The sequence below is a fragment of the Pieris napi genome, chromosome 13 (assembly GCF_905475465.1).
Source record: "Pieris napi chromosome 13, ilPieNapi1.2, whole genome shotgun sequence".
Taxonomy (NCBI): Eukaryota; Metazoa; Arthropoda; class Insecta; order Lepidoptera; family Pieridae; genus Pieris; species Pieris napi.
Genome location: NC_062246.1, coordinates 4129492 through 4201580, shown reverse-complemented (window position 1 = coordinate 4201580; position 72089 = coordinate 4129492). Strand labels below are relative to the sequence as shown.

At 32.8% G+C, this 72089-nt stretch overlaps 2 protein-coding genes across 3 annotated transcripts; one reads left to right on the top strand and one right to left on the bottom strand.

Annotated features, from left to right (window-relative positions):
* Window positions 1–16662: 16662 nt before the first annotated feature.
* Window positions 16663–59675, bottom strand: LOC125055146 (zwei Ig domain protein zig-8-like). Of its 2 annotated transcripts, none has more exons than XM_047657418.1 (7): window positions 59410–59675; window positions 39568–39658; window positions 36584–36792; window positions 28845–29055; window positions 27815–27951; window positions 20793–20961; window positions 16663–17615 (listed from the first exon to the last, which is right to left on the bottom strand). In XM_047657418.1, the coding sequence occupies exons 2-7, from the start codon at window positions 39623–39625 to the stop codon at window positions 17494–17496; spliced, it is 906 nt and encodes a 301-aa protein (XP_047513374.1). In that variant the 5' UTR covers window positions 39626–39658; window positions 59410–59675; the 3' UTR covers window positions 16663–17493. The 2 variants fall into 2 exon arrangements, with proteins under 2 accessions (XP_047513374.1, XP_047513375.1); XM_047657419.1 differs by having other exon boundaries at window positions 27824–27951.
* Window positions 42297–43681, top strand: LOC125055560. Its single transcript, XM_047658020.1, has 2 exons — window positions 42297–42859; window positions 43024–43681. The coding sequence occupies exons 1-2, from the start codon at window positions 42297–42299 to the stop codon at window positions 43679–43681; spliced, it is 1221 nt and encodes a 406-aa protein (XP_047513976.1).
* Window positions 59676–72089: the final 12414 nt, after the last annotated feature.

Here is a 72089-nt window from a genome sequence, read left to right as displayed (position 1 = left end):
CCATTTCATAATCATTATAATGATACAGACTAGCATAAAAAATATTTATCTTAATAGGCTGGCAACGCACTCGCAAGCACTTGGTTTATACAAAAAGTTCCTATCAGTGAGTGATTTGATATACATCTCTTCGATTATATTTATAGCTTTCCCCTCTAATGTTATACAAACTCCTCAAAGATACGTTAAACGAGTTGAGTAATAAAGGTTTTATTTATTTTCTTGGATTAATTTAAATACAACAAGGTACGTGACCAAAATATAGTTGATTTAATATTATTATAAAACGATTACAATATTAACGTAACACTCAATAGTAACGCATATATTCTATCTAGGCCGATAAATAATATCAGAAACAAATAGAAAGCAATAAAAATACACAGTTAAAAATTTAGATGATCTCTCTACGTATATTTTTATGGGAATATATTGATGAAATATTGTGGCACACGCAGTGATTTACATTGTATGTTGACCAACGAACGATACATCTATGATGGATATATTCACAAAGTATTCAGATCAATTTTATATAATATACTCGTATATATATGTCATGCAATGGCTACTGTCAGGTGCCATTATATGCCATAGAACTCTAAATTAACAACATAAATGTCTTAAATACTAGTGGTTTATTTGATTTACTAATATTGCTAGATATATAAATCTGATAATGTATTTTTCTATGAACAAAATTATCAACGAAACAGAGGAAGCCCAAAAAAAAGATGACGCCAGCAGCTGTGAATGAACTAGTATTGTTAGATATTGATTACAAAACATATTTATGATTGACATTGCTCTACAAAGAAAAATAACGTAAGAAACTCACAGAGTAAGGGACTCATAAAAATAGAATGAGTCTAATTGCACTCTTTAAGTACTCTACAACTAAGTACTCTTTCGCATCTTATCAAATTATGTAAACGTTGCGATGAAAAGATACGCAAAGACTGCGTTATTTATAATTGACATTAAAATAAATTAGATCGATTTAGCTTTTTATAAATAGGGGGTACTACTTCTTTGAACCTATTATATGATAGTGTTCCTTAAAATAAATCAAGACTAAATTCAGTAGTCTTGATGACAAAGCAGATATCAAGGCACGTCACCAAAAAATAAACACAATTATGCGCTATCATTATGATGTAAGTTTGAAACAACGTTGAAAGTGTAAATCATGCCGTAAACGAACTAAGTAAAACTATAATGTACAAAGGATATGCAAGTCATTTTAACTAATATTTAAAGTGATTGATGATAATAAGTTAAATACTTATCAACTTATTATCATCAATCTAAATTTTAAATTCAATTCAATAAATGTATTGCTTAAATCTCATTAGAATTGTTAAAATCAACTATATAACTGCTAACTTAACAATCAATTTGAGCCCATGGACTCACACTGTCAGAAGGCTCGCGAGTACTTTGCCGGACTTTTAGGAGCCTGTGCATTCCTTACGAACTATCACCTTAATACTTCCAGTTATAAACAAATCAAATTCAAAACAAATCCGACCATATTTTGAAGTGAAACTTCTGTAGAATCGTTGTGATTTCAAACCGGATGCAACGGAAAAAGCGACAGTAAAAAGAGACAGACACATAAATTAATAGGATTTGGCGTGGGAGAGAGTGAGATAGGAGGCATTATACAGTGTATAAACTTTAAATTAGTGTGTATTTGAACATTTTCTGAAATAAAAAAACAGATTTGATGAAAATTAAATAAGTAAGTCAAGTAAGTAGTTTAATTATAAAATTAGATTATTTATCAATTTTATTTACAAATCATTGATTATAGAAAATTTTTGAAGTGAAAACTTCGTACTACACTTAATTAAAAGTTTATACACTGTATAATGCTTCCTATCTCATTTTCTCCCACGTTGGATCTTTTGAATTTATTTCAAACTTTTATTATTTTAGTTTTTACCAAATTAAAGATTGATATTAAAGTTATAAATAAAAATTTAACATTAAAATATATATTTTTTTAAAGAAAAGATCCTACATTTAGATAGAGAAAAAGTCCATATTCTAATTATAAAACTTTGTTTTTGAAGGTTTCACTTCTACCACGTGTGAATTGGACACATGATTTTTTTTATTAATAACGTTTAACGTACTTAGATACACATAACACTGGTAATTAAAATATTACGAATCGTAAAAGTTATTGAAGATGTCAACGTATAGTTTTCAGTTAAATTATGAAGCATCAGTTTAAAAAAATTACAAAAGCCATTTTCAGTCTTTGTATAGTCCAATATTAAGTTAATTCAAGTTTTCTCCTCAGGTAGATAAGCAAACACGAATTCCCAGACAAGTTTTTCAAATAAAAGAAATAAACTGTATAATTAAGGACACCCCAAGAGACAGAAGAAAGAACTATGAAAAATAAATTTAACTCTACCTTGAAAGAATGTTTAATCAACTAAAGGAGGTAAGTTAATATATTTTTATTGCCTTGTTTGTCAACCCGTACAGTCTAATCATGATATTTTCTTTTTATTAACTTAACGTCTGGATTTTATTTCATTATTCTTTACAATAAATTTTCTTGTATATGTTTATTAAACTTTGATTATTTGTCTTGGCAATATAAAATATACAACGTGTTTTTCAAATTCCATCGTTATACCTTCCAGTAATAATAATCAAGTAAAATAATGATAGGGAAAATTACGGGCCATTGATGGCCTTAATAAACATCTTCTGTCCTAGGCGCGACAGAAAGCCCCATGTGCAGAGGCTGTTTCAGCGGAATCAGTCACCCACGTAGTCCTGGAATGCGAGGCTGTGGCTAAACAACGTGCAGAATCTCGGAACAGTGAGGTCGCTCCGTGAAGCCTGTGAAGTGCCCAGGTGTCTTCTGTGCTTTTGGAAGGTGTTAGGCTGGCTTTGTTAGCCAGGACTTTACGTACAACGGACCTATTAAGAGTCTAAGTGCGGAAACTGAGTCCACAAACCAATAACCAATATAGGGCACATATAATTAGCTGTATTACATTAGTTAACGAGTTACATAGGTTAACGGACCTTTTTTATTGTCCGTTCGGTGAACTGACAAAAGTTCTGCAATTTGTTAGAGCCTATAATAATAAGTAATAATTAGTTCATAGTTCATTTCTTATGTTTGTTTTGTGTAGGATTTTTTTATAAGTGTGCATTATTGCTTTAAGGGTCACCAGTTAGGACAAGATTGTGTTTTTTGTAAATAAATAAAGTTATTAAATTATTTAATAATATTTGCCGTTTTTGTATCTTGGTCGACATTATGCGATCTCGATCCTTAGGTTGTGGGTTCGTAACCAGGCTTTTAATTAATGATAACTTACTCGTCCAGTGAAGAAAAAAATTAATAATAAAGTTTTCGATACAAAAAATATTCTAGACACAGAAAGTTAAGCTTAAAGATAAATTATTAATCCAGCAGATGCAGAAATATATCTGTCCCTTTCCCCATAAGTTTTAGGACATTGAATCTATGTATTAACTTAATCATTCTCTTAACAGTAATTACCTAGTAACGAAATGTATGCCAGGCGTTATCGAGTACCGTTATCGTAAAAGCTTGCAATATTAGCCCAGAACAATATTCCGGTCATTGAATAGATAGGAAACGTTACAGCACAGGGCATTGTGAATGGCACAATAATAAACGGTATGCTGTTTTGTCAAATTGTCACCATGGATAAGGATTTATTGAATTAGGACTAATTTTGCAATAGAAAAGATATAGTTATAGTAATCTAGTGGTGGTATACCCTTTATAACACTTGACGTCACATTTGTGCATGTTTTATTATAAACAAGTAAGTGATCAGCCTTATATTTATACTTTTAGCAGGCTTTATTTAAACGAGAATGCGAAAATATTTTTTGCATTAAATGAAACTAAGATAAACTATATAATATATAGCCACAGAGTGGTTTAAAAACATGAATAACTTTATCTATCTCGTTTTTTAAATAATTAAACTTATTTTGTACAGTATATATTATTGTATCATGGCTGAAACCACAATCAGCTGGCTACACTGCATTAGAACGCTTTAGGGTTTGTTACGAGAACGGCTAGTTAGAATAAGTAGATGTGATATTGCGTAAGTCGGATCAGTCGTTAATTAAAAACATTGTCGGTAATACGAATAGTCCAAGGTCTGAGGTCATGGACTTTTTTTTATATAATAGAGGGCAAACGGGCTGGAGACTCACCTGCCTTGCGATTCTATAACTCACTTTTCGAACTCACACAGCGGTTTTCGCATCGGCGGTCGGTCTTTAATCAGTCGTGAAACAGTCATTTTATGATTTGGGCTTTTGATAAACAATAAACTACAAGCTCCCACCTTTTCAGAATGCCAAATCATAAAATGACTGTTTCACGACTGATTTAAGAGCGACCACCGATGCGGAAACCGCTGTGTGAGTTTGAAAAGTGAGTTACAGAATCGCAGGGCTGATGTTAAGTGATATAGACACTCACATTGCCAGAGGGCACGCAAGTTCGTGCCTTTTAAACGTTGAATTGGTTCGGAAATACTTCGGTGGGCAGCTGGTCCCACAAATGGACTTACAAAATACTCAGTTGTGGAGGTACTGTTGCTCGAGGTGATACGAGTGGAATAGAACTTGTTATTCGAAAAAAAAACTCTAAATACCAAGTATACAGAAATTTGATTACTTACTATTACGTTTTAGAGAATGTCAATGATTTGAGCAAATTTTTTTCTGCTCTGATACGTGGAAGCAGTTAGAGTTGTGTAACTTATTATATGAAATAAACTTGAATGTTGTCTACCAATTAAATAAACAGACGTTGTAATAATATAAACAAAAACAAGCGGCGGTATAACCTTTTAGGGCTGGGTCTCAGAATTCTGAATGTATTTTGTGATCAATTGTTTTGTTCTAATAGGCAAGTTGGTGATTAGACTTCTGTGCCCGACACACGCCGTCGACTTTTTGGGTCTAAGACATGTCGGTTTCCTCAAGATGTTATCCTTCACCAAACGAAAGAGTGTTAAAAGCAAAGGAAGTCCATAGGTGCTCGTCCATAGTCGGGGATCTAACCTATAACCTTAGGTATGAAAGTCAAACGTTACAATATTTATGCCTTTTATACCAAATGTAAAATAAATAAATCAGTGGCGCTACAACCTTTTCAGATCTGGGCCTCTGACTCCTGTATCTGTTTCATGATCATTTATCAATATAAAAGGCAAGTAGATGATCAGCCTCCTGTGCCTGACACACGCTGTCGACTTTTTGGGTCTGAGGAAATCTGGTTTCTTCACGATGTTTTCCTTCACAGTTCCAGCAAATGTTAATAGTGTTAAAGAAAAGAATGTTAAAGAAAATCCATTCGTGTACAGCCGGCATTGAACCCACGACCTCAGGGATGAGAGTCGCACGCTGAAGCCACTAGGCCAACACTGCTCTGTAACTTTATTAAGTAAACCTTGCACAATTATTTCTTTGTAAAATAATGAAAATTTTACGCGACTATTGATCTATGGTTTTTAATTATTCGCGTAAATAAAAGACAATATCCATGATGTTCACTGAATTCTATTTTATATTCAAGGCTATTATAAAGTTCACAATAACATTGTACCCACGCAAACAACGTTGAGGCCACGTCAAAGTTAATTAAACCACAGAGATAACTTCCTTTATATCAAAGAACGTGTTATTTTCAAAACTAATGAAAATGATTTTATAACTTTGTGATAATATTGTAACGAAAATACAATGTGAGATAGTATTTAATGACAAAGTTGTCAGGAGATGAGTTAAAAAAAAAACAGTGGCGCTACAAGTTTCAAAGTCTTCGCATCAGATTTTGTTTAGCATTCATTTGTTTTTTCTAAAAGGCAAGTTCCAGCCGACAAATCTATAAATTAGAGACTATTTAGGGGCCATAGTAATAGTGGATTCCATAATTATTAATATTGAAACTAATTCGGGTTCCTATAAATAAAGGCACAAAACTTGCTGAGTTTCTTGCCCATTCTTCTCAGAACAAGGCCTCCTGGTAGTTTTGCGAACGGATGGCGTAGTCCTGCTCTTTCGTGAATTTTGTAAACGTTGTTGACATTCCTAAGCATGCTCTAAGAAGCATCTAAATTGAATAAAAAAAAAAAAACATCCATCCAAAAAAGCATCAACTACTACGCCTTCCCTGTTCCGGATTATCCCATCAAAGTTAATTCAGGTTAGAGTAAAAACCACGTTGCCCGAGGAAGACCAAGTCCCTTAATTTGAACTTTTTTATTTCGCACGAGATGATCTTGCGCTAGTCGTAGAGAAACCTATTTCCGGCAGAGCTAAGCTCGCTAAAACATCTCAAGCTGAGCTATCAAGGCCCTTCAGGCCAATAGCGATTTTCATTTCAAAAATGCCTGGCCTTTAGTTTGATTGAGCGGCCAAAGCAATCAGAAATGAATCGGCTGTTACTAATTACAATTACACAATTTTACTTAATAGCAATATGCAACCTTTTTTATCATACACAACGCAAGCCATATAGAAGCAACCCAAAAAAACCACTTTCTTCGCCCAACGCTTTTTCTCCTTCCGAGGCCCTTTCATCTGTAACCACTTCCTGAAAAACAAAATTATCACTAACATTTAAAAACACACATTACACACACACATACATATTGCCTATGCCGATACAGAAAATATTCCTCTTGTGCAAAATAGTTTCAATATAAATTTGAGTTATGTAGAAATCATAAAGTACAATACAGTTTACATGTCAAAAGGAAGTGACTGGCTGCTCATAACACAGGGTTTCTTAGTGTTGAAGCTAGTGCACTTTACATTACCTAAATATCTTGTATATTGTGTGTAATAAAGTTTTTTCTTTCTTTTTATTTCATTTTTTCAATATAACCAACAAAGTTATGGCGTCAGCAATGCTAATTTCACCATTTCTTATAATTCTTCCGGTCCAGTTAATATTCAGGTCGTGCTTTCTAGTCATTGTTTAGGTTTTCGTTTGCTGCTTTGCCTTCCTGTACTTAGACGACAATATTCATATCATTTTATCAGTTCTGCCTTTGACTTTCTACCTTCCATTCTCCACGTGTAATACTTCCTGCACCATTATTTTGGTGCTGCCCTCATTCCTCGTCCCTGTGACTACTGGTCTTTAATCCATTTACTCTCACTCCAACATGTGTAAGCCATTACAGCCAAAATAGTGGACCGTAACTACTATAAAAATTGATAATTTATTTTAAAAGTAGATAAAATATGTCTTTCACGCTACATCATTTGAAAAAATATTATTTTAATCCTGCGCAGATGAAGTCGCGGGCACTAGCTTGTCTACAATATGTAAGAAATAAAACCGGTATTTTTATATGTTCAGAAATGACTAATTAACAGTAATAGTTTTAACTCATAAAAGTACATCTTTGAAACCTAATTGTTTTATATCCCCATTTCGTCTGCTTTGCGCAAAGCCACTGCCGGTTAAGCTACAATATAGCTAAAGTACCAAGAATTAAATACTGAATTCTAGTTCCAAACAACAATAATTTGACACAATTATTTGAATTGAGTTTTGTTTAACAAAATTAATTACAGACCAACATTAAAACAGGTAATTAAACTTTTGAAGACTCTCAATAATGCTTTCAAAAAGATAATTAAAATTGCATTGAATGTATTCTGATGAAAATCACTGAGCATCCATCTCGTTAGCTCAAGAGTAAAGCTTTACACACAATAGTATATTAAATAATACCCTATATTTCACATTATTAAAGAGATACGCATTTCTGTATGAACATAGAAGTCACGGGCAACGGCCACGTGATTTCTTCCAAGAAATTTAAGATATTTTCGAAGTCAAACTTCTTTAGGCACATGAGGGTAAAATTTTTACCGATGAAACGCAATAATAATTTAGCGTCACGAAGATGTGCAGAGTTATTGTCGAAGAAAAGGGAGAGAGCGATTGAGATCGATTGACAGAGAGTGAGAAAGGGCGAACGTAGCATGAAGCAAATAGCCATAGTAGTAGTAGGGAGAAAGCAAGTGAGAAAGATCGAGAGAGAGAGTGAGATAAAGCGAACGTCGCATCACGCACAGTGGGAGAGAGCTATAGTGAGAAAGATTGATAGAGAGAGAGAGTAAGGGAGATTGAGAAGAAATACACGCTTTTGGTTGATGTATTCGTTTAATAGTTACATATTAAAACTTTAAATGGTATTTCTGTCGCATAACGTCTTGTGCATAACGTCAGTAAACGCAGATTTTTTATTTATTTATTTATATAATTATTGTACTGTTTACACACTGTATACGTGCTAATGTATGCTATGTGTGAATATAGATATACAAATACATGGAGTGATCATATACTGGTACATGATCATCTATTGGAGCTTTTACCTTAGTAATCATTAATTTACAAAGAAGTTTCACTTCTGACATATGTACTTTGTACGCACTTTTTTTATTATTGTGAAAATGCGCAAATTGCTAAATAACCTGTGTATAATTTTACAATACAATAAACATAATGCCAGATGGCTAAGAAGAGCTTAAAGCGACCTTAGGGTTGTTATAGAGTGAGCTACTCGAATGGAATTATTAAGCATTTTTACTTCATACTACTTACGCCAGTGGACGCAGCGACCCAAAGTGAGCAATTTTTACTTTGTACTGGCGATTTATTAAAAATTGCCGAACCATGAGTTGGAAATAAATTTTCAGGATGCTTTTAGAGGAGCTCACTGGTCAAGTTAAAAACGCATTTAGCACATAGCATAGATGTGTTTGGGCTACAAACCCACGTGTAGCTCAAACACATTAATGGTTCACATTGATATAACCTTGATATAATTTGTGTAATTCTAATTCACCTTGCCTTGGTTATAGAGGTGAAACGTTTGGTTTTCTTTTTAATTTATTTTTATTGTACAGTTGTACTAGTGATTTAAGAATTTGCAATTAATTTTAATATTGACGTTCATATGTGTACTATTACTTACCTACATAAATAAATTATATTTGATTCGTTGATATAGCAAAGCAACAGTCTGAATGCATCTTAAATAAATTCTCTTTATTCTCGAAATTATTGAATTCAACAAACGCTATGTTAAAATTAAAGTATAATGAAAACTCGTATCTTAAACGAAATTAGTACATCTTATTAAAGAGTAATAGCATAAAATATTTCTGTATATGTTTTTATTCAACATATTATTTTAATACTTTTATTAATAAAATCAGGATAGGGGGTGGTAGTATTTTCTCGCTTTAGAGGCTATTTTAAGGAAGACAGTGAGCTAAAATTCACACGGTGAATAAACCGGCATGTCTTGCAATATCAATAACGTTCGACAGGTTTGTACCTGCCCTGCGATTCTGTAACTCACACAGCGGTTTTCGCAGCGGCGGTCGCGCTCAAATCAGTCGTGAAGCAGTCATTTTATGATGGCATTCTGATAAGATCCCTCCTTGTAGTTTATTGTTTAAAGTTACAGAATCGCAAGGCTAGACTTTAAGGAATAGTAATAAATCAGTCGCATTAATACCATACCAAAAGCAGATATTAAAATTATCAATAAGCCAGTACGTCAATATATAGATAAATTGTCATTATACGTAACGTTTGTACGTTACAAATATACTAATAACAATCACTTGGAAAATTTATTTGTAACAAAATTTGAGCCTAAAAACATTTCGTTACATCAGAAAACTGAAGCTTTAAGCTTTTGAAAATTATTTTTAGAAGAAATAACGGTGTGAAAGCACATTGTGAAAATTCCTCACCTACATACACAATTTTAGAAACATTTAGCAACGTCCTGTGTACGACGAGCGGATGTATGTAAAACATCTCTTTTAGTTTTTTAAACTGAATTCGGGTTTTTATGAAATCTGTATATAAGAATATGCTTAGGAAGAATGAGTTTATAGTTTATTTTTCCTAAATTGTATTTAATTAACGACTCAATTCCTTTTTAATAATCCAGAGCTGGAGATTGGGGTATGAAAAAAAATCAAATCCCAGTGACGATTTTGCGTCACGCCTCAGATTTATATTTTTCCTTTTAATATTTCTTTATAGGGGATCAGGCTTTTGTGCCTGACAGACATCAAATTCATTTTATCACGATTACGCGAACTGTCTCTAATAGCTCGGAGTTTTTTTCCTTATTTGAAACAAATCAGTCATTAACCACACTATCCATATATGGCTACAATTCTTTACATTTATTATCTCATTTATATAAATAAATAATTCAGTGGCGCTACAACCTCTTTAGGTCTTGGCCTCAGATTTCTGAATCTGTTTCATGATCATTTTTAAATCTAATAGGCAAGTAGGTGATCAGCCTCCAGTGCCTGACACACGCTGTCGACTTTTTGGGTCTAAGACATGTCGGTTTCCTCACGATGTTTTCCTTCACCGTTCGAGCAAATGTTAAATGCGCACATAAAGAAAGTCCATTTGTGCACAGCCGGGGATCGAACCTACGACCTCAGGTATGAGAGTCGCACGCTGAAGCCACTAACACTGCTCTCATCTCATTTATATGTCGAACTTAAATTTAGGAAAAAAGTTGCACATCATTTTGAAATGAGCACAAAACATCTCGACACGGTTTCACAGAGTGTGTCAACGTGGGGTAATTTTTCATTCAGTAACAAGCTTTAGTGATGATATTTACGTACGCATTAAACAAAAAGTGGCACGAAAGTAGAGCATGTAAACACTACTTAATTAGCGAAGAGAATGTTTTTTCGCTTTTCTTATAACACGTTTTGTTTTTGAAAATAATATGGTTTCATATTAGCTTTGATTGATACACACGCGATGCGTTTTAAAAATAGCGCATGATAAAATGCTAAAAGGATTTTAATTTCAGTATAATAAATTAATGCAAATTTTTCTAATGTTCTAATTTATAGTGTAATGCAGTTTCTGTGTTTAAATTATGTTAATTTAAAATATTTCGAGGAGTTATAATAGAAAATGTGATTATTATTTGTGTTTTGTTTTCTTTTACAACATTGTTTTTCTGCCCAATTTACACTTGCTCGTAGTGCAAAGGAAATCCTCATAAACGAAATGGTGTTGAACAATTTAATTTTTGACATCTGTCAAACCATTGTCAGCGTGGTGAATTATGAGTTATAAATCCTAAACTTACTAAACGACATTAAAAGTTGTTAAATTAATAATTATTTAAATGAAACGAAGCCGATTGTATTCTTATTTATTAAAAAAAAAATTACAAAAACTTTACTGTTATATTTACTATAAGTCTTGACAAACATATACATAGATATATGTATACCTTTGTCGAGACTTATACTATATAAAAAATTTAGGTCCGTTATATAAGCTGATAATATACATGAGCTAGTTTAGAATATTATATTATAAACTAGATATTATTATATTATTAGCTAATTAATAATAGTGTATAATATTTTTCTAGCCAACTCACTAAAGCTAACTTATCTAACTTTATACATAAATGTATCACAAGTCTCAAACAGCGTAAAATAACCGTAGCTTGTGCATTAGTTTGGAAATAATCATCATAAAACATTTTTTGAGTAAAATTCTATTCGATAACGAATTAGGCATAGCGTTGATAATTAAAACCACAATCAAGGCAACTTTTAATTTCTTTGTCTATAAATTATTTACTGATCTCGTAGATTAACCAAACCCAGGAAAGGGCCAGACCCTTGAGCTATAGCTGATCTGATAAAATTCCCAATTCTCACGTAACGTAATAAAGAACAACATTAAATAACAACAAGCCAATGTGATCTTTCTCCCAACTGAATAACACCTAATTTCCTGGCACGTGAAGTGTTTGAATGACCTGCTAATTTACTGACGCCTTGGGGGATAATTTCCAAATTATAGGGTATAAGCTATATAGTGTTAAGCGGGGTATAGTAGTAATCAGTTTGTTTAATACCGGACGTAGCTAAGTCCATCTAAATAAGGATAATTAAAAGAAAATATGAGCTCGGCTCGTGGCTTAGTCTAGAATTAATGTTAACATAACATAGAGTAGCCAAGGGAATATTTATTTTTCTAGATAATGTATTCTGTGCGCCAGAAAATTAACATAGTTTCGTAAAATTCACGGTAAATGTTGACTTTAAAATGTAAAGATCAAAGTTTATCTTTCGCTTAATATCTTATATAAATATTATTATCGTGAAGTAAATCTTTAGTATATGATTTTTATATCTATTTTTTTTTATTTTTTAACTAATTTACATCTACCCAGCCTTAATAAATTATTGTAATTAATAATTTAAACAACAATATTAAATAAAAATATTAGATAGTAAAAACCCTCGTTTAGATGTTAAGAAAATATTTATTTCGCAATGACGTCAGCTTTTAATGAATTTTGGAACCCAAATAATTCAAAGTCGTTCGATTCTCTACAGCCGGCGAACACCGATATATATCTGTGACTGTTTTAATGAACTTTTTGTTTATAGCTTTATTTCGCCGTACTTCGAAGTCCAACGCATCGTCATAGCTCGGGTTATGTCCTATAGATCATAATTGCACTACTGCCACTAAGGTTTTAAATCGTAATATATATAAATTACGTGTCACGTTGTTTGGCAGCTATGGACTCCTAAACTACCGAACCGATATCAATCAAATTTTCACACCGTGTGCAGTTTGATCTAACTTAAAAGATAGGATAGCTAACATCTCAATTTATACCCGCAATATTATTTTATTGCAAATATTTGTTTATTATTTGATTCAATTCTAACAGATTGCGCTGTGTTAAAAGTTTGTGCTGTGTTTCACATAATCTATCTACCTTTCACATAAGTTCTCCTACCGTTTCCCTTGAATAGTTTACTACTATGTAATATAACAAAAACCTTAGCCACAGCAACGCTTGGCCGGTCTGCTAGTATACTATAAAGTATATATCCATATGAACAGTGTTGGCCTAGTGGCTTCAGCGTGCGACTCTCATCCCTGAGGTCGTAGATTCAATTTCGAGCATAGCACCTCCACCACCACCAATGGGCTTTCCTTCTATGTGTGCCTTTAAAATTCGCTCGAACGCTGAAGGAAAACATCGAGAGCAAGCTTGCCTTAGACCCAAAAAGTCGACGGTGTGTGTCAGTCATAAGAGGCTGACCTACTTTCCTATTAAATTGACAAATGATCATGAAAAAGATACAGGTAGCACCACAGATTTATTTTATTTTTATATATCCATATCAATTATGTTTCAATCCTGCTAATTATGTTATCGTCGAGCGGTACTTTAAAATAAGTACGAGAGGTAATGGTAATAAATATTGTAGTACTAGATTTTACCGCCCATGATTTCAAAGCAAATATAATAAAATCACTATTTTGATACGTCTCGAGAACATTGCTTTGACATTAATTAAAATAAAACTTGAGCTCAGATCTACGAAGTAAACATTGATATTCTTAACGTAAAATTATACTTATTCCAACTTCTTAAGGAAGAAAGTTCCCTAAACTTTTTTCATCTAATAAACAAAGAGATAAAACCTCTTGTCACTCACGTAACTTCACGGAAACGTCATTATCACAGTTTAGTCAATTCGAAAGTCGTTCGTACTTTAGTTAACTTTCACAGGAAATGTATTGAGTATACTTTAATATATCTTCGTCTTGAAAAAATATATATATCGAAACAATGGTGTTACTGTTAGCAAATTTTTTAATACTAGTAGATTATTTGATTTGCCAATATTGCTAGATCTATAAATTAACGAGTATTCAATGGTCAATAATAATAGTAACTCTCCGCATATAATATTTGACTGAATTTAAATATAAATAAGCTTTGAAGGTTGTGATATAAGTTATAGAGTAAAAATACCAAAGGAAGGAAAAAACATCTTGTATTTACGCCAGAAGAAAAATAAGGATAATATGCAAAAAGCAGGCATTTCTGTGTAGCTTTCAAACTTGCAGCTTTGCGATTCTGTGACTCACTTTTCGAACTCTCACAGCGGTTTTCGCAGCGGCGGTCGCACTCAAATCAGTCGTGAAGCAGTCTTTTAACGATTTGGCATTCTGATAAACAATAAACTACAAGCTCCCTCCGCTTGTCAAGACATAATGTGAAATTGCTTAACAGAATACCAAGAGATTCCAAAAATGACGTGAGTGACGAAGGGAGCGTTGTTAGTGCGAGGTGAACTCACGGATTAACAAATCGCACGACATGTCCAATGTTCTCGTTTAAAGTGTATAAAATATACTTTGATACATTTAAAGTTTTATATTAAATTAAAAATATTTAAAAGATAAAATAATTAACTTCCAAGGAATATCAGATAGAATCGCCGTACTCAATATTCAATTAACATAATCTAAACAACCTTGGTCCATTATTCAAGTACATGCCCACAGAACAAGATGAAAAATTAACGAAAGACATTTTATAAACACATGACAGAATTAATGCAAAAGAAGAACATAATTATCATGTTAGACTCTAACGCTAAGATCATAGAATGGTGGTCAAATTAAAAGATGGAAGGACGATCCACCAAAAGAATGGAGAAGGTCTGCCAACGATAGAGAGACGTGGAAACAATTGGTGGAGGCCTATGTCGACAGACAACCTGACCAAAGTGGTTGCTAATAAATAATTATTTTCGTATGTAAATTAGATTTAAGATACTACTGTTAAATAAGAGTAGCATGTAAGTTTAAAGGTCAGTGAATAAAGGGCTTTTATTATTATTAAATTTAAAAAATACAAGTGATTCTCTGGTATATTGTTCGTAGCGAATTATCTAGCTCACATGAACCACAAATGCAGGACTTCTCAGCTAAATCAGCACTATTCACGCGTAATCCGGGATAATCCATGGCGTACCCCAGGGCCTAAATGCTTTAGGATATAGATTAAATTTAACGATGTGATCCCAATTTCGGCTTTTAGCCCTCAAACAATTTAATACTTGGATAATATTGCATTACATTTAAAACCTTGTGACCGGCTTTATGTGCTGACGGTTTCTTCTCTTGGGAATATTTAGGAACTCTTAGGGAAAAGGTCGGTTAGAAGTTTAAATTTTTTGTTTATAAAATATCGTAGCCTGCCTTTTAGTAGAGATGTTTCGTATGTCCTACGAATGACCATGTCGTCACTGACCATGCATATTAAACAGTAGATTAAGAGGCTGAAAACGTAAAACTTGCTTGCACGCTCGGCTCAGGCGGAACGTGATAAGGAGTCATGCTTGTAAAAATCAATCGATATAAGGTCTGATGCTGACATATAAATGTTTTATACACTTGATTATTATTAGCTTAGTAGAACCGTCAGAAAATACATTTATTTAGTCTGTCTTGATCATGTCACATAATAATTATGATAATTTAGTCTAAAGAATAATTTTATATTTACGTTTGTTTTACCTTATAGAATACGGGCCTAGAAAACTAAAAATAGTAAGAACACAAATAGCATACCCAGTTTCGATCGGCTAGGTTTCGATTGGGTCCAACCGAGCGTGCTCCGCCGCCGGCAAAACTCTCGCTGAGACGTGAGGAAAAACTGTGAATAACGGTGTAGAACACTGCTTTTAAACTTGCATAGCTTTTTTTAGAACGACTGTTATGAATAGAGTCACAGCTTAATTGGTTTCAAGTCACGGTTGAAGCTACATATTGTATACTACACAATATAATATTACGTACAAATACATAACCCAAAATATTTTAGAATGAATATTCAAACGAAACCCTTATATCACATAATATTGAGTTGCGTAATGTATGTAGTAGATAAAGTGTTTGGCAAGTGTTCGATTTTTAAATTTGCCTTGTTGCCGCAACAAGTGAAAGGGAATAAAATTTGAATTTCATATAAAGCAAGTGGTGTGATACTCGTAGTCAGGGAAAATGTGTGAGAATTTCAGTATACAATTTAGCAAAAAGGTGTCAAGAGAGTTGAAATAAATAGGTGAAAATGCTTGAGTAGCGTATTTACGGCACGTGAAAGAATATACATAAATAAACACGCCTTACTGTCCCTAAAAGTTAAAAGACATTTTCCCGTTTTTTCTAAGGAGATCTCGCAGAAAAAGCGTTTAAAGATGTATATTTATTAAATGGCACGGCTTTTTATTAAATATCTCAAATTAAAATTGAAATTCTAAAAGATTTCGAAGCGAACATCATATTATTTAACGAATATTTTATTTACTCTTTATCGACAACTTACAACTTTCTCAACTCTTATATGTTAGAAGAGGAACACAGTGCGGCCTTATCGTTATTCAGCGATCGTTCCCAGGCAATTCTTATATTATATGCCTTTATTAATAAATAGTTTTAAGTTAATCAGCCTTAAATATATTTAACTGATTTTTTTTCAATTGCCCTGGTGGTACCATATAGACCACGAAACATTGCCATATGAGAATGTCTTATCCATAATCCACAGGTGTGGTTTAAAACCAACACTCCACCATTGATCTAACTCAGATTAAAGTTTTAGCTAATCTTCTATACAAACCTTCTTCGAAGCGTAGGTAGAAACAATGGTGATTACAAATCGAATTTTTATCAAAATAAACAGGTATTAATATAAAAAAGAAAGATTTTTAAAAACGTATCTTTTATTGAAATCAAATTTGAATTTATTTAAACAATATCACTAGACTATAGATATACTACATAGAGTTGCTACAACAGTGGAATTGAATCAAATTATATAAAATTATAATACCCTGATAAGGATATATGCATCCATGCATTAGCACAGATACTAATTTCGATGTCTTACATCATTATACAAAATTTGTGACTGCATTATCCGAACAAAAGGTGTTGAAATAAATTTGCGTATTTCGTTAATTAATCTTAAACTTTGGTGCCAATTCCGTGTCTTATAGAGCTTAGTCGTTTCGAAGGTTGGTAATCATCATGGCTACTTTAATTTTGGTTGCAGCGATTCTGAACAATGACTTGGTGCTTTGACCAAACCAATGATTAGTCCTCCCTGCCACTTAAATGATTAGCTCGTCTCCAATCCTGTGTAGTGTAATGCTATTTTTATGAAACACACACACGCTTGCTAACGCTACGAACGGACACTTCCACTCTAGCCAATTGCTTCCAGATGAGTGCACGCTCTCTACAGCATGTATAAGTTTAGAGAGTTTGTTCAGGATTAGTTCATTAGTAACAAAAAATGCATGGTTTTTAACAAAATTGTATCACTTATATTATTTTATTAATCTGCGCTAGTAGGTATTTTCCATTTATATACTCTTTAGATAATATTTCTTTTGTATTTTTAAATAAATAATAATTATTAACAGATTATATATTTAGACATTACAGTCACAATATCACATAAGTACAGGGTTTTAATTATTTACATTACATACTTTACAATACGACGTAATATGTAAAATTTATTAACGTTTTTACAATTAATTACTTATTACTGATATACACCATTTGAACAAATGCAATGCACCGATCAAATGTAAGATTGATGATGGTCTGTATTTAATCCAATGAGCTTTTCCTTGCATTGCTGCGGGCGATTCTCCTAGAATGAAAAAATAATGGTTTTTAATCTTTTGCTTCTTATAGAACAGAGGGCAAACGGGCAGGAGGCTCACCTGATGTTAAGTGATGCACATGGATACTCTTTATGCCAGAGGGCTCGCGATTCCGTTTTAAGAATTGTTACACTCTTTTCTTGAAGGATCCTGAGTTGAATTGGTTCTAATCTATTATTATTTTTTTAATTTAGCTAGTCAAAGGGGGAACGGTGCCAGTATATTCGGAACCATGCCTAAAGGGACTCCTTTTAACAATATATTTTAGTTATTATATGTTAAGGTTAGTTATTTATTTATAACCAATTATATTTCTGAATATTATTTTTGCTCTGAGTTGTGGAGGATATTGATCATGACATTTCTAATTTTAGTGACATCCACAACTTGCTTATTTTAAAATGTATATTTTAAATCTATTCAAGACATTGCAAGTTGAAGGGCACGTCAATGTTGAGAGGATTACAAGATATTTATTTATTTATCTCTAAGCCATGGATATTAAATTAATATTTGTGAAATATTGGTCTTGATAGAAGATACAGTTAAACAAATCCTAGAAGGATACAAACTTGAAAATTTTGCAGCCTCTGGTCTAGACTACCAATTTTTTTTTATGGAATCTCGCTGTTGGTCTTAAAGGCCTTTACAGCTCAGCTCGGGCTGTTTTGCCGAGCGTAGCTTGTAACCACATGTGTATAATGACCGTTGATAACTGATAATTAATGTACCGATGACAAAAAAATATATTACCAACTTCCATCAAATAACATTTACGGTTATATATATTACTGTTTTTATAATTTTTTAAAACAATTACATGTAGATTTTGAATCAACGATGGCGATTTAAGAACATAATACAGACTAAAATAGACTTACGGTTGCAAAAATATACTTTGAAAGGATTTTAGCAGCCTTAAAGGCTGTAATAAGGAAGTTAACGTATAAAAATAACAAAAATAGTTCTTTAAAAATAACAAGTAAACAATACACTAATGGAAATATGGCGTTTATTATTATCAACAGCGTAATAAAGATACCCTCCGACCTCGAACACTTAAATAGAGGTTTATCTCAAAACTAAATATATTTTAACCTTTATGAATAGTAGTCATGAAACACTTAAGCATTCCACACAAAATGAAAATGAACGAGCGATAAAGCTTTATGTTGCGAGAAACGCATCAACGTTCATCAAAATTAAATTTACTGAAAAATTTTCATTAAAATTCAAACAAAATGCATATTCATTCAATTTATGATATAAAAAAAACATTTAACTTTTAAATCGAGCGTCTATATGTTATGCTTAGGAGTCAAATGTTTGGAATAGAATTTAAGTTTGCGCTTTCGAATGAAATAAACTTAGTTCGGAACTAGAAATTGAGTGAGCATTTTAGTTTAGTTACAAATGCATATGAAATTTATTACCATAGTACTTTTGAAACTTTGTGTATGTTTGGATTCAATCATCTTATCTGAAGGCATATTAAATGCATTGCCAGTAAAATTAGAAGTAATGCAAGTCAACAACAACTTATACGTCTTCAATATTATGCAAAATAGCGGTAACAATTTTAAAAAGTTGTAAGATCTTAATTAAATAATCCGAAATCGAAAAACCTATTTACAGAAAAAAAACACATCTTAATAAATTATGTAATTCACCTAATTATTTTTGAATGTATAGAACAGGAGGCTAGAGTCGGACCTGATATTAAATTATAAAACGTCTCATATATACATATATATGTCTTAGAATCCTTGCTATAACTGGAGTAATAAAACTGATATTAAAAGCGTTGATCGGTAAGCAATGTTCCAAAGTATTTCACGTATCATTGGACATTGGGTGAAATTGTTCCAGTCTTGCCAAATGTTCGTCCAACCGAGTTATTTACTTAACTGGTCAAAATTATAACTTTTATTGCTTTTATTTTTGTATTTAAACTTGCTAAAATGCTACAATTCCGATAACAAGGGTAAGAAATTTCCGAATTCTGAATCTGATTAATTGAGAAATCTGAGTAGATGATAAATTGTTAAACAGATCGCAATCCCGTATTACATTGTCGACTAGTCATAGCGTGAATTATGTTTTCATTGATTGTTTTCTAACCCCAATTTCTATGCAAAATAATTGTATATAATTTTTTCTTTGCATAAATTTTTGTTATTTTTCATTTTTGATTATTATTATTTTGTGTATTTCGTTAGTAATAAATGACATGGAACAGAATAAATAATTACCACAATATTAGTAGAGAAGAACTTCTTATACATTTTCTATTATAATACGCTGGTGAAGGTTTGCATATATTACAACTAAATATAAAAATATTGAAAGAAAACACTTTTTTACCAGAATGAAGTTTTGTATTATTATAAACTTAAAAAAATTTTACATAATTTTTTTGCTTTACAGCGTGTATGGTCACGGTTATGTTAATAAAATATTAAAAGACAATACTATAAAAAGATTTATTCACAAAACCGATCAAAAGAATCAACATAAGTATAAAATAAAAGCTATGTGAGAAACGTCTCTAAAACTAAAAGCCCATCTAACAGGCAAGAGGCATGTCAACAGACTGCTCTTCAAAGAGATTGGAACGAGGCAAAGCATTGCCAGGGGGATTGCAAAATATGTACCGTAACGGCCTATTGTGGTTCCGAGTGCTTTATAAAAGCTATATGAATATATTGTTTGATTAAAACCTTTACAATAATTCACCGTGCTGTATATTAAATATTCCAGAGGGAAATAATTGAATAACTAAGCGTCGGTTAGGAATTTAATAGATGGTATTCAATTCTTATATGATGGTATAATATTCTAATATACTTCCGCAATTTTAAATGCCCTACTAACTGCTGCTAACTTTAATATAGATTTTCCTTACCATTAAATTTTCAAATTCCATTCATTTTGTTTCAATCAACAATAGGTCAAGTATTACTGAAGATGCAATTTAACGAAACGGTATTTATTCAGTGTTATTGATTGCTTTGACAAATTAAGTTATTTCTAAAAGAATCTCATGAAAATACAAGTTCATTTATAATTCTTATGCATTCATAGGCGTGGTTGTTACACACGATTAATTATCTTCTACCAGTTTGCTTCTAAACAGGAAGGACAATAAACCAATAAGCACATACCAGTAAGTACATGTACCCTCACGGAAGCTGACTGCGCATTATCAGGTACACATTCGTATGCACCTGCATCTGACGTGCGCGCAGCCTGCACCAATAGCCTACTACTGCTATGGATCCCTTTTTCAGTCACCAACGATATTCCACCACGCGTTGAGTCGAAATTTATAGTCTGAAATTTTACAATTAGCTTTAATATAAAAGATCAGTATAAAGAGGAAAGGTTTCTAATGATGTGTTTTCGTTGTATGCAAACACAAAAACTACAGGTCCGAGTTAAAAAAATATTTTGTATTAGAATATATTTATTTCAAAAAAACAGAAATAATAACTTTTTTATTACAGGTATGAAAGGTATTTATGGCATGGAAGGGTAAAGATAAGGCATTGACCAGTGTAGTTTAAATTTTGAAATTTTATTGCAATAATTTATAACAAAGGATTTTTATAGGGTATTATTCTAGAGCCGAGTGTTTTCTAAGCGTGTAAGCACTGCCTGTATGGTTACAAGGTTATTTTCGGCAACAGAAAATGAATACAGACATGTGTTTTTTATAACAGAAAATAAAAAAATTAAATACTTGACTGATTATCTTATTAGATTACGTTTTAAAACTTATGTGGTTTATTTTTATATAAACGATTTTCTGAACTTTATTAAATATTTTTTTTTTTTTTTTTTTTTTTTTTTTTTTTTTTTTAAAATACCTAACAAAGCACATAGATGGATTTCATGGTGTATCAGAGCGCATAGCATTATTGAATTTAAAACTACCCGATTACAAGGACCCATGGACCATTATCCAGATCTATTCACCTACAGAACAAGCAGATATGGAAACAATTGGCCAGTTTTACCAAGATTTGAATAAAGCTTTGCAGACATATGCCCACAAAAATATCATCGTGATGGGTGACTTCAATGGTCAAATTGGCCAACGCCAACGGGACGAGGATGCAATTATAGGGCCCTATACATACAGCTCAAAACCTAGAAGCAGGAATGGAAAAATGCTCATAGACTTTGCAATGGAAAATAACTTGACCATATTAAACACCGTCTTCAAGAAAAAGAAAAACAGAATGTGGACCTGGTTGTCACCCGATGGAAAATCAAAAAACCAAATTGACTTTATACTGACCAACAAACATAAATTCTTTCCAAGCATAAATGTCATCAATAACCTAAATTTTAACACCAACCACCGCATGGTCAGAGCTGAGTTAAACTCATCCCAACCCAAGAACCCCAGACCAAAAATAAGTCGAGAAAATATAAAAATTAACAAACATCTGATAGGAGAAATAGCCAACTCACTAAACTCGAAACTTAAAGACTACAAATATGAAACAAAAGACGCCGACACACAGGAGAAATACAACTGGTTGGAAAATAAAATTGTAACCACTACTAAAGAACATAGCAAAAGGAAAGAGAACCTATACAACAGGATGACAGAAAAAACCGTCAACCTCCTTATCCAAAGAGCAGTGCTAATAAGTGCGAAAAATACTGGTAAAAATAGAAAAGAAATTGCAAGAATTAGTAAAGAAATAAAAGAAAACATTAGGAAAGACAGGAGACAACATCGTATGGAAACAATAGAGAGACATATTAGACAGACAGGAGGAATAAAGAAGGCGTACAAAGAATTAACTAACAAGAAAGAATGGATTGTTAAGATGGAAGATAGAAGAGGAGCGAAGAAAATTGGTAGACAAGAAATACTCAAAATCGCTACTGACTACTACACCGAACTATACAAAAATAACACAAATAAAAGAGAAATAGACTTACCAGAGTACGAAACGGTACCTTACATCATGCAGGAAGAAACTGAAAAAGCTATTGACACACAGAAAAATTATAAAACTCCAGGGCCAGATGGCATAACCAATGAAATACTAAAGCAAACGAAGGTAGCAGTGGCACCGATACTTACAGAAATTTTCAACTACGTGATAAACACAGAAATCATCCCAAAACAGTGGACTGAATCCATCATAATCCTTATATTCAAGAAAGGGAATCACTGCGATATTGGAAACTATAGACCCATCAGTCTAATGTCTAACATTTACAAGATTTTTGCAAAGATTATTTTGGAAAGAATAGGAAGGAAATTAGATGAGCAACAACCCATTGAACAGGCAGGATTCCGTAAAGATTTCTCGGTGCTAGACCACATCCACACTGTAAGACAAATTATAGAAAAATACAATGAGTACCAGCTTGTATACTACATAGCTTTTATTGATTACAGTAAGGCTTTCGATTCTTTGATACACTCAAAAATCTGGGAAGCCTTAAAGGAACTGGGTATAGAGCACAAATATATAAGAATTATAAAAAACATTTATAAACACAGTTCGGCTTGTATCCGCCTAGAAAAAGAAGGAAATAAATTTCAAATACAAAAAGGCGTGAGACAGGGTGACCCCCTTTCACCAACACTCTTTCTGGCCGTAATAGAAATGATCTTCAGGAATCTGGAATGGAGGGACATGGGTATAACTATTAATGGCCGCGCGCTAACGCACCTACGATTCGCTGATGATATCGTATTATTTGCAAAAACACCAGCTGATCTAAACAAGATGATAAATGATCTAGCATCGGAAAGTGCAAAGGCCGGATTGAAGCTAAACCCGGAAAAAACAAAAATCATGACCAATGGCAACAAAGACCCTGTAATAGTGGAGCAGAACCAAATCTCCTACGTGGAAGAATATTTATACCTCGGTCAACTGATGTCTCCAGACGATAACGGAAACAAAGAAGTCGAAAGAAGAGTTGCAAACAGCTGGAAAAAATATTGGAGCCTAAAAGAAGTGATGAAAGACAAGACCCTACACAATTCAACGAAAAGCAAATTATTTAACACATGCATCCTGCCAGTGCTGGCTTACGGGAGCGAAACATGGGCTTTAACAAAAAACGTAACAAATAAACTCTCCGTATGTCAACATGCCATGGAAAGGAGCATGACTGGGATCAAAAGAAAAGACAAAGTAAGGAGTAGCAACATCAGAGGAAAGACTAAGGTACAGGACATAACTTTGAAAATAAGAAGACAAAAGTGGAAATGGGCAGGCCACATGATCAGGGGAAAGGACAAATGGAGTAAAATAATCACACAATGGTACCCAAGAGATGGAAAGAGAAAGAGAGGTAGACCACAAAAAAGGTGGGACGACGACATTATACAAGTCGCGGGAACAACATGGGGTAGAGTGGCCATAGAAAGGCCAGAATGGAGAAGGTTGGAGGAGGCCTTTGCCATCTGGCAAACGGACAAGCAAAAGTGGAAGAAAAGTACAATATACGAAAAATAAAGAAAAATACTGGCATGTCCGAATAGAGGCTATAATAATAATAATAATAATAATTAAATAAATTAAAATATTTGTAGTAACTATAATTATATACATAGCCCTAAAACAATGTTACACATTATTCTATGAATATATAAAATACCTTATTTTGAAGAAAACAATTCATATGCGATCAAACAATTATTGAATAAACAAAATATATATTCCATTCCGTAAACTGACAAATAAGGTAAAAGAAAGTTTTATATGACCACTCCAGGACCAATACTTTCCCACGCAATAAACTCCATCGAGTGATTTATAGATTTAGTTCTATTGCTCTAGTTTTAAAAGTAGCAATTTATTAAATGTTTTAAAATGGAGCACAATGTATGAAACATTTCGGAATTTTTGTTTTCCATTCGCTGGGATATTCAATTTCGTGTACACTGTACATATTTGAAGTCGTACTTTAAGTTTATTTCAGTCACGTTAATACGAGGAAGGCTCTATACGTTTTCCTCGAAATAAATTACTTCACATCACAGACTAGAGTGCAGCTAAATCGACCAATATGTGAATCTAAGAATCGATAATCAGGGCACTTTTAAAATTAAGATTTTTATTTACTGCCTTCCACAGTTTTGTTTAAGAGTTAGTTGACGTAGTTTGCTCTAAGATATAATTGCTGTGTTCATAAACAGCAATTACATCTCAGGTATAAATTTTTACAAAAAATATTTGACAGTCTAGCACGGCTTGATTGATTCAATAATTTCAGTAATTAATTTTTCATTACGCCCGTGTTCTATATTCGAAATTTCATTCGTAATTGCTACAAAGGAAAAATGTACCTGTGTTAATGTTAATCAAGAAATCAATACCTATGTTAAAATAAAATATAAAGCTTAATATGAACTTAGTTTTAGATGGCGTATACGTGCAAAATTGTATCGCATATTATGTATTTTTATATTTTATTCCACGTATCTTGTAATACGGTTAATAATTTTTTTTAAAGTGTGGTGCCAATAAGTGTTAAACACACATGCTGTATGCTTCCGGTAATAGTACACCTCTCAATACATATCCAGCGAAAACAGTAGCTTTGAAAAATGTCCTGCATATACTATATTTTTATCATTTTTAATTCCTTTAAGACGTTATAAGGAGCATGATGTAATGATTGCAGTTTCATACAAACCTTTAGTACAACAAATAAACTAGGCGATTTCAAGAAGTGACCTCCATTTCGATTTAAGAGGCAATAAGTGTAAATTTAGAAGCATTTCGTGTCAGATTAATAAATTATATTTTGCTTTTTGATCTTACCATACGAACAAGTCCTAATTGCTACAAAGAGGCCAACCATTCAAGCGATTGGCGTACAACCAGGGCACGCGTTGAAGGTCGCGCGTTATAGCCACTAGGCCTACATTACTCTATAAAAATAATAATAATATAGCGTTTAAGTTCCGAAACTCTGTGATCTTCAATATATTTGACTACAGTATATCTATCTCAAAGTTCGGTGTGCGTCTTGGCAAAGGCCTCTAACCCTTTCCACTGTTCTCTATCCTTTGCTCTTCTCCAGTTGTAGCCTGCTGTTAGTTTGAGTTCGTCCTCCCATCATTTGCGTTGTCGGCCTCTTCTTCGTTTTCCGTCTCTAGTGTACCATTCCGTCATTATTTTGGTCAATTTTTCATGGAAGCTCCGTAGCATATGACCCGTTCATCTTCATTTCGTTTGATCTATCTTAGTGTGAATGTCTGTCACACCTGTTCTAGCTCTTATGTCTATGTTTCTTTACTTGTCTAATTCTTATTCTCAGCATGCTTCTATCGATAGCTCTTTGGCTGTCTGCTTGCATGTCCCTGTGCTGGTTAGAGAGTGCCCAAGTTTACTCTATGTATAGTTTACAGCTTATAAATCCAACATAGGCGCAATGTCGTCTAGGATTAATTTGTTGGCAGATTGCTTCATCAAGCAGACAAACACAGCATTCGCAAATGAGTTTTAAAACTATCTAGGAGTATTTTGTCTCTAAATATTCAAACTTTGTCCATTAGAGTCTTCATTAATCTTCAGCACGAGATACTATCAACAGTTGTACTTGTTTAATAGCATACTCACCATACTGTTTTCTAGATTGTGTAATGTGTATATTTCTTAGCTGTTCGTAAATATATCAAATTATTGCTTTATTAAACCATAATAATTTTTAATACATCCATTACTTATATACGTATCAGTTTCATATATTTGCATTTGTTTTCTTAACTATTATATATTATTCAGCTTTCATTTATTATATTAGAAAACAGCTCAATTGTTCAGTTCCTTATGATTCTGTTAGTAACATGATATCATTATTGGTGAACCAAATAACCATTTTAGATGGAAAACAACAAAATTCAATAACAAACGCAGATAGACAACCTAATTAGATACAGTTACATCGAATAGCTTAAACAAAGCAATAAATCTAAACCATAGTTTTAAACTGGCTAAGAACTGTCACATTGCACACAAACAAATGATATATTACGGTAATATGAATTTGCGGAAAGTTCCTTTTTGCGCGTTGTTTCGTTCCGAGGTCAAAGTTTACGAAATCTCATTAGTTATCAATTTGACAGAAGCTGTGAACTTTGATATTTCAGCGTGATAACTCTTGTGTAATTTTTATTGCTTTGAGAAGTTTGTTTTAGATTAACGCCCTGATAATTGAAGTTTTAGAAAATTAAAATGCTTTAAGACATGTATAATATTTGCAATTGCGTATTATTTTAACAGTTTATATTATTACATAAACAATTTACAGGCTATACAAATACGTTTATTGTGTTTTGTTTTAAAAAAAATTAACCGGTTATACTTAAGATATTAACTGAATTATTTTATTTATTTACACTTCGTTACATTGGTGGTGGAAAGTTTCTTGCCAGTTCTTCTTACCCGCTCTACGCCCTTGACTTGCGAACTGGTAGTAAATGTAAATTTACGATTAATTTAACTTGACGATTCAAAAGTGTGCTTGGTTACCCACTTGAATAAAGATATTTTGAGTTTGAGTTTGAGTTTGATTTATAGCAAACAAATTACATAACACATAAATATGATAAGGAAAGTAATGGGCGGCCTTATCGCTAACAACCGATCTCTTCCATGCCAGTGAAGAAAAAAAGAGAAAAGAAAAGAAATATGATCTTGATTTTTTTGACTTTGATCTGAATCTAAATTAATACAAAAAATGTAATAAAATAGACTAAAATGTAAAAAATATAGATAATCCAAAAGATAATCTCACGGATTCATGAATTGCTATGCAATACAAAAGAATAAGAAATATAAGAATTGAAAAATATATAATTAATTTATAAATAAAATTTCGGCAAAGAAATCAGCCCTGCGATTCTGTAACTCACTTCACGAACTCACACAGCGGTTTTCGCATCGGCGGTCGCTCTCAAATCTGTCGTGAAGCAGTCTCGCATTCTGGAAAGGTGGGAGCTTGTAGTTTATTGTTTATCAGAATGCCAAATCATAAAATGACTGCTTCACGACTGATTTGAGAGCGACCGCCGATGCGAAAACCGATGTGTGAGTTCGTGAAGTGAGTTACGGAATCGCAGGGCTGAACGCAAAACATCTGGTTATTAACAAGGGTCAATACACGTCACTGTTATATGTACCGAATTTTTTTCTACCTTTCCTACCTTTCCTCTATGACTCCAGTTAATGGCGTTAGGCGGTTCGGGAGTATGCCTTACGATACACGTAAGGTTTATAGTTGATCCCGCATAGATGAATAAGTCGGAACCGCCCATTATTTCAGTTTCTGGTTCTGTAACAAAGATTATTTATAAATATCTAGTAATGTTACTTCCGAGTTCCATCAGTTACATTCAGTATTGTAGTCATACTTTCAATAGGTTGTATGATCATAAAAATAAAATGGTTTTCAAATATTTTTTGTTAAATTGACTTTTGAGCAATGTTAATGTTGATAATCTGCGAATATTTGTTTAAACTTGGTATGTTTAAGGGTCCGTTTCACAATGTATGGATAAAGTACCAAATAGCTATGCAACACATATATTATTTGGAAGATAAATTGTGCTATTTGACACTTCATCGGACTCATACTTATGATGGACTTTATGTGACGAATACCGCTTTCTGACAGTCATGAAACGCAACAATAGTGTTTATCCTACCAATAAGTAATAAATAGCTTATTGGGAACTTATGTAGAACTTATCCGTACATTGTGAAACAGACCCTTAATCTGTATAAAATTATTGAGTAATATATAAATATATCGCGGCACCATTAATATTTGCTTTCCCAAGTAATTTTCCACATTTCAAACCTCTAATATAAAGTTTTAAAAGCATTAATTATTTTCAAAATTTATTATACACTCTAATAACGTATTTTCTAAGCGTTGACCGCAGAAAATCCATTTCATAATTTTAATCGCTGCGCCAAACATTAAATATAGTGTGAGAATTATAATTATGTGTTTTGAGGAAAAGCCTTAATTAAATGAAGGACACATCTTGTACGTTTACCTTCTTTAAATCATTCTTTCATTTGTTAATAAACCAATCTAGTATTAACAATATAACATTGTAATCTTGGTAACAAACATAACTTTAATCCAACTCAATAAATCAACGTTCTTACCTTATCGAAAAAAGGATCGAAAGCTTTATTAAAAACTACATTACATACCTACAATACTGAGGTAGACGGCGTGACCAATAGGTGGTGTGGTAGAAATTTGACACTCGTACTGGCCGGAGTCGCGACGTTGCGGGCTGCGGATACGAAGGGCCCATTCCTCGGAGCGCGGCTTGTGCTGTGCCTCAAAGCGCTGGTCTGATGTGTACGTGTAACGGCCCACCGTTAGCAGATGGATATCGCGGTGACGCACCCATGAAACCTAGGATTTCTAATCAGTTAGTACGTAATCTACTTGACTTTAAATCTTCATCGAATTAACATTAGACGCAATTAAAAGGATAAAAGCGGGCTGTCGTTCTTTGGTCTCTCACACAAACAAAAGTTACCTAAATACCCTAAAACTTGACTCTTGGAAACATATTAAGCAATTATAATAATTAAAAGATTTTCTATTGTTCTGAATCTATATGAGAATTCACAGACTACAATACAAGAACATAATTTGAAGTCCCTAATGACATTTTGACACATCATAAATGATAAATGATCTCTATAACAATTATAACTAACAATGTTATAAGCACGTAGTTTGCTGAGTTCTTACCACAAAGCCGTGGCCATTAGCCGGCCAGTTCGAAGATTGGCAATAACAGGGTGACAACCCGAACTAAATGATCGAGGTACCGGGTCAAAGGGTCACTAACTTAAATTACATCACTGAGAACTTAACGATCTCCGCCCTACGGCTTAGATTGAGCAGGGTCTGACTAATGATTCGAAATAATTGAAATTATTGCGGCTGATTTTAAAGCATTACGCCTTTATTAATGGCAGGATCACTACAACGGTGTATTTTACAAAATGTTATTTTAAATGTCTAAACAACAAGATGCTTTATATTTAAAAAGCTAAACGTATCAATTACTCGACTTTTTTATAATACGACATAATTTATTGTATTACAATGGCACCTTTTTGAACTTTTTTATTTGATTTTTTTTTACACCAAGCAATGTCATAGACATCTTACAGGTTCTCAATTTTTTTATTTTTATGTTACAGGAGGCTGATGGGCAGGAGGCTCACCTGATGTTAAGTGATACCGCCGCCCATGGATACTCGCACTGCCAAAAGGCTCGCAAGCGCGCTGTCGGCCTTTAAATATGTGAAAGTCAATTTGTCAGTAGTGCGTTGAATCTATCGTTGAGTTCACTTATTTTAAAATAAAATTTCAGCCGATGATAGTAATAACTATCTGGCTAATATTAATTCCTTTGAATCTGCGACATATATATGCACGATAAAACGTTCGTATCATATAGCGATGTAAAAAACGCTTTCAAAGTAAAAAACACAAACATGTATTTGTATATAAGAATGATGAATAAAATGATAATTTAACGTTACACCGAATGTGTAGTTTCACTTTCCCAAAAAGCGAAAATTTAATCTATTTTTACTGCACAAATTTTAACATAGCTTATTGTGAAATAAATAGGGTGGCAATTTATAGCCAGTCTATCACACTCATCGTCAGAAGCTACTCAATAGCTGCACAATGGAGGCAATCTATCGTTATGGCTCACATCCTATCGTAATACATATTATATTTTGATATATTTTATAGTCTGTTAACATTATATCGAAACGGGATTACGAGCGAATTATGTTGCTTTTCGATTATGTAACACGCTGTTTGATGTGTTTAATTCTATTTAAGTAGTGTATAATTTTGTAATTGATTGTAAATGTTATGCGTTTTTATATGAAATTTCATTTTTAGAAATTCGACTGTTATAAAGTTATAATGAAAACAAATCAGTGACGCTACAACCTTTTTTACGTCTGAGACTCAGATTTCTGTATCTATTTCATGATTATTTGTCAATGTAGGTGATCAGCCTCCTGTGCCTGACACACGCCGTCGACTTTTGGATCTAAGGCAAGCCGGTTTCCTCATGAATTTTTCCTTCACCATTCTAGCGAATGTTAAATGCGCACATAGAAAGTCCATTGGTGCACAGCCGGGGATCGAGCCTACGACCTCAAAGATGAGGGTCGCACGCTGAAGCCACTAAGTCAACACTGATGTTATAAATTTAGTTCTGTATTTATTCACAGACTTAGATAAAAAATTACTTCTATCAACAAATATTAGGAATATTTAAGTCTATGTATAAATTTGTAAAATTACAAACAATCAGTTGCTATATTCACAAGTTTCAAAGATTCAATTATTAAATACATCACAGGGTAAAAACATTAACCTAAACAAATGCTGCCAGCGTTAAAGGTACACTGCCACAGGGACCAAACTTTTTAAATTAGTTTTAGTTTTCTTTTTATAAATTTTCAATTATTTTACTAATACTGGGTAGATTAAGAAAATTGAGAATATTCAAATACTGTATATTTGTGTGTTAAAATAAATAACCTACACAAATTACATATTTTGACTGCTTAGTTTGTCTGTTATATGAGAATTAGCTTCAATTAGACAATGTTGGAGAGTACATCAGAATAAGCTTAGGCCAATAGAATAGGAGATAAAGTGGACTATGAAGACTCAGATCATTGATTGGATGGATGGATCACAAGGCAATGGATTACCAACCGCATTGAATTAGCAGCGACACTCCAGTTATACTGAACGTGCCGTCTAATGACTCAAAGAGATCGGAGATGTGGAAGAGATTAATTCATCGCTAACAACTTAACGCTTTTCAAAATAGCTGATCTGTGGTTAAGCTTTTGCTACGCGCGATTAATAAATTTATACAGCTTATGAATATTGATTATAATTTACTGATGGTAGATACTAAGACTTGTGGGGTGAAGTGAGCTGACATCTACTGCAAAGACATGAAAATATATTGTCTTTGATAAACTTAGAGATCGAGTTATGTAAAAAATGTATTAAATTGGTATTGGTATCCGTTAAGTAGGTTTTATTAAGAATCTCAGAACATTTTTTTTTATGGACAAGAGGCAGCAGGATTTGATTAAACTGCTTACGGCCGATCATGGACACCTGCCCTGCGCTTCTGTAACTCACTTCACGAACTCACACAGCGGTGCTTCACGGTGCTTCACGACAGATTTGAGAGAGACCGCCGATGCGAAAACCGCTGTGTGAGTTCGTGAAGTGAGTTACAGAATCGCAGGGCTGTATCGCCGGAGGGCTAGCAATAAATGCCGATCTTTGAGATGTATGAATTATTAGGTAATTATTAGATATTCTTTTCTTGAGTGATAACGGTTTAGAAAAAACATTACTGGAGCTATTTCCAAAAACAGGTGGTGCACCGCAGAAGTGCCTTAAAAACGCTATATTAAACTTAAGTTATTACACTAATTTTATCGCACTAATAAAAAAGCTGCACATATTAGTGTACATATATTAAATATTGGGAACTACGATTACATATTCCATAGATAGCGTATTTAAAGTGGTATAAAAACAATTCCTGACTGGTGGTATACAAAAACTGATAACTCAAATATTTAAGTCTTAATAAGTACAAAGTAAGATGTTTCAGTGAAATAGAGCAATTGTGAGAGTTAAAGTAAAAAGTAAAAAAAATCCTTCAAGTCGCGGAGTGCAGCTGACTGATAAAGTAGTTGCCAGGTTTGCGAAACGTCGGCAACATTTTTTATCTCAATTGCTACAAGGGATAGAACATTAACGCTTGAAATTAAATATATCTTCACGATTTATCTGAATATGTTTTATGTTAGTTAAAATAATTGTTATTAATTTAAAAATATTGGGTAAGTATTACATATTTTATTTATTTATTTATTAACACTTCGTTGCATTAATATAATACAATTTGAACATAATTTAATGAAAAGGAGGGCAACTGGCGGCCTTATCGCTTTAAAGCGATCTCTTCCAGGCAAACCACTGTGAAAAAAATGTTTTAAATTAGATAAGGTAAGCAAGAACTGCAAAAATACATAATACATATAGTTATTAAGGAACTAAATAGGAAGAAAAAAACTAAACTAAAAAAGGATACATGGAAGACAAAAAGTGCACATGAATGACGATAATTTTAGATCAGTCCCACGTCACAGTAGTTAGTACGAAAGTTAGTGATACGACGTGGACTGGTAATGTTTGTCAATTTAAAGTTAAACGTTTGATTGATAAAAGCAAGCTTTTTTTGCAATGGAATAATTTCAAGTTTCGTTTCGATATATTAATAATATTTTTATCTATATATATTATAATTCATTTTTATTATAGAATACGAAAATGGTCAGGATGCCCATCTGATGTAAACATCACTTAAGTGATACCGCCGCCCATGGACACTGTCAATGTCAGAGGGCCCGCGAGTGCGTTGTCGGAAGCAAAGGTATGGGAGGACATTTCGATATATATATGGTGATCATTTGTTTTTTTTTTCTAATATCTTGTCTAGGTGATCAGTCTACTGTGATGTTTTCCTTCACCGTGTGAGAGAGTTTCAAAAAGACGCATAGACAGAAAGTCCACTGGTTTGTACAAGCCTACTCGTACGACCTCAGAGATGAGAGTCGCTCGCTGAACACTGATGTATTTATTACAAGCCATAGTAACGAGAATTATAGATAACGAACTGTGTATGGAAATCAAACAGCTTTTTCTATCTATTATATATTTTCTATCTCTGATATATAAGAAAAAACCTAGGTTTGTTTTCTGACATATCAGTAATATATAATAATATACTGTGTAGAAAGTTTTGAAGGTCACACAACAACTATATTGAAAAGTTTTGACTGGACAGATTTAGCAAAATGTAAATCCCTTCATGTTACTCCCATGGGGAGGTTACGGAGCATCATGCAACTGCAAATAGCACAGTGTTTGTAATAAGAATAGAACCGTATTTTTCAAAACAACGTTTGATTTAATATATGGGTGATGTAAACCAGTGTATGCATACAATTACAATGAAACAAGTTTTATAACATTTGTCCTTTTTTCCGTTCAGTATTAAATATATCAAATCTTATTTTTACCCGCAATAGCAGTTAAAACAAAACTCATAAAACAGTAAAAAAACAGTGGCGCTACAACGCCTATTTGGCCTCAGATTTCGTTGTCTGTTTCGTGATATTTTTTTATTAATAGGCAAATTGGAGGCATGCCGATATTTTCCTTCGAGCGAATATTATATGCGCACATAGAAAAGTACGTATATGTGCTTTGGTGCACTTCTCGTGAAACAAAGACGACATATATATCTTATATAAATAATAATTATAATAAGCCTTGTTTTACAGTAGTTGGTAGTTGCTATATTACAATAACCAAAAATATTGATTTGGTTAGCTTAGATTATATTGGTATATATATATTATTTATTTATGTATTAACAGGAACCCCGGTTTGTGTACAGGCCTCCTCCATAGATGCCCATTTTTGTCTGTCCTGCGAGTGCTAGTTTTTGCCAGCAGATTTTTACGATCATCTTCCCAGCGGTCTAAGGGTCTCCCCTTCCGCCTCTTGCCTGATAGTCCTTTCTATTGGGTAACTCGTTTAGTCCACTTTCTGCTAAACATTCTTGCTATATGGTCAGTCCAATGCCATTTCAGTTTTCGAGCAAAAGCTAAAGCGTTTGTAACTTTAGCGACGGCTCTTATCTTTGTGTGGCTTATTTTGTCCATTTTCTTTATGTTAAACTTGCTTCTTTCTAAACCTCTTTGACATACATTGATTTTATTCACATCTTAAATAAATAAGAAGAAAAACCTTCCAAAATACAGATGTTCAAGTTTTTCTGTCCGCGGTAACAAATACGGTTATCGAATATTGCTGACATACAACTGCCGATATTTGAACATCGAAGCTAACATTCGTTTACGTGTTTGACAAACTTCGTACGGTTTCATAGGCAAACTTACGTGAAATAAAATATGACTTTATCCGGCTTTAATCGACTTAAGTGCTTGATTTCACTAAACTTTAAGCGACTTTAGCGGGATTAAATTGCTTAAGAAGTGCAATTACAAGTTTAGTCTTATATTAACAAGGCTTCTTTTGATGATACCGTCTCATCTTACCGATACTTATTTAATATATTAATTTCTGGCAACAAGGTTTTATCTTAATATATATAAATTACGTGTCACGTTGTTTGTCCGCTATGGACTCCTAAAGTACCGAACCGATATCAATCAAATTTGCACACCGTGTGTAGTTTGATCCAACTTAAAAGATAGGATAGCTAACATCTCAATTTATACCCTCAATATTATTTTATTGCAAAATATTTGTTAATTATTTGATAGTCACAATTCTAACAGATGGGCGCTGTGATGAAAGTACCAACGTTTCACATAAGCTACAATTTAATGGCATAACCACCAAAAAAGCATGGTGGATTGGTGCAGTTTTACATCAGCATATTATCAACAAAATAATACTTAGTACTAACAACTCAAAATGTTAAAAATACTTTATAAATCAAGAAAATACGCCCAAAATTCACACATAATAAAACTGAATAAAAGAAAATGTAACGTAAGTCGATTGGCTTGAGGAGGCGGGACGTGCGTTTATTCCCCACTGGATTATCACCGTCTTTATGTCCCAATGGATAAGCAATGAAAATTAAGATAACAAATTTGTTACAGAATAGCAAAGGTTCAATTTGTTTTTACTGTGTTCTGAAACGTAACTTTCATGTAGCTAATTACAGTCCAATTAGTCTCGTTTCTTACAGATTTACTTGTACTTACTTGTAAGCTGTACTTGGAGTCATAGAAATTATAAGTATCCAAGAACGTTGCAACTCGGTTGAAATGTAATCGAGTTAACGACCAATTAAAGAAATGAGTAACGAAAAGAAACAGGGCATCTTATACATAGCCATTATATTAGGGTTGCCAGGAAGAAATCGCGTGTTAGCGATAAGGCTGCCCGTTGCCTAATAACTTATGTAATCTACTCACTTTTTGTTTTTTTTTCTATATGTATAATTATGTGTATTATGACAATGAAGTGAAAATAAATATACTCATTTCAAGCGCTAAAATAATACATATTTACAATATAGATTTATTTATATGAAGCTTTATATGACACTTTCTTTAATGTTGTTATTCCATATGAGAAGTCGTTTCGAGTTCTTTCCCGATATACCCCAATGGGTAAGCAATGAAAATTTAGATAAGAGGGAACAACTGCCAAATTCACAGCCTTCATTGCCAAGTCGCTCGAAATTTATTCTAGACATCTCTGATTAGGATGTGAATAACAGGACTTAGAAATTTGTCTATCGTAAGAAAACTTATTTTAGGAATTACTTCTTTATTTTTTTTATATTAAGTTGTAGATGAAATATGATTGCTATTTCGTTCTTTACGGTTGTTTTTCGCATCTCCTTATATAGATTATTTAATTACTCTATATTTTATTTCATGCGAACTGGAGTTAAAAAAGCAGTGGCGCTACAACCTTTGTATCTGTTTTTTATATATTATTATATAGTATTTAGGTCTAAGACATACCTAGAAGTACTGTTATAAAACCAATCTTAGTTTAATAATTTATATGGTTGTGTCGCGATTTTTTCATCATAGATTCTCAATGTTTGGAAGAATGTTTCAAAGAACACGCGAAGAGAAACCAGAACTTAATAATTCCTGTGAAATAGAAAGGTAAAATTTAAATGTAACTTTAAATTATAACAAGTTAAGGTTTACTATACACGTTTTTGGTTGTGAAGTTTAACGGGGTCATACGCTTAGGAGTTGTTTCAATTACAACTTGACATGGTTAGAATACTCACAGTACGATTTTGAAGGTTCTTCACTTTGCATAGAAGTGTGACCGGGTGTCCAACTAGACCGGTTACGTTGTCTGGAGTACTAGGGTCAAAGTATGGAGATCCCGGTGTTTGTGGCCAGTCTTCCAAGAACTCCGTTCTAAATCTTCGCGAAGACTCCGATACGGAATTTTGTTCGCGTGATCGGTTGCTACTGCTATCTTGGTGGCACACTAAAAACAATAGAATATCACAGCTGTGAGAAATTTTTCTTAGCACTTTCAAACTTCATACATTAAGTTCGTTTCAGACATAATAATAATTTATGAAATAATACGCGACTGACAGTTACGATTACGTGAGCATTCATTGGCTTAACTAACTAACATAGTTCTACTGTTTATGACATTAATTTCAATCATATACTTCATAGTACTTTTTAACGCGATGTAATTTTGTAAGCTAAGGAAAATTTTACTATATCATAACATTATGTGTTTAGTTAGAAATTAAATCTTGATATGATACTCAAACTTAAACTCAAAATATCGTTATTCATGTAGGTAAACAAGTACATCTATGAATTGTCAGAAAGAAGTTAAATTAATTGTAAATTTACATTTACTACCAGTTCGCAAGTCAAGGGCGTAGAGCGGGTAAGAAGAACTGGCAAGAAACTTTCTGCCACTCTTATTAATCGCCAAGTATTTTCATGCAAATTGTTTGAAATCAAATCAATCCCAAGGATTAGGATCATTTAAGTATTCCTCAAATTTATAAAAAGCTTTATTGATTAATTTTCGTTTAACAAGGGCTTTGAATTTATTTAGTGATAATTCTCTACTTTCGCTTGGGAGTTTGTTGTAAAAACTAATACAATTTTTCATATAAGGAGTGGTTTATCCTTTGGAGCCTGGTTGGTCGTACACTCAAATTAGTTCTATTTCGGGTATTATACTGGTGAAAGTCACCATTGGTTTTAAAATCGTTTATAGTTTGTTGTACATACAACACGGCTTCAAGAATATATTGACCAGATAGTGTCATAATATTAAATTCCTTAAACTTATTCCGTACTGACTCCCTCGGAAGAACTACTAATAATATACACATAAATGTTATATACTATTATATATATGTATATGCATTATTGTAAACAATTCGCCTACTGGTTATTGTTCTTTGTTTGTTTCATTCACTGATAAAACTAAAATTTTCGTGTTTCATTTTATAACTAATTTATATGCGTTTTAATCCATTAAAATTGAACTGAATGAACCAACGTCCTTAAAAAACTGCCGATTACATTTGTTATTTTTTTATGGCTCTAGCACGATTTGTGCATTAGCCAGCGTCAAGTATAGGATTTTTTATAATTCGTGCTTGTCTTTAGAAATTCGACCGTGTCCTCCATGTACGGTTTAGGCACTCGCCCGGTACCGCACAACCCACCCAAAGGCCGAGAACAAATTTAAATTAAATTAAAACTTGCCCTCGAACCGAGAATCGAACCCGGTACCCCTCACCTAGCTGCCACTTAATACATACTACATTTGTTTTACAAATAAACTCCCACAGAAACTTAGATCCAAATTGCAAATTTAAAATTGGATTGTCAATAAAAAGGTTTTATATAAAATTTATTAATCACGTCCAGATCATCCCTTTTATAAATTTGGTAAGAAATTGCGTGTAAAATGTCTAATCCCCAGAAAGCTGTTAATCTCTCTCGACTGTCGAAGGTTGATTAAGTGTTAAATTTTAAATTATCTACTTTTGACGTGGCATTTTGGGATTTCCATTAATTTGTGTTGTTTAAAGTGATCTTGTCCATTTAATCTGCTTGTTATTTATCTTTTATTAATTAAAATATATAATTGTAAAAAACATATATGAAAATATGACCCGGCAAACGTTGTTTTTGGCCATGTATCTATATATATTCCCGGAAACATTTTTTAGTTAAAAAATAATAACTATCTACTATAATAAAAAAATAGGGGTTGGTCGTAGAGCGGTGACAATTAGTTCTATGTATTTTTGTATGCTGTATCATAATAAAATAAAAACAAGTTTTTTGTCTAAATAATAAAAATAAAAACTTAGGGGTGGGACCACCCTTAACATTTAGGGGGATGAAAAATAGATGTAGTCTGATTCTCAGACTTGCGTTTCGGAGGTGTATGGGAACGAACATTGTGACACGAGATTTTTATATATAATATATATGTAGGGATATGGATATTTATTATCGTCATAATTATTAACATTACTTCATTCAATTAATAACAAAAGACCATCTGTAAACTGTGTAGAATCTCAAACTATTGAACTAAAATAATAACAAGAATAATTTTAAGTTGTGATTAAAAATGGCGTATTGTAATGCTTCAGATAGTGTAGTAAAATGCTACCGTAATTATATATAAATATTTAATGAAAAAATCAATGAGCACCGCCCCTAGCCGTAAAATACTTTTCCTTTGAGACTTGTAACACATTCGGCTTCTGACCTCGCAAATAAGTAATGAGCTCAAGATTAATGTTAGCTTACTTAGAAATGCTGAAAAAGAGTTCAGGATTTATGTCTCAGAGGAAGTGAATTTCGTAGACTATTCGAAGTAAGTCAACATCTCTGTTCATTTAACAATTTCTCTTATGCAATATACAAACTTTCTGGTTTTGTTCTTAATCCAAGACATCCTTTGAAAGAGTAGAGGCATGTATGTTATGTATCAGGCAGGACCATGAACTCAAATCGTTGCGTTTAAAATAAAATATTTTTTGCCGTGTAATAGGAGGCAAATAGGCAAGACCTATCACCTTATATTAAGTAATCGTAGAGTCAAAAGAATTGCGAATGCGTTAGTGACCTTTAAAGAGGTGGTTCGTATTTAGCACTTACAGAGACAAATTCAACGAACTGCGAACTATATGTTTGTAAGATTTCTAATGTCTCATATATTCCTGTTAATATCTAAATATACTCTAAATAAAATAGTTCTTACCGATTATGTATGACAGAAAATTCACCGTAAAGAGGCATGCCGCCGCCACACGTGCCATTCCTCAGCCTCACAACCTTCGAGGAGGCATTTCCTGTAAAGATAACAAAAATTAAATAGTTTTTAACGTATTCATAATCTAAGGTCATATAGATTACTAGCTGACCGGGCAAACGTCATTTTGCCATGTATATCATTTATAATAAAAAAATAGGGGTTGATCGTAGAGGGGTGAAAGTTAGGAGTTGTATGTATTTAAAAAAAAATTATTTTAAAAATAAAAAAAAAATATTTAGGGGGTAATTTACCCTTAACATTTAGGGGGTAATTTACCCTTAACATTTAGGGGGATGAAAAATAGATGTTGTCCGATTCTCAGACATACCCAATAAGCACACAAAATTTCATGAGAATCGGTCAAGCCGTTTCGGAGGAGTTTAACTACAAACACCGCGACACGAGAATTTTATATATTAAACTTTAGTAAAAATATGCAAAAAGTTTAAGAAAGACTCGTGATTCTGAAAATATTATATTAACGGCATTTGTATATTCAAGTTTATTAAATTACAACACCCGTTACATTCATCAAAACAAGCTAAAACTTTTTAATATTATATAGTATAATAGCTCCACTCACTTAAAATTGTAACGTCAAAGAGTAATATTAAATATGTAATTATGTTACGCTATAATAAAGAATTAACTTAAAATAGAGGATAAAGGTCCACAAAAACAATATACACGGACCGTGTCACTACAATGCCTGTTTTTGACAAGCTGCAATGACGTAATCCTTATAACGTCTACTGTCAAATAAAGTACGCTCCATTACGTACAGACATTACGACTTATGTACTTGGTCTTAAAATATAAAAGCCTTGGATATCATCGTTTGTATAGCGCCTTTCATAGAATTAAAATTTAAAAATAATTGTCTGTTCGCGTGCTACTAAACTACTTCAAAGAATTTCATGCGGTTTCCTTAATAGATAAAATGATTCATGGGGAAAGTTTAGGTATACAATTTGCAAAGGGTTTCGGCTCACGTACTTATTTACGAGACAGGCTTAATTCATAATTAAATATTTTTTGCAAACGTGATAAACTTGAATAAGTGAGCTTAATTTCATTAATCTTTATAAAATTAATATATGTATTTACCAAAGTATTGATAAACTGCCAGAGCCGAGCTTTAAAATAAAATTAAACTTACTTGTTCAAGCTGAACAGTAATTTCTACTTTAGCCCGGCTTCCCCATTGTTTTGGTTCCGAACCGTTCACAATGGATCCGAAGTTCCCCTTAAAACTTTTAAAGCAGTCATCTTGTTGTTCCACTTAACAGTTTCAACTTGCAAGACTACTGAGTGTTTTTGCTACATTGCACTTTAATTTTTCGTTAAGATTCAACCGTTTTTCGAGCAATTTATTTTTATTGAGGTGCACTTAATGTAGGATTCACAGTCCAAAATTTACGCAAACAAATACCAAAATACATTTAAGTGTACATACTTAGCCGTTAAGTCTCATTTCTGTATGTTAGGTATTACGTAAGCAGATTTACTGTGATTTATCCCCCTCCCCGTCTTCTTGTCAGCAAAAGTAAACAAAGCTTTAAAAAATTATAGTACATAAATGTATTAATTTTTTGTAGAAATCCTCGAAAATGCATTTCGTTTTCAAGCATAGACGATGTGTGGGTAATATGTGTAAAAAAGTAAATAATTACTGTTGACGTAATCACTAAATAAGAAATTCAAAGACATTTTACATTACCGGAAACGAGAATATTAAATTACAATTTATAAGTGTGGTAAAAACTAAAGGGATCATATTGACATCAAGTGTGCGATGACTTTACATTTCTAATGATTAACTAAACCTAACATTAATTAGGTTACATATAAATATATATAAAAACAATATATATATATATATATAATTAATGTTAGGTTACATAAATCAGGTTACAAATAAAAAATTAATCAAATGTTTGCAAATTTAATTTTAACATAAGTGCTTGATGTATGTCTAACATAATACAAAGTCTTTGTGATTGTTAAACACGCTCCATGAATTGTGAATTACATTTTCTAATAACCTTTCTTCTTATCTATTACTTACTTATATAAAAAACACGTCTGTTTTTCATATATTCTTTTAGCCAACGCCAATACTTTGATTTAAATAAAATTATAACTAAAATATAATTGTAAACACAGTGAAATACATTAAATTCAAAATAAAAGCAATAAATTGTCAAAAACGTATATTTTTTACGTTCTTAAAAGTATTTATTCGTATATTTTACTTGGACAATAGGATTTATTGGCAGGCTTCGCTATTGAATCTTTTATTGTTTGTCGGCAAGAGAAAAACTGAAGAAAAATGTAGCGAATGGAGGCTGAGAGATCTACTTTGGTGAAGGAGCAATGAACGCTCCTCCTTAACAAGTGTCATAATGTTTTTTCAGATAAAGCTGGCAGCCCTATTTGAAAGTTTTCTGGCTGGTTTTACTTAGATTCAATTCAATTTTTTCTTTTTTACTCATACATTTTAGAATAATTAGTAGCTACAAAAAATAGTGGCGAAAAAAAAAAACTTGTAAATAGCCCTCAGATTTCTGTATGTGTTGCGTGATCACTTGTTTTTTCTATTAGGCAGCTGATCAGCGTTATGTGCCTGACATACTCAGACATTCTTTTCTTCAGAGTACGAGTGTTTAAAGTGCATGCAAAAAAGAAATCGGTCTCCCGAAGAAAAAGACTCAAGGAGTCATCACGCCAAAAAGACACAGCGACGAGAGGCAATTATTAACAAACGCCGAGGAATAAATACTCCTGAACAAAATACCTCATCGAATATAGAGACAAACAACAGCTTTGCTTTGTTAGACGTGGAACTAGGAGAAGCTACAGTCAAGAGAACACCCAAACCACCACCAATAATTTTGTATGGTGTTGATGACCTTGCAAAACTCACCCAACTCATCGAAGAAGTTATTGAAAAGAATGATTACACCTATAAAATAGTATCCAAAAACCAGCTTATAATCTCGTCTAACACGGTTGACAAATATAAGATTCTGATCGAGCACATAAGAAGTAAAGGGCTTATAGGTCACACATTTACACGTAAAGACCAAAAATGTATGAGAATTGTTATTAAACATCTTCACTTCAGCACACCTAAAGATGCCATTATAGAAGCAGTAGAAAAAACTGGAAACAAAGTACAAGGAGAAATAGTTACTGCCCGGAAACAAGGAACCAAAGAGCCCCTAAATACATTTTTGTCAATGTGGCTCCACATGAAAATAATAAATTTGTCAAAGAAATTAAAGTCATATACAACCAGAAAGTCACGATAGAAGACCCAATAAGAAAAATGACAGTGGTACAATGCAAAAGGTGCCAGCAATATGGGCACAGCAAAAATAACTGTATGAGGCCTTACAGATGCGTAAAGTGTGCTGGGGCACATAAAACTACTACGTGCACAATAAATGATAACACTCCAGCAGTATGCGCACTATGCTCAGGAAGCCACCCTGCTAGCTACAAAGGATGCCAGGTGTATAGGGAAGTCCTAGCAAGAAAGAAAATTGGAAACAAGTTTCAGCCATATCCAAAATCAAAAACCACTCTAGAAGTGCGTACTAAGAACTCTGAAAATAATGAGCCCCCAAATGACACGGATGTGATAGTCATTGAGCCTGATAATCACTCCAAGACTACCCAACCGAAACATCGGCTACCAAGCGTAAAAGAATCCCTGGGACCCTATAGTGAAGCTCCCAAAAATTCAACCAAAACTGTAGCATACCATACAGAGACACAAAAATCATACACGCGAGATAACACTGACCAAACGAAACAACAGATACACAGGAAAGACAAAGTTGACCATATAGATTCACAGAGAACAAATACGGAAAACCACGTTGACCATGAGTCACAAAGAACATACCTGAGAAAAATAGAACTCGGGCAAGAAAATAGATTCAGTCTAGAAGCACTTATAGTGAAACAGACTGAAAGAATCGACCAACTCATTTCACAACTCAGCACAATGATGAACCTCATCATGACAATCATCAGTAGGCTTCCACAATGATGTCGTTACGTATCGCCACCTGGAATATCAATGGCCTAACGCCAAATAAAAAAGAATTAGAAATAATGTTAAAACATAACAAAATCGATATTGGTCTAATATCTGAAACCCACCTAAATGACCGTAAGAATATCAAGATAGACAACTATGACGTATATTATACTAATCATCCCGATACCACATCACACGGAGGATCGGCAGTCATTGTAAAGAGTAACATCGGACACCACCTCCATAGCGAGTTTCGGGAAGACTGGATGCAAGCCACTACCATTACTATAAATGCAAGCATGGGCCCCATCAATGTAAGCGCTGTATATTGTCCACCAAAGCATAAACCGAAACAACACATGTTTGACCGCTATTTTCAAAGCTTGGGAAACAGATACATAAGTGGTGGGGACTGGAACTGTAAACACACTCATTGGGGATCAAGATTGACAAACAGCAAAGGACGTGAGTTGAAAAAATGTGTCGATAAACACAAACTTATTACACTGGGAACAGGAAAACCAACTTATTGGCCAACAGATGTCAACAGAATACCCGACCTAGTGGACTTTTTTGTGGTGAAGGGACTGTCTGATGTGTATTTTGACGTAGCATCATCGTCTGATGGTGGGTCTGACCACACCCCTATCATAGCAACATTTAGCGTTTCCGCTATACACAGAGCACAGAGACTGGCGCTATATAATCATAAAACAGACTGGGACGCATTTGCTGAATACTTGGAAGATGAAGTTGAACTAAAGGTTAAGCTCAAGACAGAATAAGATATAGATGAGGCAACATTCTACATCACGAATCTCATACAAGTAGCTGCGTGGCGTGCCACCCCTACACTGAGCTCTTCCAATCAATTAGGTAACATACCACTGGAAATACGCAACAAGTTGGAAGAAAAACGGAGACAAAGAAGGCGATTACACACTAGCAGATCAGATGTAGACAGGTCGGAATTCAATAGAATATCTAGAGAACTAAAAGAGTTAATTAAAGAAAATCAAAACACAACCTTCCAAGAAAAACTCTGTACACTCTCGCCTCATAAGAAGGATAATTACTCACTCTGGAAAATAACTAAGAACTTTAAAAGACCACATAACCATATACCACCTATAAGGATATCTACAAACGATCCGTGGGCTAGGAGCGGCAGTGAAAAAGCTGAACTTTTCGCTAGACACCTAAGCGAAGTCTTCAAACCAAACCTATCATCCATGACTGAGTTTGAAGAGGAAGTGGATAGAATGATCAATAGTGACCAGCAGTTATCACTACCGCTAAAACTTGTCACTCCACAAGAATTAATGCGCACAATAAGCTATCTAGAAAACAAAAAGGCTCCTGGTTTCGACCTAATAACGGGTGAAATCCTTAAAAAACTACCTAGAAAAGCAATAGTATTCTTAACAATGTTGTTTAATGGCATTTTTAGAATACAGTACTACCCAAAGCTATGGAAGATATCACAAATAATTATGATTGTAAAGCCAGGGAAACCTCCAACAGAACCTAGCTCATACAGGCCTATAAGTCTTCTCCCAACAATATCTAAGGTTTTTGAAAAAACTTTTCTTCGGAGACTAAAACCAGTCCTGGACCAAAACAGAATTATACCCGATCACCAATTTGGTTTCCGGGAAAAACATGCTACTGTAGAACAAGTACACCGAGTGGTTCACAAAATAAGACAATCGCTAGAGAAAAAAGAATATTGTTCAGCAGTATTCATAGATATCCAGCAGGCATTCGATAGAGTTTGGCACAAAGGATTGTTGTACAAGCTGAAAACCCTCCTACCAAACTCATTCTATATGATCCTAAAATCTTATCTAGATCAAAGAAGATTCCAAGTAAAGTACGAGGAAGAACTTTCAAGGCTCTATTACATCACTGCCTCAGTTCCACAAGGATCAGTGCTTGGCCCATTCAATATATACGGCAGACTTGCCTGAAACAGAAAATGTCGTGACAGCAACATACGCAGATGACACTGCTTGCCTTGCAAGCGATGTGAACGCGAATAAAGCTTCACTGAAACTACAGGAACAGCTCAACAAGGTGAACGTTTGGCTGCAGAGGTGGAGAATCAAGCCTAGCATAGCTAAATCAATACAAGTAACATTTACACTGCGAAAGGGCGATTGTCCACCTGTGCATATAGAAGACAAACCGTTACCAAGCAAAAACAGCGTGAAATATCTCGGACTGCATCTGGACAGAAGACTGACCTGGGCTAATCATATAAAAGCCAAGAAAACAGAAGCCACCTTGAAATTCAAAGAGCTATCATGGCTTCTAGGCCAGCAATCTAGGTTGACCCTGAGTAACAAATTGCTTGTTTACAAGGCTATCATACAACCAGTGTGGACATATGGAATAGAACTCTGGGGCTGTGCAAGCAATTCTAACATCGAAATCCTCCAAAGATTTCAAAACATTGCACTGAGAACTATTTCAAGTGCACACTGGTTTGTGAGAAACAAGGAAATACATGAATATCTGGAGATGCCAACCATTAAGGAAGTAATCCGCAAGAACAGTACTAGATACAGGGAAAGGTTAACCAAACACACCAATGAACTGGCTAGGAGTCTGTTGGCCCCGGGAGATGATGTGGCTCGCCTAAGGAGATGGCAAGTGCTGGACCTGGACCGGAGAAGCTGACCTAAAGTAAAGAGTCCGGTTTCTGCCAACACGTACGGTGCCATTCAATGGAATCGCACCCAACCAAATTTAACCTCGGAAAATATCTGATCATGGCTGATAGCCGATTGCAGATGAACAAGAACACAAAAAAAAAAAAAAAAAAAAAACTTTTCGTAAACATCGTGAGAAAACTGTTTTATGTCTCAAACCCACAAAATCCATTTCGTATGTTGGAGATAACAATCGCCTTACATACAATTATATCAATTATTTATGAAACTACATGATTCATGTTAACGATACGGGACATATAAAATATACAAGTACCATATTTTAATCTTGCAATTTATAATCAGAACAATAATCATATAGATGAATAACATGTATCTATATATATAACGTAAACAAACGCGTTAATGAAATAATTAACAATTTATCTGTAATATAATCAAATACACAATGCAATTGTTAATTCTCATAACCAAAACTGTTTTCATGAGGAAACTGACAGGGATGGTCTGTAGCTTTGATATGAATTAAATTCTACATTAACAGTTTTATGAAGGCTGGGATTTATACTGACTACTTACTATTTTATTCAAGGATTTCTCTTTGATCCAGCAGCTGTGAAGTGAAACTTTGTAATTGCAGGGGTAAAGGGTCGGTACCATTTCACTTACGCCCTAAGTGTATACTTGTGAGTGCAATTTAATATAATAAGTACTCTACAATTTCATACTTTAAGTTCTTGAAACGGTCGTGGGTCCTTGTTATTCAAAGTTCGTCTCGTTTAAATCTCTGGAATTCAACTAAGCTTAGTTTTGTTTCTACTCTTCATACTTTTCTCGAGTCGACGTGACATATGAAAAAGGGAAAATGTTTTAAGTTATGTAAATTAATTAATTACGCTTTGATATAGGACACTTTCACTTTGGTTTGATAAACACAGAGGGACATTTATTCTCAGGTAGGTAATAAAATCTAATATATAAAGTCTCGTGTCACAATGTTCGTTCCCATCCTCCAAACGGCTCGACCGATCCTTACGAAATTTTTTATGCATATTCAGGAAGTCTGAGAATTGGACAATATCTATTTTTAATCCCCCTAAATGTTATTTTTTATGATACAGCATACAAAAATACATCCAACTCCTTATTTTTACCCCTCTACGATCAACCCCTATTTTTAGTATAGTAGATAGTTATTTTTATTGAACTAAAAAAATGTTTCCTAGAAATAATATACATGGCAAAACAGCGTTTGTCGGGTCAGCTAGTATATATATATAATATCTAATCGAAGGTAATTCTAATAAACAACTTACACTAATTGGTAACTGACAATGTTTGGAACCAGATACAGATACCGGCAAACATCTTGAACCAATGTCCTTGCCTGCGCAGAAGCGATTTTTAGGTATCATTGGGAAGGGGGTCGGTGGTGCGCGGCGGCGGGAGAGTGACGTTTCGATCGCGTGATTGGTAAATCAGTTGACGTTTGTTTCCCGCGCGTCCCGTACGATGCGCAAACTTTCCCCCGCTCCCTTTTTTTTTAATGCTCAAGAAGTTTGCCTGTATCTATAACACCGATATAATTGTCAAAGTAGCTAATACCTTAGCATATATTACTAAATACTCATTATGTCATAAGACATTTATTATATGTCACCAAATAACAGTTCTGAGTTTGAAATGAGTATTTCAATATTTTGTTTTTGACTCCAATACCATATTTATGTGTTTAATAATTAATGAATCATCGTTCAATTCATAAAGTGCAACAGTCTCAAGTGGCTGGGACATGTGCACCGAATGGCGAACGACAGAACCCCTCCTTACTGAACTCATAACCCGGTGGCAAGAGAAAACCCGGTAGACCGAGCGTTGGTGGGATGGAGTTGTCAAGGACCTCGAAACAATAGGGGTTAGCAATTGGACGCTGTAAGCACTGGATAGATTGCGATCGCGAACTATACTTGAGGAGACTAAGGCCCACAAAGGGCTGTATAACCATTGATGATGATGAATAATTAATGAATTAATGAAAATACAATATTTTGACATATTTGACGTTTTAAAATTATCATTTCAGATTTAATAGTGGTTTTCACAAATTTGAGGTCGACTTCCTAATTTTCTTAAGACCTTATTCAAATAATTATATCAATTAAAATATATTTTTAGCTAATTTCGATATAATTGCTACAATTAACGTAGTACTGATGTCACATACACACCCAAATGGTACATTTATACAATAGCGAGCTGTTGGTTACGCAGTACTTTTCCTGGTTTAAGAAGAACTGCCACGATGATTACTTCCAATTATTTTTACAAACTGTATTTTTAAATGTGACTTGTTGTGCCTCAATCGTTAAAATCATTTAAGTATTTCTAAAAATACTTGTTGATAGAAAAATACTTTCAGTATTGTAAAGCAGTATTTCGTAGATTTTCAATGTAAGCAATAACTGAATTTAAGAAGAAATTTTTTGATGAAGTCACACCTTTAGAACATTTTATTGCACCTGTTTAATGTCGTATCTATAAATAATTTGATTCGTTCAAGAATATAACTTTATGATATAAGAACGCGGTCATTTATCAGGTTACGGTATTTTTACAAAGTGTTGTATTTTGTTACTTATTGTGGGTCATATGACTTTTATGCTAGAACTTACGATATTTGTTTAGTAAATGCGGGTCTGGGCAGTAGGCCCTAGGCTAATAAGGGTTTTAGGCTGCCATATATCCTGGCTTTGTTGTCTGTATTTATCGTTCTTTCATGTTTACTTTTTATACATCTCCAATTACGTAGAGTTCTCAATGTAAATAACACTGTCACAACCACTGAATAGTTAGATCTATAGAATACTAGCGACCAGTCCCGGCTTCACACGGGTGGTTTTTTTTTACATTTTGGCATAAACGTACAGGTAATGTGACCATCGTATAATTATTAACAAATATTGACATTAATATTTATAGGATAATAACGTCACTCAATTTTTTTTGCCTTCTCGGAACCCCTCCACTTAAACTTTTAAATATAAAAAATACCATTAAAAAAAGTATTATTACAATTTTTTTGTATGGGAATATAGAAAAGTGTTGTTATTAGACTTTTTCAGGAATTTTTTTCTCTCCGTAAGAACTATCCTCGTACTTCAAGGAATCGGTTCAGCTGCTCTCGAGATTTGCGCTAAGCAACACATTCAGCGATTCATTTTTAAATTATAGATAATCACGGTCAAAAAAACGTTTTAATGAAACCTGTATCGCTGCTATAACTTCCATAGAAGTATGATTAATAATCACGCTTTTTAATTATGTAAGGGGCAAGGTGATTGAACTTCCGTTGCTTCCTCATTTATAAATTTTATAAGAAAAGAAAGAAAACCTATTGAGACCCAATATCTTCCAACTGAATGTCAAAAAACCTATTTTCTTAGATCTTGACACATAATAATACTGATGATATATGTATAAAGAGTTATTATTTTTAACTAACCTCAAAGAAGCAAAGATGAGCGTATGTTTTCTCTAACTAAACCTGTTTCGAAGCACAAGATACAGTTCATCGATTTGTTTGTGAGATTGTAGAACATTAAACGATTATTTTGGACGAAAATCGGTATTACAAAGTATGTAAAGTAAAGAAATTTCTTCTTTGTTTAGGTATGAAGATAGAACTACATTTGCGTTTATGTATGTATGTTATAAAAGAAAAGGGGCGATAAAATCAGCCTTGTATCGATTCGTTTTACGAGCCTCAGTATATTGGGTGTTACAACCACGTTATTATTTATGGGGTCATCATTTGCTTGTAGTTTTCGATGCCAAAATATATGAACATCATTTTTGTTTAGGGATGGCCGGCCCTTTAATATTTTGTTAGTTATTAATTTGTTAATATATTGTTTCATTGTTTTATACTCTAGCTACAGTAGCGCCCTCTTTTTTGATAATTCTTCTTTGCAAAAATTTGGATCTTAGCCTGGTATTCAAAGTCGACTCTAATATGTCAAAATATAAACGATTTTAACATACGAAAAATCAGTTGGCACAGCCAGGATTCGAACGGACCTCAGAGTTGAGAAGTGCGGCCTAGCTACTAATACTCTTAATTCAAAGTGCATCTCCCAACCAGAAACGATGTTCACAAATATCGTACAATAAAGCCGCATTTATATTTATCTGACGTGTTGTGTTGTGATGCTCTCTGTCGTGATGGCTACTGTTCACATTGATATGACGTGTTATGATGCATTATGACGGTTTTTTGTATCAGTTCCGTCTTGACTCCCAGAGAGTTCACACATTTGCAATGTTTTTTCAAGAATCATCCGATTCAGATTCAGATTTTGAAGAAGAGTTGGAATTATTGGCGTTGGCAACGCTTCTAACTAAACAACTAACTTCTCCTATCTCTTCCCAAATAGCTGCTCTCATAAAGCCGCATTTACATTTATCTGACGTGTTGTGTTGTGATGCATCAGAACGGTACCAGTTTCATACATTTAATATGGAAGCGTTCACATTTATTCAATGCGGTGTGTTATGACGGCTTCTGATGTGTCGTGTCACAGGCGATCCCGGTCCGCGTCAGAAAGGGTGAGGTGCGGGGGGCGGTGCCGTGAGACGTCATACCGCATCAGACTAGTGTGCACGCGCCAGTGTTGTGTTATTACGCGTCAGAAATGGACGAAGAGCAACTAATTGAATACGTAAGACAATTTAAAGTGATTTATAATCCAAAATGTAAACAATATAAAGATCAAGTTATGAGAGCAGCTATTTCCAATATCTTCTTCTTTTTCTTTGTTTAGTTAGAAGCGTTGCCAACGCCAATAATTCCAACTCTTCTTCAAAATCTGAATCTGAATCGGATGATTCTTGAAAAAACATTGCAAATGTGTGAACTCTCTGGGAGTCAAGACGGAACTGATACAAAAAACCGTCATAATGCATCATAACACGTCATATCAATGTGAACAGTAGCCATCACGACAGAGAGCATCACAACACAACACGTCAGATAAATATAAATGCGGCTTAACTTTATCTTTATATTCTTTACATTTTGGATTATAAATCACTTTAAATTGTCTTACGTATTCAATTAGTTGCTCTTCGTCCATTTCTGACGCGTAATAACACAACACTGGCGTGTGCACACTAGTCTGATGCGGTATGACGTCTCACGGCACCGCCCCCCGCACCTCACCCTTTCTGACGCGGACCGGGATCGCCTGTGACACGACACATCAGAAGCCGTCATAACACACCGCATTGAATAAATGTGAACGCTTCCATATTAAATGTATGAAACTGATACCGTTCTGATGCATCACAACACAACACGTCAGATAAATGTAAATGCGGCTTAAGTTGCGAAAGGTATAAAGAACGAAATATTCCCGTACAAAATGTTCGCAGCACTTTTTCAAGACGCATTAACTGCATATAAAATATCGCCCAATTGACAGGATTTATACGAACTATTTACTGGATATCCAAAATCCGTTAAACTACAGACACTTATGGAGCCTCTCACGTCTGCAGAATACAAAATGAATCACGCTTTTGTTTAATATTTATGGCTGATTTAAATACGAAATATGCGATAAAACTCTTCAATTTCAAAAGGAATTTATAAATATTTTTCAGTTATTTTGCTATCGTATACTGTTCTAGGCATTAACTATCTCAATGTTAGTTCATGATTTGAACTTTTTGGGTAACTCAACCTTTGATGATGAAGAAAAACATTCAACAAGCTCCTATAGGCTTTGGCCAAGGATTTAAGTAAAATAATCGGTTATAGAACATTTATGAATTTAAATATTTTTGAAGTTATACTTCTTTAGGCGCGTTATGAAAAATTGATGAGAGTGAAATTTTACGATGCGCGAGCACCGTGACACAAAATTAACAGAATAAAGTTGCCCACAGAAGATGCTACGGCATTGGACATAATTTAAAAACAACATTCGAATAATAATAGAATTTATGTTACACTTAATGTAAGAGAATAATTATAAATATTTATTTTTTTAATTTTTCAAATGTAAACTGACTTTTATTGACTATAATGACCTCTTTTCCAGTCTTTGATTATTTAATTGTAATTAATTATTTGCATGCAATCAAAAACGATTTTTAATAATGTCAAAGAAGTATAACTTCTTACGCGCGTACATAAGCACGAACCATTTTTTTAAATAAGTGAACATGTTACTTACTACCCTAACCTACTCATGTTAACCAAAGTGAATATTAAAATTATTCTAAAGTACAACTTGTGCTTTTTTTGGCATACAACATTACGAAACTGAATATTTTATGTATACAAATTATAGTAAAGGAGGGTTTGAATAGTTTTTCCTTTTAAATGTATATTTTACTCCATATTCTCGATTTTAAAATGTATTTGTGTCATAAAGGAATTCTAAACAATTACATCTAAATATGTAAAACATACAATGCCTATAATCTGGCATCACCATTTCTCGCAAGGAGCTGCCAAAAATTGAACAAAAGATTGGCTGAATTCTCAAAAGACCTTTCTTGACCTAGATACAACTTACATTAGCGACTTTTTCCGTCTGCCATTTGTTCTTCTCTAGTATTTGAACTTAAAACGCTAATATTATTATGAAATACATATAAGTATCTATAGTTAAATGCAAATTTAATTTTAAAGTGTATAAATGAGTTATTGTTGTAAAATTAAGATTTTCGATTAATGATCATAACCATAAGAAGACATCGTACACTGCATAAAAGTAAATAATAAGTTTCATTCGTTAAAATATAATAACGAGATCATTAGACAATTTGAATTTCCCGCCCAGCATGACAGTTGTCACAGGTTGACGTTTGACAGAATGACGTCAAATCCCAGAAAAGTGGGAAAATGTGATTAAAGAACTTTACTCGTACGATCTAATAATTTATCTGTATTTTAATTTACATGATACCAATTAGACAAGTAATTTAAATAGGATTAGACTCGCTGAATAAAAACATATTATACTATAAACATATATAGATTTATGTTGCGGTATGAAATATACTTCATCTGTCATACAGGGTTGGTGATAGTGGTATAATAGTTAAAATAATTTTAACCCATTTTTTTCGTCGGGTAGATGCCATTACTGACTCTATGGCCGAGGTGGTATACCGATCTTTGTTGTCTCTTATGGGCACCACCGACATTTTTCCGGTGTAATCCTACCTATTGGCAACGTGCTATGCGCAAACCTTTATTTTCCTTGGACATTCATAAGTCGAGTGGGCCTGATGGCCCTCAATTGTGATGCGAATTTGTGCTCCTGAGTTGAATCCAATCTTAACGCGCCTTTTTTGGTACCTGTATTCACTCAGTATTCTGAGGAATACTGGGCGTTGACATATCGGATGACGTTCAGTTTGGCGGTCATTTGCCTTTAAGAAGTTTGTTGTGCTCAGCAAGACTAGACGGTACTACTACTTCACTCTGGACCACCGCTTGCAACTCTATCAAGCGCAAATTCGGCCCCATATAGAGTACTGTTCTCACATCTGGGGAGCTCCCCAGTACCAACTCCATCCATTGGTCTCTTTCCAAGCAACTTGATCCCTTGGCGTTGCGTAGAGATGTGGGGCCTCTCTACATCTTCTACCGCATTAACCATAGCGAGTGTTCAGAAGATTTGTTTGGATTAATATCTGCAGCTGAATTTTATCATTGGGCGTCGAGACAGAATAAGAAATTCCACCCGTAACACCTTTCGTCCACCGCATTTTGTAAGGCAGATTTTTCCGTGCCCCACAACTATGTGGAACGAACTAACCACAGAAGTACTTCCGCACCAATTGGAATTAGGGTCCTTCAAAAAAAGGGCGTACAAATAAATACGACGCGAGCCTTCTTACAATGTGATTGTTTTTCAAAGTGGCAATGTAACTTATCGCATAAGGTGAGCCTCCTACCCGTTTGCCCCCTGTTATAACAAAAAAATAATAAATAAACATTATTCACGATCACCATGACACTATGTTTTTTATACTCTGGACGTAAATGTAAATTCAAAGTCATTAAAGTAATTTTAATGACGATCAATAAGTTACCGAATGAATAAATATATTTTGACTTTTTACTATGTATAGATATCATAGAAAAAAACATGTTATTTAATGTAAAAACCCAGTTTCGAGATAACAATGAACCAAGCAGAACTATATCGTTCCCACAAAGGTATAATAAATCTCATAATTAAACAAACGCTTAAACTTTAATAAAAACAGTAATAATGTTTGTGTGAACTCTGGCAATTTGTTCGTCTGTTTCAGGCAAATTTCACAAACGAGTTAACAAAACAAAAAGTTTAGTTTTACTCAGCGCTGATTTATTATTTCAGTAAAATTGGACTACCATCAAAAGGTTAGAACGGATTTTTTTGTACTTTTAATTGACTTTTGATTTTCGTTGTATGTTGGATCAAGCGAGCTGAAGTTTCACGTGATGGTAAGTAAAATGGTAAGTTTGTCAAGTGAAATTCTAGAACATGCGTTGGGCGAATGCTACACGCTCGATATTTATCGTGATATTTGGATCGTGATCCAAAATTACGATGTGTAGTACATGCGTATCACGATCCGTGATACGGATCGCTGGATTTCTAGAAATCTAAAAATCCACGATCCGTATCAATTATCGTCGATAAATATCGAGCGTCTAGTCTCTGCTCGATATTTATCGCGTCAGTATTTATTCTGCCAGCGATGGAAGAGGACGCGCATATATGGAGGCGGAATAATATAGAGAATTCATACTTGTATTAGAAACATTACCTATAAGTATAGGCTGATTTACACGTATTAAGTTGCCAAGTCTTAACTAAATTTTAACTAAATTTCAAGTGACTTAATTTTAAGTAACCGTTTACACGTGAAAATACTAAATAATTAGTTAAACTCATTTATTCGCTCAAGATGGACGACCACAGAACAAAATATTATAGGATTTTCTCTTCCTGATTGGGGATTTACTGTATTGTATGCTCCAATACATGATTGTGAAGGTTCTGGGGACTCAACGTAATACGTATTTGAAGAAGGCGAAGGAGTAAAACGGCTACTATTATTCATTGGGGAAGGGGTTCTACTACTGTTCATTAATTGTTGTATACGCATATCGGACAAATAGTTTTGGATATGTTTTTGAGCTTCCAGCGCCGAAAGCAAAAGCATAGCTTTGCAATGACTCCGCCAGCTTATGCTTTTCACTTAAATTTAACTAAATTTTGCCTGTCCAAACGTGTCAAGTGATTAGCCACGCCCACCAACTTAACCGAAAAATAGACAAAATTCTATTCTACCTTGTTTAGTTGCAACTAAATTTTAACTTGCAACTTCTTACTAAATTCACTGTTTACACGGGTTAAGTTACTTAAAATTAAGTTAATATTTAGTAAATTTTTAGTCAACTTAATACGTGTAAATCGGCCATATGGGACACCTCAAATGCAAACTAGGCAAACTACAGAAAATAATTTAAAAAATAACAGATTTGAAACGATCTGGTGCTGCAGCGGAAAATGTTTACAATTCAAAGTCTTGGATATTGATGTATATCAGCATATACTGATAATAATAATAATAATAATGGCAACGCAAGCTTTCTTAATATTGTTACTCATATTGTAACACGAAATGTACGAGTGTACTCAATGAAATTTACCGTCGTACTGACGCGATCCGTATCGAGTGTGTAGTATACTAAAAAAATACAAGATAAATATCACGATAAATATCACGATAAATATCGAGCGTGTAGCATTCGCCTTGCTTACGTTTTTTGTTCAAAACATATAACATTCATTACATAGAAACCACTGAAAGATTGTATTATAATCATATTTCACATGAAAAAGAAAGAAAAGTGTAAAAGTATATTTCGTTAACTTTTTAATCTACAACGTCTGCGACTATAAAACTTTTGGGTTTTAAAATGGTATGGTGACCTAGCCATAAAACTGGTTACTAAACATAAAATAATGTTAATTGTTTTTTCCAATTATTTGTAATTGTGTTTATTTTGTAAATTACTATCAATCGATAAAGGCTTTTATTTAGTTACTCGTAATCTATATAATAAATTATATACAACAAAAAACAACCAAATATTCATTACATATTATATACAAAAAGGTTCACGAAATGAAAATAAAATAATTATTATTATTAAATACGTAATACGTGAAAGTGCAGGTGATTTAGCGCTATGAATATTCTTAATAATCCTGTTAAGCATATTCCGCGATAGCTTAAACAAGTCAAGACTTAAATAGTGGTCGTTCTATGTCCTGGATGCGCGTTACAAAACTGAGTTTTTTGCATTGTTCGTGTTGATGTGAGTTAATTTTGCTTACATACGGATGAACCCTTATATCATACAAACTCCTATAATTTAAAGTTAAGAGTACACTTTCAAACTTGTAACATGAAAACGAAAAATATTTTGCAATTCTCACTTCTACATTACGTCGTCAACATAACTTCAATTTCATTCGATGTTCTAACAATTCACGAATTTCGTATTGAAGTGCAAGTTTCATCTCATAAATATTGATCCACCTTCATTGTCACTCGGATTCTGCCTGGAATTTCATATTCATTGCAGGTATTTCTGATTTTCTGTATCGGTTTACATATTTTTGTCATTTTGTGAATACCTCGCGATATTAAATTGTTATGCGTGCGCTAAACTTTGTTATTGCATCAAATGTAAGAATGTATGAATATTTAGTGAATGTTGAAACATAAAACACTGGGCTTCGTTTTTTTCAAGTAAAAAACACTGTGTGTGATACACAACAAAATAAATAATAGTTTAAAAAAACTAAAAAAACACGCTTTTAAAGCACATCAAACTAAAAAGTGAAAACTAATTCCTAATTTAGGCTGAAAATGGTAATGAACAAAAAATACTGGTATTATTGTGAAAAAGCGTGGGGCGCTCTGTGCCATATTTTTCGTCTATGGAGCAACTCACGCTTTAAACTATTATATAAATAAGTATACAGATTCTGTTTAAATAAATTGTGACTAAGAAGTTGTTATATGTAATATATGTATTATGTACGTTACCTTTACCTAAACCCGACCACCATATAACCCCGACTGTTGACTATTCTCTACTAATATATTTAACACATCAATCTTGTAACCGACCGTTTGTGTTGGTCGGCCCCTCAATTAGTTCGTACTTAACCTAATTACAAAGCAAACAGTATTATGAAGTTGTCCCTAATATGGCAATACTTGTCTTGTTCATGAATATAATAGAAAGTAAATCGTTATGTATCGATACCTAAAATGTATAAGAGATGAAGGTAAGATATTTTTATTGGTAAGAATAAAAATATCATAAAATACAAATATAATTAATAATCTTAGTTGATTACACCAAACGAATAAAAGACCTAAAGAATGATTAGTCCCAGCAATTTATAAGAAAAGTGACGTAAGGGTGACAAGGAGAAACCATCAATAGCACTTTTTGTCCATATGGTCCATTATGAATTAAGGGGTTCATCTTTAAATGACGACCACAAAAGGTATAATCGTGAATGTCCCATAATGTCGCAATAATTTATTAACATTTTTTTTTGTTTAAAAATAGGTCCAGTATGCGTTTAGCCATAAGTTATATAAAATGCGCCTGTTGTACTATCAATACTAGGTTTGTTAATTTTTTTAGTTATTGTATATTGTTTGTACCGCGTTCTTTTGTCGTTACGTTGTTTATAATTTATATATATTATATATTCTTGTTTATAATTTATTTCACATGTTGGTATAATATATTATGACCGAGGCATTCCCATAGATTTTTCCGATTGTATTATAGTATGTTCAATGTTCATATATTATATATATATACATTGTTTATTGTTAAAATACAATTTATAAAATTATCTAAATGTCCATAAAACAAAAATAAAATAAAAGAAACTAAAATTGAAAAAAAAGTAATACTAAAACTGGTAGCATTTCCTCTTTGTATTGTGATACTTAGGTATACGTTGAGAGAGGAAAGCACCAGCTTTGGGTTGACCTGGACAGACCAGGGGCTAAGATAAATAATGTGCCTGTGTACTTGTACCCTATGGCCCCGTGTCTATTCCAAAGGGACCATAATCAAAGTTGGAGTAAATACTATACATAGAATTTTTTTTTTTTTTAAGTTATTTAAACATATTACTTGCCTTTAATAATAATGAAACAGACCAGAAATGCATGCCCCATTGATTTGTCTTTAAACAAGAACAACGTTGTGAATATTAAGTATCTATCTGTAAACAAAGGGTATCTTAGAACTAAATTTATTGACCGTTTTTAAATGCCAGCCACAAATGATCTTGAGATCATAAACTCATTTCGCCTTTGTCCAAACTGATGATTTAAATTATTTAGGCCGAAGTATTAATAAGAACAAAAACTGATAGTATTTAATGTTATAGGTTAACTTAACCGTATTAATTATATCGTAATCCCGTTGTTCTGTAATAATTGGTTGTGTCTTGAAGGAATAAAAGGCCACACCTACAACAAAGCCGAAAGTTTAAAAGTAAAAAAATCTGTCAAATAAATTGTTTATCCTATTGTGGGTTTCTTTCAGTTTATCACTTTAAAGTGGTATTTAAAATACTATAATCAACTAAATCTATTGTTCTTAATTTAAATGTTCCGTGGAGCAGTGCTATAGGAAATATTTTTGTAATTCGCAATTTTTTATAGAGGTTTAGACTAACCTAACTAATTAAAGAGAAGGTTTATTTGGACGTAAAGGATGATGATTACATACTTGAAATAATTAAATTCTTTATTAAAGGAGGTTTATAGCTATTAAGCATAACGGGCTCGGCGTAAAGCTATTTTGCGAGATTAAAACGGTTTACGATTGCATGTCACTGAAAACGTTGTAAACGGTAGTCGTAAAACTCTTTTTCGCGTCGTTTACTATCCCATAAACTCCAAAAAAAACAAACAGAAGCTGCAAATTGTTAACTAACTTACCATTTAAAAACCCGCTCCGAAAACAATCTCAATTGTTTTTACACACAACTTTTACAATGTTCAAATTAATCACAAAGTTTTATCACTTAGCACTAGTTTGAACACACACATAATTTTTAAACTTAACAATTATGCGCGATACTGGGAAGGTTTTTGAATTTGGAACGAATTAACGCGCAAAGACCAAATAGGTTTTATATTTCATCGTAACCAGCTAGTGAGAAGCCGCCTTAAGGGATGTGCTACGAGCGTCCGTAGTGATGAGAGAGCCGTCACTGCGATTTGGGTAGAAGGCGCGCCTGCGTAGCTTTGCACCAACGCTCGTCTGCACTCATGATACATTCCTGCTTCAATTAATCCCTGTTCTCTTCTCAATTACACCTTTGAGTATTGTACGAGAAATTATAATGTTCCATTTTAATTCCATAACCTGTTATTCAACCACTAAATCATGCGGAAGTTCCTATCTAACTTTAATACAAAGTTTGATTATGAAAGACGTGTAAGTTCTATGTCGTAAGACTTTTAAACTTCTTGCTTTCGAACATACTACTACTTTTTTAGAAGTATTAAATGCATTTTAATTTACGAGATTATTAATAAATAAATCAGTGGCGCTACACCCTCTTTAGGTCTGTTTCATGATCATTTTTTAAAATCTAATAGGCATGTAGGTGATCAGCCTCCAGTGCCTGCCACACGTCGTCGACTTTTTGGGTCTGAGACATGTCGGTTTCCTCACGATATTTTCCTTAACCGTTCGAGCAAATGTTAAATGCGCACATAGAAAGAAAGTCCATTGGTGCACGCTGAGGATTGAACCTACGACCTCAGGTATGAGAGTCCCACGCTGTAGCCACTTGGCCAACACTGCTCTACGAGCTCTGTACTAGATTATTACAAGTACAATTACAAACACCTTAAGTGTTTACAACAGTTTTCGCACTTATTAAAATGCTTTTATCCCTTATTTTTTGAGATGGACCAATAATAAAGATTAATACGATCAGTAGAACCTTAAAATCATGGTCGAATGATCGGATCGAACGGGGATTTCCGCTCGGTTTGGTCTTTCTCGTTATTCTGAAATCTTTTTTCCCTTTATATTATAAAGAATCGAAGCTCATCGGAGTTTATAGTGCTTGAGACCGAAGATAATGACTTTCTATGTTTAAGCTTTAGTTTGCTGCTCTTGAAAGGTCCGATCTGTGGGGATATCATTTTTATACGTTTTTCAATTGAAATCTCTTTGAGTTTTTTTAATAATTTAAATGTTTTTATTAGTTCTTTGCAGCATGCGATTGAAATAGATAGTAATAACTAAGTAATATAGGCATAGACAAATGAGGTCGTTATTATATGGTAATGTTAAAAAATGTTATGTGCGATAGCTCATTGGATCCGGAATGACGTCTAGAAAAATGTGCTAAAAGCGTGTATTAGCACATAAAAGTGAGTAGATGGCGCTGGCCTGTAAACAATAGCTCCGTGTATTTTATTGTTTATAAATAGTTTCGGTGCATTATTTCAATTAAAAAGTAAATCAGTGAAGTTTGTAAAAGTTATCTTTGTGGTAGTAATGTTAAATAAGTATTTTTTTATGGAAAAGTGACAATAATAGCAATAAAACATTTGACCCATTTGACCCCTAACATTTTACATAAAACCATATTTTTGCTTAAAAATACAATTTCCAATCAATCTACAAACTAATAAAGTGACAAACTTACCGGTAAAGTGCTATAAACTAGTGAACTACGATAATAGTGAAGAAACAAATAAATTAAGTGAATCCTTTGTTCTCCGATGTGACTCACATCAGTTGAATTTTAACGTATTTTCAAAGCAATTTACACAAATAGAAATAGATTGCTTAATTTTGAAACACATGTAATAGGCCTGTTGGCTAGTGGTATTATCTCTCTTCCTCGGTTTCTCACATAACTATTACATGTCCCGGTTCGAATCACATCGGTTCAAGCCATACATCTGTTAGAAATTGTTATCATTGTATTTATATATATTTTTTTTTTATAATGGAAAACGACAATGTTACAATGAGAAGAAAGCAAAGAAGATTTATTGATTCCCTTAACCTTTCATCTAGTTCTGGTCAATCGAACTGTGACTGTTATGACTCAACAAGTTTACCAGACATTTCTACAAGAAGTTTATATGAACATTCCGAATTATTGGAGCAAATAAAACAATTAAAATTAGAATTGGATTCAGCACATCAAACAATTGAAACCCTATTAATTGAAAATTCCACGAAAAATCTTGAAATTATAAAACAAAAGGAAACTATAAATAATCTAAAACAAAATTATTCTTCACCTTCTATTAATATTACTACCAACACCTTACTACAAAAGCAAAACCAAGAAAATGCGGAACTCGCCTGTAGTTCCTGCCCTTCCAAATATAAGGAACAGAATAAGCGCATTGTACAAGAATTTCCACCAAATATTGAAAACCACAAGCAGAATAGTAAGGAGCTGCCAATAGATGTCACTATAAGAACAACAAAACCAGTTATTCAAAACGATAATGTCATGACTTTAAATGGTCAAGTAATAGAAAATCGACCCAAAATAATAATATTTGGAGATCAGCAAGCTTGTGGCTTAACACATAAATTAATAAAATCAAGATTAAATATACAAAAGGACAATTACAAAGTTACTTCGTTTATAAAGCCCCATGCTACGAGTGCACAGATTTTAAGTAGTTGTATCAGTGAAATTAATAACTCCATCATTAAACCTAAAGACATTATAGTATTAATAATAGGTGCAAACGATAAACGCCCTTATACCTTCATCTCACAATTGTGTAATGTGTTATACCAATTGCGACAGCAAAAGGTGTTTATAACCAATGTACAATATAATGCTCACTTAAATGTAAAATTAATTAACTTTCATCTAGAATCTATACTATCTAATTATAAATATTGCCACTACTTAAAAATACGCCACTCGAAGTACGATAAAAACACACCCTATTCTCATACAAAACACCTCTTCAACTTATGTGATAAAATAAACACGGAAATTGAGTACATTCGATATTATACACAGCATAAGACAAATCTTAACTATAAATCCAGCGTGCAACCTAGTCACACAAACAAGTCGACTCACACTGTACAATTAAAAATAACAAATTTTCTTAAAATGTCAGGTACCAATATTACAAATAAAAACCAGCCTTCCAGTTGTAATTTTTTTCGTAACAACTAATAAGCAAAATAAATTAAGACTAGTCCATCAAAATATAGCAGGGTTGCTTAGCAAACAGGATTTAGTTAGTGTAGCCATCACGGACCTGCAAGGAAGTTTGGGAAGTGTGGACATCATATGTTTCACAGAAACTTTTATTAAACAAGGAAGTGAATCCAACGTTAAAATAAATAATTATAGATTAGTCTCTTCATATTCTCGGCCTAATCAACGCCGAGGTGGTTCGTGCATCTTAATAAAAAACAATTTGAAATACAAGGAAATTTCTTACCCTAGACCCCCAATTCCTCTCCAATTCGAATATTGTGGCGTTGAAATAAGTAAATACAACTTAATAATAATATGTATTTACCGGACTCCTACTTTAGATGTAACAACTTTTTTATATAATTTAGAACAACTTTTAAGTAACCTATGCAGGAAACGCAACAAAAAACTAATATTATGTGGAGACTGGAACATAGACATTTTAAAAAATAATAAAAGTTCCCACGAACTTATCTCTATTCTTCTAAATAATAATTTACAAAATCATGTAAAACACCCAACACGGAAAAACTCCTGCTTAGACTTAATAGCAAGTAACATAAATGACACACACTCGGACCTCCACTACTTGGCACTTTCAGACCATGAGACCGCACAATCACTGACTTTTACACTCGAAGAAAACGAAAATTTTAAAGATATTCCAAAATACTGGTTTATATACAGACGAGAACTCAATAGGGAAAACACTAATACTTTTATTAGGTGTCTATCAAGCCTCACATTCTCGGACGTATACAGCTCCACCACAACAAATGAAGCATTCGACAACTTCCATGACACTATAACTTTGTTTTACAATTTATGTTTTCCGATCCTAAAAATTAAAAATACATTCAAACCTATCAAAAATAGATTCTTTACTAAAGCCCTAAAAAAATGTTGTATAAAAAAAAGAACGTTATACCTAAAATATCATTTAAATAAGCACAATAAAAAACAAAATAAATCTGCATATAATAAATACTCATCTATTTTAAAAAAATGTATACATAAGTCCCATCAGCTTACTAATGCAGAATACATAAATTGCGCAAAAAACAAAACTAAAGCAGCCTGGAATGTAATTAAAACAAATACACGAGACATGAGATTTTATTCAGGAATAGAAGCAATTGATATTGATAGCAAAACATATGAATCACCACATGAAATATGCAACTTATTTAATGACTATTTTACCTCACTGCCTACAAAAAATAAAACAAACAATTTGCCAGAAGCCAAAATCCCTCTAAATCATAAAAGTATTTTTCTTTCCCCCATAAATAACACGGATATATTAAAAATTATTACATCGCTAAAAAATACAAAATCTACAGGATACGATAATTTAGATACCAAAACAATTAAATCATGCGCTTTATACCTACTTGATCCACTGACATACATAATTAATCTATCGATGGAAGAAGGAATCTTTCCTGAAAAACTAAAAATATCAATTATCAAACCATTACATAAAAAAGGAGCAAAAACACAAATGACTAATTATAGACCAATAACTTTAATTCCCATATTATCTAAAATTTTCGAAAAAGTAATGTATAATAAAATAGAGAATTTCCTTTTATCATACGATATTTTAAAAAAAGAACAATTTGGTTTCAGAAAAAATTGTTCTACCACCCTTGCGTGCTTTTCCCTAGTCAAACAAATTACTGAATGCTTAAATGATAAAATGCTTATAGGTTGTATCTTTCTAGATATGACAAAGGCTTTTGACTTTGTATGTCATGAAAGACTTTTAAAAAAATTAGATTGCTACGGAATAAGAGGTAATGCTTATAACTGGGTGAAAAGTTACCTTGAAAATAGAATGCAATATGTGGAGATAACAAAGATTTGTAAATTAGAGCAAAAAACCTATAGATCCAATTTTAAGAAAAATGAGTACGGAACACCTCAAGGCAGTATTTTGGCCCCGCTACTTTTTCTAACATACATAAATGACCTTCCAGATGCTATACACCAGAACTGTATACTATTTGCTGATGACACTACACTTATAATAAAAAGTAAAAACGAACAAGACTTAAAAAACAACTTAATTAAATCTCTAGACGACGCCATTAACTGGATGAATTCCAATAATCTACAAATAAACATGACCAAAACTAACATAATCCATTTTCAGACATATAACTCTAAAACACAATTAGACTTACAATATAAAAGCAATAAACTAGACATAATGAACGAGTGTGTATTTTTAGGTATAACGATAGATAAATTTTGTAGTTGGAAGGCACATATTGAAAAATTACAGAACAAAATAGACAGTTTTGTTTTTGTGTTAAAACGACTAAGGGAAACTGTTAACCATGCTACGGTATTAGCTGCTTATCATGCATATGTTTCATCTATACTTAGATATGGAATTATAATTTGGGGAAATTCAGTCGAAGTAAATAGGGTATTTAAGGCTCAAAAGAAATGTATTAGAGCAATTTGTGGAGCAAACTGTCTTGATAGTTGCGTACCTTTATTTAAGAAGCTCAAAATTTTATCTCTTCCATGTATTTATATTTTAGAGATATCCTTATTCGTGCACAGAAACATACATATTTTTAAGTCGAATGTAGAAGTTGAAGTAAGAAGTAGACATGGGATGAAATTGGCTGTGCCAAAAATCAATCTGGAACTGTTTCGGAAAAACAGCTTTTGTATGGCAATTAAAGTCTACAATAAATTACCAAAAGAATTAAAAGATCTTCCGTCTAGATTCTTTAAAAAGCGACTTAGTGAATTACTTTTAGAAAAAATGTACTATTCAATAAATGATTATTTGCATGAAACACCGTAATTGATATAAAGCTAATGATATAATGTATATAATATAATAGACTAGATAGTATAAGAATAATTGACATTGAATAATAATGTGAAATACTTTAAGACAAATTTGCGCGCCATCGTGTGTGGCAGAATATGCGAACGATTTATGATTGTATCACCTTAACATTTTGAACCATATTCTTGCAAAAAATAAATTATTATTATTATTAAAAAATTGCAAAAGTTATAGACCATTAAAGATGAAAAAATAATGGCATTTAGTTTTTTGCCAATATTTAATAAACTATTAATATTTAAGAAATTTCAAATAAAGATTCTGAAAGAGGAGGAAATTTCCAACAAAAAACTCCTGACTCCCGGAACTCTATCTCGATTATTTATAATGTTAATTTAACGCTAAAAATAGGTCTGCGGGTGACATTTTTAGGATTCGCGCGTGGCGTCAAAAGCGACTACGGCACATTAATTAATTTATTTAAGGTATTGAATATTTTTTTTTAAATTTGAAAAAATTATGGTGTGTTCTGAACACTATAATTAATTTATTCCCGTTGAAAATTTTACTTAAAGTTAATTTTTCAACAAGTTAAATAATTGTTAACTAACGAAATTTTCTCGAACGACCGTCTTAATTGTAAGTGAAAAAAAATGTTTAAATAATGGTCGTAAAAATATTTCGCTTCGTAGAGCCTTTCTTACATACATACTTAACAAGATCGTGCCATAAAAGTTAAAAAAATATTTATACTTTGTTTATAACAATTTTTTTACTTAAACAAAAACTTAAAAATCCATGTAATGATGTTAAAAAAAAATTTTTTTTTCTCAATCATCATATAATCGTTTTTTTATTAATACAAGATATTTATTGATTTGCAAAAAAAAAAAATTCCCGCCATTTGTTGATAATTTTTTTTTAAACAAATTGATTAAATCAATATTTTTTAAAAAAATTTTAACACAACTTTATTACATTAAAATTTTTATGATTTTTAAAAAAAAAAATTTTCCTTAATAACAATTTCTAATTGTTTATAATCGTTTTTTTTTAATTTTCTATTGTTTAAATAATTAGTTAAGAAATTTTTTTTTCCTAAAAATCATAATTGACAGTCTTCTATAAAGTAACAGAAAAAAAAATTTTTTTTATCAACAATTCTATTGTTTATTAACTTACCAATTTGTTATAAACAAATATTCAACTTTTGTTTATTTTTTTTCTAAAACTTCTAAAGTTAACAAAAACAACCATATATAACAAAGTATAGAAAAAAAAAAATTTTAATTTTAAATAAAAGTAATATTCATGATAAATTTTTTCTATACTTTGTTATATATGGTTGTTTTTGTTAATTTTAGAAGTTTTAGAAAAAAAATAAACAAAAGTTGAATATTTGTTTATAACAAATTGGTAAGTTAATAAACAATAGAATTGTTGATAAAAAATTTTTTTTTTCTGTTACTTTATAGAAGACTGTCAATTATGATTTTTAGGAAAAAAAAATTTCTTAACTAATTATTTAAACAATAGAAAATTAAAAAAAACGATTATAAACAATTAAAAATTGTTATTAAGGAAAAATTTTTTTTTTAAAAATCATAAAAATTTTAATGTAATAAAGTTGTGTTAAAATTTTTTTAAAAAATATTGATTTAATCAATTTGTTTAAAAAAAAATTATCAACAAATGGCGGGAATTTTTTTTTTTGCAAATCAATAAATATCTTGTATTAATAAAAAAACGATTATATGATGATTGAGAAAAAAAAATTTTTTTTTAACATCATTACATGGATTTTTAAGTTTTTGTTTAAGTAAAAAAATTGTTATAAACAAAGTATAAATATTTTTTTAACTTTTATGGCACGATCTTGTTAAGTATGTATGTAAGAAAGGCTCTACGAAGCGAAATATTTTTACGACCATTATTTAAACATTTTTTTTCACTTACAATTAAGACGGTCGTTCGAGAAAATTTCGTTAGTTAACAATTATTTAACTTGTTGAAAAATTAACTTTAAGTAAAATTTTCAACGAGAATAAATTAATTATAGTGTTCAGAACACACCATAATTTTTTCAAATTTAAAAAAAAATATTCAATACCTTAAATAAATTAATTAATGTGCCGTAGTCGCTTTTGACGCCACGCGCGAATCCTAAAAATGTCACCCGCAGACCTATTTTTAGCGTTAAATTAACATTATAAATAATCGAGATAGAGTTCCGGGAGTCAGGAGTTTTTTGTTGGAAATTTCCTCCTCTTTCAGAATCTTTATTTGAAATTTCTTAAATATTAATAGTTTATTAAATATTGGCAAAAAACTAAATGCCATTATTTTTTCATCTTTAATGGTCTATAACTTTTGCAATTTTTTATGTGCTAATACACGCTTTTAGCACATTTTTCTAGACGTCATTCCGGATCCAATGAGCTATCGCACATAATTTTAGGAGTAGTATCTCTATTTTGTTCCATTTTCAACTTGTCGACTAGACTATGTCAACGTCAACTACTAACTGGTTGTACTGGAAATTTAGGGCTGAGACCAGACCCCGCTCTCTGAATCCAACGGCACCCTCACCATAATAATGTTATTATGTATATTTAAATAATATTACTAATATACCACAAGAATTGTATTAAGCTACATACATGCATAGATCAATTTTTTTTTTTTTTTATATAATAGGGGGGCAAACGAGCTTGCGGGACGACCAAAAAGGGCAGTCTACGCAGCCCATAGACACCCATACATTTATATACGTTTTAATTGACAAATCGGAACTTTCTAGGATTTTTTTTTATGGCTCTGTCACGATTTGTGCTAATGCCAGCGTCAACTATAGGATTTTTTATAATTCGTGCTTGTCTTTAGAAATTCGACCGTGTCCACCATGTATGGTTTAGGCACTCGCCCGGTACCGCACAACCCTCCCATAGGCCGAGAACAAATTTAAATTAAATTAAAACTTGCCCTCGAACCGGTAATCGAACCCGGTACCCCTCTTCTAGCTGCCACTTAATAAGACCGCTAGGCTATGAGGCCCCATATTCTAGGAATTTCAAAAATATTTTATTCGTAACGCGTATATAGTATTTACTTTATGTATGAAAAATATCCAATGATTGACATCATTGGCACGTAAAACGTATTCATGATTAATTACAAACAGTTATCGTTTGAATGGAACATGTCATTTGTTGTTTAATGCTAATGTGACCCACACATCACTATTAGTGGCGCATAAATTAATTGCTTAATCAGATAATAAGTAATTTATGCATAGGATTGTAGATATATTAAGATTTAATCTCGTGTTTTGAATTTATAATAACAAACAAAAGAACATAGATTCAATAATAAAAGTACTTCTTTCATACTTTTTGTACTCACGCACGATGAATGCACATGTTAATGATTAAATTATTTAAAATTTTATTAGGTAATTACATATGAAATTGGCGTTTTGTCGTACTGGCCACTTTGACCTCAAATATCTCCTCTTTGGTTAGGAATTCCAAATTTTGTTTGTTTTTCGTTCGTTCATATTGTTTTTCGAAACCAATGATACATTCGCGTAATTTCATTTAATTTTTCCGTTTTCGTTCTGGAAATTTAGACAAACGCGCGTCGACTGCTGCGTTACTCAAACGGCACAACAATAAAGGGATTTTAAATCGAATCATTACCTGTGATGAAAAGTGGATCCTGTACAATAATCGGAAGCACTCATCGCAATGGCTGAACCCGGCTGAACCAGCCAAATCGTGCCCTAAGCGAAAATTTACTCCGAAATTACGTTACGCGTTTGGTGGACTAGTGTCTGGGTTGTTCACTATAACTTTCTTAAATCCAGATGATTACGGCAGATATCTATTGTCAGCAACTGCTAAACAACCAAGGCTGGTTAACGCTAGACCACACATTTCTATTGGAATGTACATACACCGTACTCCGCGGACCTTGCTCCAACAGACCTAATATTTTATTCCATGATATGGCTACAATATGCCATCGAGACACATGGTGTGATAATTACAGTTTATAAGCATTTTGTAGAACAAAAAAGTCAGTCCGTTTTACGCCCTTTTATTTAAGAACTGGCAGTACATTTAGAAATGATAATATTTTTGTTTAAATTGTATTTTTTCTTGCCACAAAGCCTAGTGGTAGCCAAGGTTGCAGCATATAGTAAACGAAATTCTAAAGTACTCGTAAATGGATCTCCCACAAATCATACACACTGTCATAAATAAAGCAAAAATAATTTAGAATTGTGAGAACCGCTTTAACAGAATGCTATTACGAAAATACGTTCATTACTTAAAAGCACTTTTTCTCTCATCAAATTGGATTATTTTCGCCATTACGTTATTAGCTTTGTCCTTAGTGATTTAAAAAAGTTCTGCTTTACGGACAGTATTTCTTGTTTAGGCTATTTCAGCATTTTATACCAAGAATTGAACCCAACTACTGAAAAGGTTAATATGCCCTTAGCGCAAGATCAGACACTAATCATTTAAAATAATTTAAAAAATATATAATTATTTAAAAAAAAACGCCACAGTTTAGTAATGTTTCATGAATTTTCCTGACTATATGGAATATTCAACTTATGCATTGAAATCATAACAAAACTTCAATGAATAATTATAAAATATGTTTTGCCAAATACTTACATAAATAACTTCATAGCTATGTATGTTAACTGTATATTTAAATGAAAAATATTCGCATTAATTAAAGGACAAAGCGAAGTTAATTAATTTCCTAATCACGTGATAACTTCTTCCTTGTCACCTCATATCGCCCCTCTAGTACCCCACACTAAATATTTACCGCTCTGTTCCCACGGGACCTAACAGTCAATAAAAGTTTTCTTCATAGAAATCCCGGGACGTGAAATTCCTTCAAACTTCCTGTTATGGACATAGTGGCCTATTGTACGGCTCAAATATTGATTTTCTTTACCGGTCTGAGAACATTATAGTCGAGAATAGTGTACTAGAATATACAAGTAATTTTGCTTCTATTGAATTCAAATATTTTACTAACTGTAAATTAATATACGTAACAAATCTTTTAAACCAAATTCAGATAAATATTTTAATAGAAGAAACGCTATGATGTAAGTAATAACGATGTCGGCTTCTTATTAAAAATATCAGAAATAGCGAAACAAAAGGCAACGCGTATTGTAAATGGTCAATATTATCTCCAACCCAAGTCCAACCAAAGACACGCAGGTCTTTTCCTTCGACCAATTATAATCAAACATTCAACGTACACAACGTACAATTTGTATGACAATACTTGGCGATTAAAAAGAGTGGCGGAAAGTTTCTTGCCAGTTCTTCTTACCCGCTCTACGCCCTTGACTTGCGAACTCGTAGTAAATGTAAATTTACGATTAATTTAACTTGACGATTCAAAAGTGTACTTGGTTACCTACTTGAATAAAGATATTTTGAGTTTGAGTTTGAGTTTACATTCAATATACTATACGTTTGATGAAAAATGTTTTGAGAAAAACGTAATATTAACATTGTTGCAAAGTATTGCTGTGCCAAATAGCCAAGGGAGAGAACGCTAAAAAAATAAACGGGAAAACTGACGAGAAAACGATTATCGTTCAAGGAAATATGCGCTGAAATATTATATCCAAGTCATGTTCGAAACAAATGTATCATAAATTTAACTTCCTTATATATTCTTACGATCGGAATTGTATATAGGAAAATATGAATATATTATGTTCAGTATAAGGCGTTTTTGTTATTTAATATTTTTATTTCAACGACGGAAACACAACAATTATATAAAATTTACGTCAAAACGTATCCATACCCAAAAGATTTTGCTTGAAACAAAGGTCTCAACTCCATTTAAAAAATTAGTTTATGAGGTATTATGGGAAAGGCAAACTAAAAACCTGTTTAGGACCGCTTAAAAGCGGAAAATATACACATTTGTACACACTAATTACAGATTAAGATTTATTTTTTTGCTCATCAGTATTCCTACAGCTACTAACTAAACAATATCCAAACAATTAAATTATACACAAAAGCCAAAAACGGAATACACATTCAAACATAAACATTAACCATTTTTACCAATTTATACAAAAACTAAATTATAATAAATTCTAAGTTGCTTGATCATTATTATATTTAATAAAATTAAAGTATAACAAAGCCATTATTAATAAAATATACCAGAGTTTTTTATATAATTTTTTAAGCATTTTGTTGTTACATTAAAATATATTTATCTATTTGCTTGTAATTTGCGTTATAAACCTAAAAAGTTGTCATTCGAGAAAACCGACCAGTCCCTGGGGTAGCATAGCAAAATGTTCCATGTTGGTATGTACTAAAAAGGTAGGCAAAGTAAAATCACATTAAGGAGAAACGAAGTTCGCGAGGCAGCTGGTTTATATAGAATAACTTAGAATATTAAAAAAAACTATATTTATGACTACAAAATATTATCATTATTTCCAGTCAGTTCACTCAGCAGAAAATTAAAAACAACTGACGAATATTTTGAAAGGATCTGTATTGGTAGCAGCTATTGCGGTT

What these genes read in the sequence shown, in the direction of transcription:
- LOC125055146 (XM_047657418.1), bottom strand. Translation starts at nt 39,625, where the DNA reads ATGGCACGTGTGGCGGCGGCATGCCTCTTTACGGTGAATTTTCTGTCA. An exon ending in AGAACCTTCAAAATCGTACT is followed by an intron (nt 29,056 to 36,583) that starts GTGAGTATTCTA and finishes TAGAAATCCTAG; the next exon opens with GTTTCATGGGTGCGTCACCG. An exon ending in CGTCTACCTCAGTATTGTAG is followed by an intron (nt 27,952 to 28,844) that starts GTATGTAATGTA and finishes TCTTTGTTACAG; the next exon opens with AACCAGAAACTGAAATAATG.
- LOC125055560 (XM_047658020.1), top strand. Translation starts at nt 42,297, where the DNA reads ATGCAAAAAAGAAATCGGTCTCCCGAAGAAAAAGACTCAAGGAGTCAT. An exon ending in GAGCCCCTAAATACATTTTT is followed by an intron (nt 42,860 to 43,023) that starts GTCAATGTGGCT and finishes GAGGCCTTACAG; the next exon opens with ATGCGTAAAGTGTGCTGGGG.